The following is a 72,089-nucleotide window of genomic DNA, read 5'->3' as shown; positions in this document are numbered from 1 at the left end:
TGGCCAGCAGATCCAGAACTCTACCATTGGAGCATATGATGCCATTTTGCACAATGCGGCAAAGACTGGAGGGACAATAGTGAGCTGCCCATGTGCTGAGCTGGGAGCAAATGGCCAGCAAACTCCAGCAAGATCAGCACCATCAACAACCTAATTATTTAGGACACCTAATCCAGGGAACTGCTCAATGTCAAAGTGGGAGAAAGATTATATACGGACAACAGAGCAACTTCAGCAGGGGATCATAGGAGGTGGAAAGTGGTGATCCAGGAGCAGGGATACAGAGACCTTGGTGGAAGTCTAACTTAAGAACACAGACTGGGCCCGGCGGCGTGGTCTAGCGGCTAAAGTCCTCGCCTTGAAAGCCCCGGGATCCCATATGGGCGCCGGTTCTAATCCCGGCAGCTCCACTTCCCATCCAGCTCCCTGCTTGTGGCCTGGGAAAGCAGTTGAGGACGGCCCAATGCTTTGGGACCCTGCACCCGCGTGGGAGACCCGGAAGAGGTTCCAGGTTCCCGGCATCGGATCGGCTCGCATCGGCCCGTTGCGGCTCACTTGGGGAGTGAATCATCGGACGGAAGATCTTCCTCTCTGTCTCTCCTCGTCTGTGTATATCTGGCTGTAATAAAATGAATAAATCTTTAAAAAAAAAAAAAAGAACACAGACTTGAAATTTGCTGGAGGGAGTGGCACAAGTGAGTGCAAAGAACCATGTACCAACCACAATAAGTAAAATCAAAGTGTAGACCTGTGAATGACACAGCTTAGAATCCTGCCTTAAGGAGAAGAATCTGCTAACCAAAAGTGCAATGACCAAGAGTAAAAGAAAAGACAGAGGCACAATGAATATCACTGAAGACTCACCTACAAAGGAGAAAAGCCTTTACCAAACTCAGAGTTAACTGAGAAATACATAAAGGAAAAGGGGGATACAGAATTCAGAAAATTAATTGTAAAGCTTCTTATCAATAACGAGAAAAAGACAGGAGTTCAAGGAATTTAAGGAATATGTCACACAGGAAATAGCAACACTAAAACAAAACCAAGCTGAATTATTGGAAACGAAGGACGCAACGGAGCAAATTAAAAATTCAGCAGAAAATTAATAACAGAATGAATGAAGCAGAAGAAAGAATCTCAGAATTGGAAGATGTTTCTTGTCACAATGGGGAAACAATGAAAACGCTGGAAGTAGTGCTGGGTCAAGCTGAAAAACAGTATTCAAGAATTAAGAGAAACTATTAAAAGGCTAAGTATGAAAGCTATGGGAGTTCCAGAGAGTGCAGAAAGATAATCTGGGTTTAAAACTATATGCAATGAAATAATAAATGAAAACATCCCAAATACAGAGACAGAATTGGGAAACAACATCCAGGAGGGGCACAAAACTTCCAACAAATTTAACCAAAAGTGATCTTCACTACAACACACGATTATCAAGCTCTTTTCAATCAAACTTAAGGAAAAGATTCTTAAATGTGCACACTAGAAAAAACCAATTGATCTATAGAAGAATGGGAATCAGACTCCTAGCTGACTTCTCATAGGAAACTCTACAGGCCAGAAGAGAATGGAGCGACATATTCCAGATTCTACAAACAAAAAACGGTTGGCCCAGAATGGTGTACCCAGCAAAGCTTTTCTTTCTCTTTTAAAAATGAAATAAAATTCTTGCATAGTAAAGAAAATCTCAAATACGCCTCTTCCAGACCTACCCTACAAATGATACTTAAAGATGTTCTCTTGACAAAAAAGAAAAAGAATAGCACCCACCAAAACCAAAGGTAAATCTGAAGAACATCCCAGTAAAATAACAACAGAAGACTAAGTCAATGAACAACCCATTGCTAAAATGACAAAACCAAATTACCACCTATTCATATGAACCCTGAAGGTAAATGACTTAAATTCATCAAACACCATAGATTAGTAGATTGGATTAAAAAACAAAGCCCGTCTATTTTTGCCTACCAAAGACACATCTCACCAACAAAGATCAGCAGAAATGATGTCTTGTAGATTTTTAAGTTTTTGTTTTCTTTTCGTTTCTTCAAAATGTGTTTTTTCTCATTAAATTCTTCACTGACTTATAGGTCATACAGTAGCATCATTTTCTTCAAGAAGGTTCTTGATTTTCTTTTTCATTTCTTCAGTGACACATGAATCAGTCAGTAACATGTTATTTAACTTCATGGTGCGGTTAATTTCTGTTTTTCTTCCTGTTGTTGATTTTGTTTTGTGGCTTTTTATGTAAGGGGATGTATAGTAACTGTATAATGGAAGCTGTCATATCCAGAAATGAGGATGCAATGCAGGTTTTTCAGGAGGAAACCAACCAGTGAAATATCCCTTGCTTTTTCACTCTGTCTTCCTCTTGCCTCTCCCACTCTTTATGCAGTATGCGTTTCTGACTCTCAAATAGATAAACTGTTCTTTACTGTCCTTCAAAATCCACACTCAGGTAAATAATCAGTCTTTTCCCTGGAAAAGTGGCTGTGATGTCAATTTCACGTGTCATGAAATTGGCATGTCATGGCAAGGCTGGGACATGCTCAGATACTCGGTCAAACATTATTTCCATCATTTTAAAGCTGTTGAAAATCAACACAGTTATTCAAGTATATTTGTCCTTGTTTCTGTTAAAGTGTGTTGCATAGCTGAGAGGAATACAGAGCTGTGTGGGTGATGAATTGGGATGGAGTTAGGTCAGGAAAGGTTGGTGAGACAAGTGTTTCCACCCTCCTTCCTGTGTCTGTGAGGGGTTGCTGGGAGAGGACATTCCTCCTTGCTGTCACACTGTACATGTGCTAAGGCACAGGAATGGTCCCACGCGGGGAAGAATTTCCTGGGATGCCACCCAAGTGGTATATAGGTGGGATTTACGTAGAGCAGGGCAAATGTGGCTTCCAGCTCCTGGTCCTAAGCTAGCTGCCTAGTTATTCCTCTTATGTCCCTCATCTAATAGACCCTTCTCACCAGAGACTTTTGCGTAGCGGTTATGGCTGTGGCCCCTGCATCTTCTTGATTGCCCCGAGTTCTTGGCTTTGCGCGGCAAGAGGTGACAAATTCCATCTATCCTCACCCAGGCTCTTCTTTGTTCTCTGCATAAGTTCCAAAACCCATTGGCTGTCCCTGGCAACCTTAGAATATCCAGACTTCAGTATGCAGTGTAGAACCTGACCCAAGAGTGGTCCAAATTGCTTATCGTTCATCCACACATTCTCTTTTTTCCAAATGTATTTCTTTCCATTGGAAATGCATATTTACAGAGAGAGGAGAAGACAAAGAAAGACATTTTCCATCCTTTGCTTCACTCCCCAAATGGATGAGATGACCAGAGCTGAGCTTATCTGGAGCCAGGAGCCTCTTCCAGGTCTCCCACATTGGTGCAAGGTCCTAAGGCTGTGGGCCTTCTCCCATTGCTTTCCCAGGGTGCAAGCATGTAGCTGGACAGCAAATGAAGTAGCTGGGACATGAACCGGTGCCCATATGGTTTTCTAGGACATGGAAGTGGAAGATTAGCAAGTTGAGCTATTGTGTTGGCCCTATCTTTCTACCCTTTGAAGAGGCACGTGATGTCTTCAGTTGGATTAGACCAACAGGTCGTTTTATTTTTCATGTACACCTGGGTCTAGTTTTCACCCTTGCATGGGAGTCAGCACAGAGATGGTCCAGTCATGCAACAATACCGGCTCTGTTCTCTGAGATCAGGGATCCCGTTGGTCTGAGGCATTCATGAGGGTCAAGAAGCCCATTCTTAGCAAGGTCCTTCTATCTGAACCATCCCCATCCCTGACTCTCACATGCACCAGTGGGTGCAGGTTGTCCCCAGACCCATTTCTCACATGCTTTGGTAGGTAGAGTGGCCTTGTCCTTCCCATCCTCAAACTCACCTCTTACCCATGCTGGCAGGTGCAGCAGTCTGGTCCAGGAAGACCCTCTAGGTTCCCCTACTCTGTATACACTTAGATCTGGCAATACACTGGCAAGCTCAGTTGCCTGGTCTGAAAGACCCTCCTGAACCCCCTCCAGGCCAGCCTCAGTAGGTGCATCATCCTAGCCCAACCCACCCCAGCCCCAGCTCTCATACGTACTGGCAGATACAGTGGCTTGGTTGGGGAGACCACCAAAACCCCTACCAGGCTCCATACTCCAGTGACTGCAGCATTATGGTCCAGCCTGCCCTCAGCCCCAGCTCACATTCACTGGCAGGTGTAATGGCCTAGTCCTGCCCACTCAAGACACGGCTTTAATGTGTCGTTATTGCTTTTGTTCGTGTTTATTTATTAGAAAGAGAAGCAGTGAGAAAAATCCACCTGCCTATTCACTCCCCAAATGACTGCAACACCCAGGGCTCAGCCTGGCCAAAGTCAGAAGCTTAAAACTCCGTTAGGGTCTTCCCTGTGGGCGGCAGAGCTCAAGCGCCCAGTCATAATCTGCTGCCTCCCAGGATGTGTCTACAGGAAGCAGAATTGAAATTGGAGCGCCAGGACCTTAATCAGCATCCCAAGCGAGCAGTCCAACCTGCAGTGTCACAACTCTCACCCCCAAACATGATTTCTGGGTGTGCTTGTAAGAGCGCTTCTGGAGCAGATTACTGTTTAAATCGGTAGGCCAGTGAAGAGCTGCCATCAACAAAGAGCCAACATCCCATCTGTGAGGCACGCAAAAGAGCAAAAACCAAAGGAAGATCGAACTCTGCCTCTCTCTTCTTCTTGGGCCAAGTTCATCTTCTCCTGACCTTGGATACTGCGGCTCCTGGCTTTCCAGCTTTGGGGCTATGGCACTCACCCCCCAGATTCTCAGGTCTCGGGTATCAGATTGAACTATTCCACTGACTTTCCTGGGACTCCAGTTGACAAGAACAAAAAGCATGGGAATTCCTCGTCTTTGTGATCCCCAGGATAAACTCCCATAGGAAATCTCTTATACCTATAAATGATACCTTATGGGTTCCTTGGCTTTGGACAGCCATGACTGTTATGGAGTGGAAACACATTCATGAACATTCTGAGCTGGAAGATGCGTAGTGTCCCCTGGATCCACGCTATTCTTTTATAAGCAGAACACTGAGGCACAGGGAGATGGTGGGAGCAACAGAAGCAGCATTGGTATTGCCCTAGCCTTCTTCAAAGAGTTTGCTGAGATGGACCATTCTCAAATGTCACCTGCCAAAAGGGCTCTTGACTTTGTAAAGCCTGCATCCTACTAGCATCAGAAAAGGGCATGTGGCAGCCTTGCCTGCCAACTTCAGCAGCAAGTCTTTCTTTGTGCGGGCATGACTCAGTGGTTCTCATGCTGCTCTAAACGTCTCAGAGATGGTGGAACTCTGCCAGCTTTTCAGCTGGGTTGCCTTAGCAACATGGTAATAGGGTAGAACTTCAAGCCATGGGTGAGCTTGGAGTGAGGTCATGGGTCGCTGGTGACAGTGAGAGGTGAGGAATGGCCCTACAGTGGGGAGAATACAAGTGTGCCCTGAGGCTGAGAAAGAGGAGAGTGTATGCTGCAGGGTCATTGCTAAGGATGAGGAGATGGCAGGCTTCCCAATAATGACTCCCATTCATCGTCTGGTTTCTCAAGCTAGAACTGAATACCTCTGACTGGGTCATTTATGCTATCAAAGGGTTGCTCGCTGATGGAGACTGTGCAGTCCCAAGATGGTGTGGGGATTCCAATGGGGATAGGGGTATGTCAAGAGACAGAACCAAGCTTTCTTCATTGGGAGATAAAAAGTCCAGTCACTAGGGTACAGTCCTCAGGAGCTAATTATTCTTTATAGGTCTAACAATGGTGGCCTCAGTTTGGTTGGGAACAGTCAAACGATCAAATTCAAGTTGTGTTTTCCGCCTTTGTGTATCTGACCATTGAAGGTGCATGGATTTGAAAAAGAATGCGTTGCCTGGGAACATCCGTTATATTCCCAAACATTCTTGAATGCCATCCTGAATGTTCCTGTCTTCAGTTAGATGGGCAGCTAGGCATCTGGAGCGAGCGCCCTATGCCGCCTCTGCAAGCCCTATCAGAGCAAATCAGACATCTGAGAGCAAATCAGACATCTTCATGTTTTTCATGCAGGAGCTCCCCTGCAGCCACAGGCACTGGGGAGATTTGCTTCTTTCTGTGGGTAGTCCAGAGCCAAGAGTCACTAAGATGTTACAGGGAGCCACTGCCCTGACTGGTGTGAAGACAGGACCCACAGCAGATTCGCAGCTCCCAAGCTAGAGAGCACTTCCCTGTGGAACCCAGTACAGAGATCAGGGAATACAGAGACAAGCAGACAGTCAGACTGAACCTCCCCGAGAAGGAGATGCCCAGCCTGCATGTCTTGCAATGTTTGAACTCACCAACAGATGGCCAGGACACATCTCCAACTTTCCACACTGCCTTGTTCTCACTCCAGGATGTCTGATACCTTAGTCTTAGGAACACATCCCAGGAATACAGCTACCACACTGGAAGTGAGACTAGCCCCACAGAGATGCTGCTCTGGAAGTGAGCCAAGCTTCCTGAGTGTCAGTGCTAGCTGGACTCCCAGTTGACCCCTGACCCTGTGATCTCGGAAGCAGATCTTCTCACTTGTAACAGAGTTAACCAGGGTCAGACAAATGGAGTTGAGAGAAGCTTTTTCTGCTGAGCTCTGCTCCTGCTTGTCTGTAAATGAAATAAAGCACTACCCTTATTGTAAGCTACCATTCTGGGTGGTTTCTTATGCATCCGTGGATAACCAGGGAACTGGACATATGCGACTGCCCAGCTTCACTTCCCCAGTTGTGAGTTCTTCCTGCTCAGCTCTGTGCACCCTAGTAGCCCCAACTCTCCAACCCTTCTGTCACCACATGCTGTTTCTAGACACATCATGCCCTTCCCTTTTTTGGGAAATTCCATCTTTCTGCCCTTAGTTGCTCCTCTCTCTTGCCTAACTCCAAGTTGTCTTTAAACTGTCCTGGAAGATGTGCCATTCAAAAGGCTCCACCCCTCCATCCCCACCCCTCAATTTGGACTCTTGCTGCCGTGCGTAGTCCTGGGGACCTGGGCGTGTGTTTCTGCAGCACGGACTGCACCGTGCAGTAGTGTGTGTACAGCTTTCTCTCCACAGATGTGGAGCAGCTGGTGTCCTCTTTGTCTTGATAGCCTAGACATGTGTACAGTGTCTATCATAAAGAACAAGCTCAATGAATATTTAACGAGCCACTGGGTCCAGACATGACGTCTGCCGCCATCGAGTCCTTCTGGACCTGCATGAGTGTGTCTTCTTTGCTGGCTGACTCAGTTCCTGTCCTCTCAGATGATCTGCATCTGTGTTTACATAGCGAATGCTCCTTCCTGCCTGTCACCTACTGCCCTTCCTGACTTCTGGCTCCTGTGTTCGAGATGAGTCCAGGTCATGTTCTCAGTGTCTTCCTGAGTCCAGAGCACTAGCCCCAGGGGTGCCCACCCCAAGTATCCCCTTGTATCCCTATCCCTGGCAACTGGTTCCAGGACCTCTTGTGGATGCCACCTCGTCAGATGCTCAAGACTCTTCTGGATAATAATGTAGCGTTTGTGTACAACATACACATGCTCTGCTAAACACTTTCAATCATGTTTAATGCACCCTACATGTTGTGTAAATAATATTATTTGGAGGGGGGTGATGACAAGAAAGTGAGTCTGTATATGTTCAATAGAGATGCATTCTTCACAGGCCGAAGACATCCACAGCACAGACTGGCAGCTGGTGGCTGCATTGCTGACTAAGCTGCTGAGTTACTTGGAGCTCATTATTTTGGGTATTCTCTAGCAAACAAGACAAACCTTCAAGAGGCAAGTGACCAATTCATCAGTAAAAAGAAACTACAACTGAAGCAACAGAGCAAAGCCACTTAAAATGAGTAAAACTGGAGCTGATGCTGTCGCATGCAGGTAAAGCAACCCACCTGTAGTGCCAGCATCCCATGTGGATGGCAGTTGGAGTCCTGGTTGCTGCCCTTCTTGTCCAGCTCCATGCTGGTGCACCTGGGAAAGAAGTGGAGGCTGATCCAAAGCTCCTAGTTCCTGTCTTCAAACCACACTGACTCCTGCCATTGTGGTCATCTGGGGAGTGAGCCAGTGGATGCAAGATTCTGTGTGTGTGTGTGTGTGTGTGTGTGTGTGTGTGTGTCTGTATCTCTCTCCCCCCATACCCCATCAATCTTCCCCTATACTTTTGTAAGTTTACCTTTCAAATAAATAAGAAATATTAAAGTGAGTAAAATGAAAATTCTCAGACTTGAGAGAATGCTACAGTCATGAACTGGAAAATACATGGAAATGTGGCATCTGTGAGAGTCGTGGAAATGTGGTCAACCCTAACAAGGTGAGTAGCAGGGCAGATAAAGTAGCTGGGCAGGCAGCTAAAGGAAAGTCCAGAGACTCTAACTAGTTGAAGGGCAATAGAAGTTTAAGTTTCTTGAAGTATGAAGTTCACCTACAGAAAGACCTGAGGTATGGGAAGGGGAGGAGATAGGGGATAAGATGTGTTGTATCTAATGCTGGTCTTACCATCTTTGAAGAAACCTCATGACTCAATTGAGACATCTCCAAACAGACCAATCAGCTGCAGACATGGAAGCACTCATCAGCTAAGGGGAGAGGGTACAAGGCAGGGATGACCAGAACATTTGCTTTTCTTGTGTGTTTGCATTTTCCAGTTCTTTCCATAATGAAAACATGTCATCACAGCAGGTGGCTGGCCTCACAGTAAAGTCATTGAGATGCCCTGCATTTCATATCACAGTACATGGGTTACTCATGGCTCAGGTCCCGGTTCCACTTCCTATTAATACATACCCCGAGAGGCAAAGGTGATGGCTCAAGTGATTGTATTCCTGCCAAGCACGCAGAAGATTTAGAATGAGCGCCTGGATCCCAGCTTCCTCCTGGCTCAGACCTGGTCATTGTAGGTCCGTAGGGAGTGAACCAATAAATGAGGGCACTCTATTTCTCTTTGTCTTTCTGCCAAACAAATCAATAAAGGGTTACTTGTGCAGTAAGAACATATGAACTACAGGTGCGTTCATATGTGGGCACATGATTCATATCCGTAGAAGGAGCTAGAGAGGAAAGGAAAAGCAGAATACTGGTGTTAAGCCACAGGGTCGGGGTGGCTCCCCTTCAAGATGGCATGTGCTACAGAACAAGTCTGAGGCTGGAGCCAGAAGCCTGTTCTTCCCACATCAGGGCTCAAATCTGTGTCTTTATCTCATCGACTGAGATCCTAAAATTTAGTAAAATAGTGTCCTAATCGCCCACCTACGGGCACAGACAGCACCCTCATCCCTCAAGAGGTAAGTGTCCATTGAGCAGGTGAGTAGAGACCTCAGCAAGCTGGTCTTGACCCCAAGTAGCAGAAGCACTTTGAACACGTGCCTAGATGGGATCAACTTAAATCACAAAAGCAAACAACGATTATGAGAGGGCTCCTGGGAAGTGGGAGGATATTTGGGAAGAGCAGAGCTCTGTAAGGCAAATATGCCTACCACAACACACTGGACACATGCATAAAGGTTGAGGCAAGGGTAAATTAATTTACGCTCAAATGAGGAAGATTCCATCAGAGACTTTGAAACAACAATTTCTGGCAACGATGCCTAATAAAAATGAGGGTGATGTGTTGGTATGACGTATATGGGGCTGAACCAGGCGATGGGCTTTGGTAAGCCACTGCTTCGGATAGAAGGTTGTGATGGCCTCTCTGTAGTGCTGGGGTTCTGACACAGTTACACATGAGAACCTTTCCTCCTAACTTCCTGATTTTATTTCCGTTGGAGTTGACACGTGTGACCCCATTTCGATCCTGACACCATCCATGTGCGCAATGCCGCAATCGTTGCTCTGGGAAGATCGCATTATTAGTTCATTACTGTTTCTCCACAGAGGGGGTTCCTCAGGAGCCAGGAGAATGCATTTTGTTTCCTGTTGCCCCTTCAAATGGATTGTTCTCTTCCTGCCTGTGTGGAAATTTTGAAAGGCTCCCTAACAATTTTGGTCCTTTTAATCGCAAAACCAGTCTTGTTTCAATAACTGGTTTCCGTTGAGTTTTTGATCAGATGAAAGCAGGCCCCGCTGGTCTGAAGCCTGTAGAACAGCGGCTTCCTCACCTGCAGCACCTGGCCCCTTCCTGCTGACTGCTGTGGACTGTGAGCGGCAGAGGGGAAGGGAGGACCAGGCTATCAGAATCGGATGTGGATAGATGTGTCCAGCAGGGCACCTTGGCCAGCACTTGGACGCCCTGGGATGCAGGGTCATGTTTGTCCTCCTGGTGCCCCTTCTGGACTTTACCCACAGTCTCTGCACTCTCCCTGTGAAGGCTTCCCCACCTCTCAGGCAGCTGTCTCAGGTGGGATCCCAGTTCAGACAGGTTCTTTCTCGCTTGGTCCCTTGCTCTTTTTTGGATGCATCCCTCCATACAAGGGACAGTGGCTCCCCATTCAACCAGTACTCTTCATCTGCTTTCACAAAAATGTCGCCCCAGCCTTTAGGTCTAGCCAGTGGAGAGCTGCAGACCCTGCTTTTGTCAAATTTCGGGAGAAAAGATATCCAACTCTCCAAGTGGCGTTTGGGAAGTCCTAGTTGTTCTGCTTAAGGTGGGAAACACACCCTCCTTGTGAGACTTGAAACAATGCTTCCCAAAATATTCCTCACTCCTGTTAACCTCTCCCTCCAAAACAAACTTTGATGTCTTGTTGGACAATACTAGCAGAACTGGTTCTACAGTCTCTATGCACTTGGCTTTGGGTCCTTGTTGCACGAACTCAGGACATGGCACCTACCATGGAGTTCTCAGTCGTAACTGATTAAAACCACAGGCTGCACTGCCACTGACCAGCAGCGACACTAATGACGAGGCACACTCTTGAGGGTCTGGGAAAAGCTGGAACCGCAACCGGACCCCTTATTGCCAAAAGTGGCTGCGTTTATACTCTTTCTCTGCCGCTTTTTTCCCCGACGGTCTTAGCTTTTTCTCTGCCGCTTTTCTAGCCCTCTCTCGGCTGCTGTTCCCCATTCTTGTCCCCATACTTTTCTTTCTGTAGGTCTTACTGCTTTTTTAACCCCTCTCTGCTTTTCCTCCCCATACGCCTTAGCTTTTCCACTGGAAGATCTTAGCTTTTCTACCCCTCTCTGCTGCCCCGTTCTTCTCGTTCCGTCCGTCATTCTTCTCCCCGTCTTTTTCCTCCTCAGCCAACTTATAGCTTTTAGCGGCGGCTTTTATACCACTCTCCACCAATCACTTCTCCCTGTGGGTCCACTTTGCGCTATCTAATAGGCCAGTAGCGATGACGTAATCACAGCAAGGGTATTAGCCTATCCCTGTGACTTCCTGTTTACCTGCTGGCTAAACCAATCCCGCCTCCTGGCCCTGGGCCAGCCGCCATCCTGCGATGGCCTTTCCTATTCCTGGGAACGGCTTTGGCACCCCGCTCTCCACACTGCACAGAGTGCCAGGTCTGTGTCCTGCTTCGCCTCCAGAGTGGGCAGATTCTTCCACTTCGGGTTCTCTAATGAAACCCATTCCTCTTGCAGACCGTATATTGAAGTCCGCATTTAGACTCAGACTTATGAATATATAATTAGTGGGGTAGGAAGAGATTTTTTAATCAAGATTTTTATTAGACTTATTTATTTATTTGCAAGGTCAAATAGAGAGGGGGAGACAGGCGAGAGATGTGTGTGTGTGTGTAAGAGAGAGAGAGAGAGAGAGAGAGTCTTCCATCTACTTATTCATTCCCCAAATGACCACAAGGGACAAGGCTGTGCCAGGCTGAAACCAGGAACCTGGAACTCCACCTGGGCCTCCCGTGTGGGTGACAAGGGTCCAAACACTTGGGTCATCTTCTGCTGCTTTCCCAGTGGTCTTAGCAGATTGCTGAACTGGAAACAGTGTAGCTAAGACTGGAACTGGTGCCCATATGAGATGCCAGAGTAACCTCTATGACTTAATTCACTGCACCACATTGGTGGCCCTGAGGTATGAACAGGTCTGCATGAGGCTTCTCGCCAGGATGAAAATGAAGGCAAGGATGGCAGAGGAGAGTCAAGGAAAAGCGGGGCATCTTTTTGTCAGAGAAAGGTCCATATGCTCCGAGTCTCTCTGAGGACACACATGCAAGGGTAGCATTGGTGCGATGAGATTGAGTAGTGGGTATCAATGTGAGAGGCCTCCCTGGGAGAATAGGGCTTTATATCTCTGTCTCGGTCTCTCCCCATCTCTGCACCTCTGACTTTCACATAAATATGTATTTTCAAGAGGCATAAGCAAGGCGTGCTAAAGAGAAAGAAGGGGACCCAAACTTACCCTTGAAATTGACACAGCTTAGGATCCATGGGCTGGTGGGGCTATGCTTTCTGTATGCTAACCTAGCACTGGGCTTAAAAAGCCTTCTGCTATCTGCTTCCGCTGGGGTCCAAAGTGCACTGCTTGCAAGCTGGCACACTTTAAGAGACATGGTTGCTGGTCTGTCCAGCCAGACAACTTGTCTCTGTTTTTTAACCTCACCATTTCTGCCTAAGCATTATTTTACGTTCCTTTTTTACAGACAAAAAAAAATCACACCCCTAATGCTTTGTATCAAAACGTGCTCTAGTGGTAGCAAATTCATATACAAGAAGCCCTCATGGAAAATGTATATCATGAAAAAAAACCGCATGGCTTTCAAGAATCAAGGAGAGTAAGAGGGGAGAAAAAAGCACGCATGTAATACAAAAAGAGTTTTCACTTGCTTGTTTGGTTCCTAAATGGGCTAGGCTGAGGAAGGGAGCCTGGAATTCCCTCCGGGTTTCCTCCATGGCAGTCTTTGGTTCAGCCTCCACTGCTTCCCTAGGTGCGTTACCCGGGGGGAGTTGGATCAAATTCGCTGTAGCTGGACCTCCCACAGTCACTCTGATATAGGGTGCTGGCAACCCAAGTGGGCGGTAGCTTAACTTGTCACCATTCTGCTCCCCAAACTTATCTTTGATTGCTGTTCCCCAAGAACTTTCTGAGTGCTTGTGTCGTGTGCGAGTACAAGGCCATCAGAATGCTCACAGCCTGCGGAAGTGGAGCTGAGCATCTCTGCCGCCAGAGCCAATCCTCTGGGCTGAAGAGCCTCCTGGCTGCCCTGACCGCCCTGACAGTCCCTTTGTTCACAAGCCTTAAATAATTCTCTGCTCTTGATGACAATAGAAAAGTCAATATATTCAGATTGGTGATTTGGCTGCAAGTCTTCTGTAGCTGCAGACTTTGCCAAGTCCTCTCAAACTTGAGGATCTCAGGGTCTTTGTCTGACCCCTCATTTAACACGCACAGACGAGCATTCCCCTGGTCCCTTCCTGTCACTCTCAGGCCATTAGCCTGGGGTGTTGTCCTTTCTCAGTCGCTGCAACACTGACCATGATCCTGGGCTCCAAGCTACAGGACAGGCTTGTACAAAGACTTCTCTAATTGTTGTTTCTGTCTGTCCTTTGAAGTCCCTTAGCTGAGTCCCTGGGCTGAAACTCAAGCCTCAGTCAAGTGCAATGGCACAATGGACTATTGTGTGAGCCCAAAGCCAGCAGCACAAACCCTGGCAGGGGCCCAGGGCTGACTCATCAGGCACACCTGCCAGTCCCTTCCTGAGGACTCCTGAGAGGGCAGAGTTTCCTGGAGGAATACCATCTCCACTCCCAATCACCCGTGCGCCTTGCCCAGCCCTGGCGGTTTCTCTTCTGTCCAGCACTCCTGGCCCTTGTTGTATTCCTCTTGGCCTTCCCGTGTAAAGCCCCAGGTGTCAGACCTGCGACGCTGTAGCCCCAAGCTGGCAGCAACCAGAGCAGGAACCCTTGCCTGAAGTTAAGCTGGCTGGGACTGGATCCAGTTCTTGATGTGTCTATCAAGAATGAGCTTCCCTGACACTTCACAGAACTGCAGGCTGCAAATTTGCTAGCCAGGATGAGAGCTGGGCAGCTGGGCAGCAGCTGGGGTGTCAAGGTTGACATAGCTGGTACAGACCAAGGATGGCAGTCACAGAACCAGGTCCTCAGGGTGGAAGTATATTTGTCAGTTTTTTCATTCTTGTAATGAAATGCCCACAGCACTGTGCTGCATGAGAGGAAAGCTTTCTTTAGCTCACAGTTTGGGAGGTGCATGTCCTAGACTGAGTGTCTAGTTGGTTTGGCCTTTGTGGAGGCAATAGGTGGCAATGGTGGAGTCCTTGTAGATGAAGAATCCCACAGTGAGCCAGTAAGCTGGGAAAGGGTGGCCCAGACTCAGGCGTTTAAAATAACCGCTCACAAGACCTGCCTTCTGAGGGTAGCCACTGTAGTGAGCCAAGGACCTCCCACTTTCCCTGCATTCCAAATTTCCTGCACCTGCTAACAGTACCACCAGGAGCCCAAGCCCTGGACATGTGGTCCCTTGGGGACATTCAGCATCCAGGCTAATACTCAAATTGTAGAGCAGGGAGTCTGCACTACTGTTTAAAGGGAAACTAGCAGCAAATGCAGTCCCACAGATGATGCCAAGATGGAGGGAGAATGCAAAGACAGCAGGTGCTGTGCTGGGAAAAAAACAGGTCCTGCCCCAGGTCCTGCCACCAACCAAGAAGGTAGGAGAGAGAGGATGTTAGTAAGGTTGTCAAGGTAGTCCTGTAATGAACCTGCAACCTGGGTGCAGTTCCCTGTGACCCAAACTGTCCAACTGCTAAGCCCTGGAAGCAGGCTGAGTCTAAAAGGAGATATGCACAGGTGAAAAGCACACCTCAAATGGGGAAGACCTGGTGCAAAAATTAAAGTCCCACTGATAATTATTCACTTTGACTATGTGTTGAAATGATAGTATACTAGGCATACTAGGTTAAGTAAAAGGTTATTAATTTAATCTTTGTCTTTTTGGAAATGAGTCTATTAGAACGTATGCTGGTGTGATTTAGTCTTACTGGAATTTGGAGGCAGTGTCCTCCAGCCTGGTGGCCTGAATTGTCAGGTTCCCCCAGTGGCATCCTCCCATCCCTTCCCAGCCACAGCTGTAATAGTGGTGCATTGCTGCTGAATTAGGGAATTCCCTGAAACTGGTGCTGTGGCAAAACACACAAAGCTGCTGCCTATGGTGCTGACAGACCATACGGTCGCTGGTTTGAATCTGGCTTCTCTACTTCCAAGCCAGTTCTCTGTTACTGTGCCTGGGAAAGCAGCGGAAGATGGCCCACATGCTTGTGCCCTATACCCATGTGAGAGACACAGAGATAGCTCTGGACTCCCGACTGTGGATCGGCCCCGCTTTAACTATTACAGCAAATGGAAGACTTCTGTCTGTCTGTCTGTCTGTCTGTCTCTCTCTCTCTCTCTCTCTCTCTCACACACACACACACACTCACTCTGCCTTTCATGTAAATAAATAAATCTTTCAAAAAACATTATGAATTTTCACTCACAAGGACATGGGAGGAAAAAGCAGGAAAAAAAATGAACAGAAGTGTAGGGAGGTGGAGAGGAGGGGATTCTAATGGACCAAGAAGCACAGCCTCCATCCTGCGAGCGAGCCACCAGGTAATGTGTGGGATCTGAAGAGGGAGGAAGGTTGGAGGAATCATCAAGAAGTGACCATGGTGGATTTCAGAGAGAGGACTGGTCTTTGCAAGACTGCAGCCTTGTCAAGCATGGTCCTTAGCCCTATTCACATCACAAGAGTAAGATCCTGGCCAACTGCAGGCCATCCACACACAAACAGGCTTGTAGAAGGTGCTGTTCAACCACTGGGGATGGAAAAGGACTATCTAGGAGATGGAAAATATGTAAACCGTGGAAGAAACACGGGCAAGTGCAATGTCACTAAAAATGAGAATTTCATTCTACGGAAGACCCAAGGCAGAGACTAAAAGGCAAAGCGTGGACCAGGAGAAAATATTTTTTAACACATCACGGCAATAAGAACTTTAAAAGGGAAGAGTGATGGGGAGCTATGCCTGGGGATCCGTGAAGTTGCATCCAAGCCTCCTGAGGACTTCCAGTGTCTCAGATCATCAGGTGCACCGCACAAGGTCACATTAGGCGAGGCGCCTAGATGCTTCTAACACCTGCTACAGGGCAAGTGCTGGGAAAACAACTGGTATACCTCCAAAACAAACCTAGCAGATATGGAATTTTTCCTATTTTTTTATTTTATTTAATTACATTGTATTATGTGACGCAGTTTAATAGGTAATGGGATACCCCCACCCCTCCTCACGCCCTCCCCCCATGTTGGGTTACTCCACCTTGTTACATAACCACAGTTCAAGCTCAGTTGAGATTCCCTCCCTGTAAGCATATACCAAACATAGAGTCCAGCATCTTGCTGTCCGGCCTAGTTCAACGGCTTCTTAGGGAGACCCTTCCCATATACCATCAGCAAAAATTTACATCATTATGGAATTAGTTGGCATAGTAATGAGTAACCAATATGTTAAAAATAAATGCGAGTTCTTAAGCACATTCTGTGACCACCTCATTGACACAGAAATGGAATTTAAAGATAAGTTTCCTTTGGCACCAAACATTTTTGAAATCTATGTATCTTTTCTAATAATACACGTTTCCAAGAACTCTCTGAAGACTCCACATCTATGTGTGATTTCTAGAAGTTGCTTTTGCACCTAATCAATTTATTTATTAAATTCTGTCTGCCAAAGATTTTTATTTAAAGATTTGTCTAATTTTTATTGGAAAGTCAGACATACAGAGAGGAGGGGAGAGACAGAGAGGAAAATCTTCTGTCTGATGATTCACTCCCCAAGTGGTCATAATGACTGAAGCTGAGTTGATCCAAATCCAGGAACCCAGAGTTCCTTCTGGAGCTCCCACGCAGGTGCCGGGTCCCAAGGCTTTGGGCCATCCTCTACTTTATTTCCAGGCCACAAGCAGGGAGCTGGATGGGAAGTGGAACCACCAGGACACGAACCGTGTACAAGGTGAGGACTTTAACCACTAGGCTACCTCACCAGGCCCTCCAAGAATGTTTTTAAAAGTGCCCTCATGTTGTCCAGAGAAGCACTATGGGAGAGAAGTCTGTACACATTTTATGCGGTGCAAGTTTTTAAAACTATGTTTTAAATTACTGATTGATTGAATGTATGGATGCAGAACCTGGAGATATAGTGGGTCAATTGAACTCAGCACAAGGATGGGCAAATGACAGAGGAGGAAATACAACTACAGCAAAGGAAAGCCATCCTTACAAGGAGGATGGAAATGCAGAGGAAAAGCATATTTTGATTCTGTTTCGTGCCCATCAGGTAGTCATGAGGGGTTGCACACTGACACAATCTATTTAGGGAACAAAACATACATGGGATTTTAGGACAACTGTACCATTTTACACCAGGTGCGTGTATATGCATATTGAGACATACAGAAGACATAAGAATACTCACATCAGTGTTACTTATTTATTCACTTTTTAAAGATTAATTCTATTTTTATTGGAAAGTCAGATATATAGAGTGGAGGACAGAGAGAAAGATCTTCAATCCACTGATTCACTCCTCAAGAGGCTGCAATAGCCAGAGCTGCGTCGATCCGAGGCCAGGAACCAGGAGCTTCTTCTGGGTTCTCCCACGCGGTTGCTAAGGCATTGGGCTGTTCTTGACCGCTTTCCCAGGCCACAATCAGGGAGCTGGCTGGGAAACAGGGCTGCCAGGATTAGAACTGGCACCATATGGGATCCTGGCACGTTCAAGGTGAGGACCTTTAGCTGCTAGGCTACTTTGCCATGCCCTGTTTATTTACTTTTAAGATTGATTTATTTGGCTGGTACGAAGCCAGAAGCCAGGAGCCTCCTCTGGGTCTCTCACATGGGTGCAGGGTCCAAAAGACTTGAGCCATCCTCCACTGCTTTCCCAGGCCATAAGCAGGGAGCTGGATGGGAAATGGAGCAGCCAGGACATGAATCTGTGCCCATATGGGATGCTGGCACTTGAAAGTGGAGGATTAGTAATTGAGTCACCAAACTGCCTCCCTGGCAGTACTATTTATAATCAGTAACATAGACAGCCTCATGTACACCAATAATGCATTAGCCAAATACATTTGTGTTCATATTAAAGAAGGTAATAAAGCAATGATAATAAACTTTGGTTCTGCAATAGTAAATTTTGCAATAGACATGTAGAATTTGACACGAGTGGAAATATTGTGGAAGATTGCAGTATACAAGGAGTCTTCTAACAATTTGTGGGCAAAATGAACACTATGGAAAAACTATGCATGGATTTCGAAGACTTTCACACCCTATCCACTTACCTAGTAATTAAATTTTCTAGAAACTTTTCGAAGTCCCTTCAAATGAGACTATCCATAAAGGATACAAAACAGGGATACAGCTCAGTTTATAACATGCACACATATATGTGTATATTGTATAAATCTGCATATTACATGTGTGTAATTAAATACACAGTCATTGGAGCAGTTGCCTTGGGCCAGGGGAACAATAGTGATTGGGGGATTGCCCATGGTGCCTCAGCCCATGTGGGTTGTCTGACTTCTGAAGCGGTGCCTTCTGGGATTCTGCCTTGCTTCCTGAAACAGGTTTGAATTTTGAAATATGTGCCTATAAAAATGCATAAACTTACATGCCCAGTAAACCAACACTCACGCAACGCCTCCATGTGTCAAAAACAGATTGCCCCAGCTCTGCCTGTACATCTCTTTCACTCCCTGATACAGGTCTTTCTCCAGGGGGCACCGCTCTGCCAACTTGCAAATAACGCCGCTCCTGGTTCTCTAATTTTGCCACCTCTTTGAGCATGGTGTTTGTTCATCCTGCTTCCAGATTTTATATGTACCATGTACATACTGTGTTCTTTGATCTTCGATGATTTCTTTCCATGTTATACTAATAAAACACACACTTATGAATGTGTGTGACTCATCATTCATTTTTGAGACTGGCTAATAAATTTCCTGAGGTAACATATATGGAAATGCGTTTATTCACTCTTCTCTCTGCTGAGTCTTTGCCGATTACTGGAAATGAATGGTGTATGTGATTACCAAAGTCCTAATGGACTTCCCAGAACAGAGCAAGCCTGTGAAAAGTGGGGGAAATTCCATCAGTTTAATCCAGCATAGTAGTTTTGGTTCCCATAATAGGTTAACTTCTGCCCAAACCCCGTGTTGTATATTCCAGTGATTGCATTGGCTGGCATCAGAATCCCCTAAAAGAGAATATGGGGTGCACCTCCAGCAGGTCTGGGTGGAATCCAAGAAATATCTCTGATCGGCATCACAATTTGGGAAGCTCTGCTGCGGGTAATTCTTGCACCTGAGGCATTAAAAAAAAGAGAGAGAGAGAGAGAGAGCAGCGTGTTAATTTGTATGTTAGAAAATTACTTCCAAAACTTCTACTCTGAGAGCTCACAGGGATTGGAACAATGTTCTTTTTGTCTGTGTGAAAATGAAATTTCAATAGAGTTAAACTGGATTTTACTGAGGCAACCAGATGGCCTATTGCACTCAATTTCTCAGTCTGTGACCATATTGTCTCAAAGTGTAATACATGCACAAAATGAGATTTTTTTTCACTTTTGAGATATCAGTAACTGCTGTTTTCCTAGCTCAGCATATTATAGGAAAAGCCATTAATGTAATGGGTAGTTCTTATTTAAAAATGTGATTTGAGAGATTTTAGCAAGATATGTTTGCAACCATCCATATTAAACTCATTAATCCTAATAGCTTCTTTTGCAAATCCCATTAGACTTGTCTCTACTGACAGGTCATTGGGGAATAAAGAGGAGGTGTTGGGGGCTGAGTTCATGCAACAGGAAGTGAAGCTGGGTGGCCTTTGGGAGGCAGAGCCAGGAGGAAATAGACATGGGGCATACCCCCAAGACCCTCCCTCAGTGTCCTTCTGGCACCTCCAAGGAGCCAAATCTGTCTAGAAGTTCACAGCGGCCAGCGTGTGGGAACTAAAGGCTGATGAGAGTGAAAGCAAAGAGGCAAGAAATGGCACAGATATTGAGATACCAGGGACACGAGGAAGCAACAGTAGAGACTGGGAAGGGAAGTCACACAGCGTGAGCATCCTGGAGGCAAGGGAAGAAAGGCGGTGGCTCAGAAAGGACAGGGCAGGAGCTCCGAAAACCAGCAGGACAGGGTAAGTCTCTGTGTGTTACCATAGGAGTGACCAGACACGGATGGGGTAGAGTTTAGAAGCGAGGGAGGCAGGTGAAGGGTCTCCCTCACAGCACACACTAGATATGTGCTATTTGGATTTCCTGTTTTAGATGACAGAAGATCCAGGCAAGCAGAAGCCACAGAAGTCACAAGGACATGGAGGGGTCTCATGGAGCCCAAACTGGAGTGGGACTGTGGTGGGGGGGAAGCTGAGACCAGGAAGGAAAACACTCCCTTCACGGGATGATTTGTTTCTTTTCATTGATTTCACTACTCACGCTTACATAGCAGGCCCTGTGCACTTGGATCGACTCAGGGCCTTATGCTCTGGTTTCCAGTCAAGAGGAGCTCTGGATGGTGAAGCAAGCCACAGAGATTAAAAGGAAAATAATACATATGTAAACAAAGGTCAAGTTTGTGCTTGAGACCTGACACAGCTGAGGGCCAACTTATTCCATGTGCCTTCCAACACCTTTCTCATGTGCTCAGTGACAGCAGAGACTGGGCGGTAGAAAACCTGCAGTCCCCAGGAACAAGGGTTCAAGACATCATGGAGCGTCTACCCCTGATAAAACACGGGGCGAATTTGATTTGGAGTCAGTCAAGTGGCAGAAAGGCAGGGCCTGAGATGTATATTCCTGGCATGAACAAAGAGGGGCAGGGATGGGTGGTCCACTCCCGGTCGAGTGTGGGTGGGGAGGCGGGAGCTGTTGGCTGAGTTGGCAGGTAGTTGTGCAGTCGGAAACATAGCAAGACTGTGTGCATGTCTTTGGGAGAGTGCCAAGAGCTTCTTCTTGGGGTCTGTTTCTCCAGTTTTCCCAAGGAGTCCATAGCCATGAAGCAGCCTGTGATAAATTCCTTTCAGCTCCAACTAGCTCAAGCTGACTCTGTTTCCAGCAGCTATAATCTGAAACGCATACACACCTCAATTAAGACAGGAACCGTGGGAGTCGGTGTGTCTGCAGTCCCAAGGATCCGGGCCAGAGATTTGCCTGCATGTGGCAGTCCAGGAGCCCCAACCCTTAGGTAAGGAGGGAAAAAGTGGCTGGGAATTCCTCCAAGGCTTCTATTTGCTGTGTGTGAGCAGTGGATTCCAATTAGGTCTGGCAAAAATCCAACCTCTCCCTTTGGCAGAAAAGTCAATGCTGTAAAACACATTTAGAAGTATAGGGATACCCATATCTATAACAGCACAGTAGTTCCTGGTATTCAAAGGGTGTTGACTTCATAAATTAGGCTCAGAATTGCATTGCGAAGCACCTCGGAGAGTGAACCTACTTTGCTTATAACTAGAGACTCCCCACTGCTCACCCCCTTCAAGCCCTTGTGCATTGTGCCAGCATTGGACTTGAGATTTATAGCCAGGCAACCAAGAAACAGCAGTTAATATTATTGTAACCTAGGGGAGAGCAGGAGCCAAGACATCGTACACAAGGGCTGTGGCCATTTTCCCATAAGTCAAACAAACATAAAAAGCCATCTCCTGTGGGTTAAATGAATGACGGATCAATGCAGTGCTTCGTCAATGCAGGCTGTAGGAGGCTGCTTAATTATAACAGAGTAGTGGAGTAGATTACGTCAACTATTTGTTTTACATCTGAAAACCTTGGAATGAAAATCAGTAGAGTCATGCAGGAACACCCTTGCATGCAGGGGACTGATGATTCGGAATCAGCCAGCAATAATTAATTTTCTCTAGAGTTCATCTCAGAGATGGAAAGACAAACTGCGATTGCAAAGAGGAAGCACTACATGGAAATCTGGCTGGTTTTCACAAGTACCCAGGCTCTTTTGTTTGTTGGCCAATGATAATGAGGTGGTCAACTGGAGCTGGGCTGCTATTGCCATTGGCAAGATGTCAGTCCCACTTTGTGGCTCTGCCTGGGTACCCAAGGCTCCGGTGGGTGTGGAGAGGATGAAGGAGTCTCTCAGGAGGGCAGGATGGCGTCCCCATCAGGAGGTTGGAGGAGAGCGTCAGAGCCTGGGAATGGGATTTTGAAGGAACTAGTACAGCTGGTCTTCTGCAGGTCGGAGGGAGACTTCCATTTGATTGTCATGAAGATTGAAGAAAAACCAAAAAGGAATAAATGAATTGAACCAAATGAGACCAGAACTTTTATTTAAGAAACACTCAAAATGCCAAATTGCTTTATAAAGTAGTAGTTCCCCCTCATCCATGCAGACTACATTTCAGGATCCACCAGTGAATGCCTGAAACCACAGAATACCAAACCCTATCCATATAAGAGGATATTCTAAAATATTTTTTGGAAAATAACATTAATGTAGGATGATGGTTAAAAGTTTTGAAATCCATACCTTTTTTCGTAATATGTATTTTCCATGAACAGTTGGAAGACTTCACATAGGCATGGATTTCAATTCTTTTATACAGAAATCAACTCACTTTTTGTTTTGTTTTCTATGATCGTTTTTCTGTTTGACATTTTTGGGTCATGGCTGACCACCTATTACAAAGTGAGATGGAGAATAAAGGGGAGCCTGAGTGGGACTTGCCTGCTGGCTCATGGCGTTTCCACACTTGGCACAGTGATGTCTCTCTGTTCAATATGTGATTCTTCAAAGATGAAACCGACATGATTGTGTGAGCTAAGAGTGCTTGGGATGGCAGTATCAACCTCCTCTAGGTGAAACCTGCTTTTTTTTTTTTTTTTTTTTCAAAAGGGGGCCAGGTGCAGGAAGATGATGCTAGAAGCTGGTAGCAGAAGAGGTAAGCTTAACAGAAAGTAACCAGGATTGAGGATATGGGATGCATCTCAGAGCTATGGCATAGAGGGATATGGAGAAGATAGAACAGCACGCAGTATAAACAAGAGGATTGGAGTAAATGAGCTTCTTGGCCCCCTGCCAGTCATGCTCTGGTCAGTTTGCTGAGAGCCTTCTGCAAACAAGCCAAAGGCAGGGTTTCCCTTGGCTGTTTGCAAGCCTGGGAGGGCTAGAGCCGACATAGAAAATAATACAAGTGATACTTGAATGAGATCCCAATCCAAACACCTTAAAAACCATAAGAAACCTATAAGTCAGGAGCTGCTATGAAGGGCTCCTTCACGCCCACGGCAAATTGCACCCATTTTTGGAGATCTCCCACGATCGTATAAATCAGAGCCATGAAGTTCTTCCATGGCCTGGAGGAGAGAATGCTAAAACAAAGCAGAGAACATGGTTGCACCTGGTTGAGTGCCAGCAAATGCATGCTTGCTGTTAATTGAAGTAAGGGCCATTTTTGTCAACTGCTGGTGGGCCCAAGGCTGGGAACTAGAACAGCTGAGCATTCGCCGGAGCTGCAGCAGAGATACAGTGGCTCTGGGCACGTCTTCTTAGGAGGGTAGAGGCACTACCTAGTGCAGCTTCAGCGAACAGAGCACAGTAGCCTTTCTCACTGGATCTTCGGTGGGAGCTCAAAGAAGACACAGTGTATTTGTGAATTGCCACATGGAATGTTTGCTTTCAGCAAGTTGTACCAGCTATTAATACATACAGACTCTGAGAGTTCCTGCAACCAGGAAAATCTGTGCTCTTGACATAGGGCGGGAAGGTAGCGATGAGGAGCTGAGGTTTCCAGCCCCTCCCTGCAGCCCTGCGGAGTACAGCCCCAACCCCTCCTTCGTGTGAGTGAAAAACAGAAACTCCTATGAAGTGGCTGCCATAAACTAGCACCAGTCAGAAATAACCATCAAAGCTGTCGACTGCGTTCCCACATGACCTTTAGCTCATTATAGAGTCATCGTAATACAATTAACTGTGGCTGCCACACCTACTCCCAACATGCATCGGGACACCACTGCATTTCTGCTTTTTCCAAATCAAAGAGGAGGAAAAGGGTAGCACTCAAGTCCTGCCCCAGACTTGATCATTTATTTCTTCTTTCTTTTAAGATTTATTTATTTTGATCATGTGTCTCCAGTTCACATGAAATAATGACCCTGCACCTTGTGGAGTGCACCTCTTTGTTGAACATGCCTGCTTGCTTCTTCCTGCCTGCTCCTCTCCTCTGCTGGTCATTATCCATGTGCCTTCCTCATAGTCTCTCCTTGCATTGGAGACAATAATCTGTAGCCAGCCATTCTGACACCTGAGCTTATTACTGTTTGACAGCTGTCACTGCCAAGCTTACCCTGCTGGAAGATGTACCTTGGGGTTTCCTTGTGGTGGTGTGGAGGGGGAGCCTCTCCAGAGCTTTCCAGGAGTCCATTCTTCCTTTTTCCTTCCTTCCTTCCTTCCTTCCTTCCTTCCTTCCTTCCTTCCTTCCTTCCTTCCTTCCTTCCTTTCTCTCTCTCTTTTTCTTCTTTCTTTTAAGATTTGTTTATTTTAATCAGAAAGGCAGATTTACATAGAGAAGGAGAAACTGAAAGATCTTTCATCTGCTGATTCACTCCCCAGATGACAGCAACCTGAGCTGATCTGAAGTCAGGAGCCAGGTTTCTCCTCCGAGTCTCCCATGTGGGTGCAGGGATGCAAGGTCTTGATCCATTCTTTGCTGCTTTTACAAACTACAAGGAAGAAACTGGATTGGAAGTGGAGCAGCTGGGACATGAACCAGTGTCCATATGGGATGCTGGTGCTTGAAGGTAGAGAATTAGCTTGTTGAGCTACAGCAGCAGGCTCCGGGAGTTCATTCCTGAAGGTTAACTATGGCAGACTTACTTCTGATGCTAAATGGCATCTGTTTAGGTGGCCTCCGACTGTGAAAACCCAGGATGGTCAGAGAGTTGCAGAGTGTGGACTCCAGAAAAGACTGTGCTGGAAGTTTCTCCAAAGCCTTCCTAGGGCCTTGGATTAAGAACAACTCTGAAAGGGGATTGCTACGGTGTTAACAGGATTTGGCTCTGAACTCATGCAGTTCAATTCCATGCTAAGAATGTGGAGCCTAATCCAGTTACAGTCTTTAGGAAGTTGGCCCAGTGTAAGGGCCTTAATGACCTTGGGATGTGGTCCTCATTAGGAGGTGGACCCAGGCACCGGGCTCCCAGGCTCTGCCAGTGCCATACTGCTGTATGTGCCTATCATTGTTGTCTCCCACCCTCACCGAGAGCTATGCTAACGGGGGAAGCCAGATTGTGGATCTGAGCCAGAATAAAGTCATTATCCTTGGAAAGTAGATTCTTTCTGCTAGTTTGTCACAGTGTTGAAAAGCTGAGTCATAAGGCGATCTTGTACTTCCTTCCAGGGCGGTGCTGATTCAACAGAAAATAAGGCAATTCGAAACTTGAAATGCCATTTGAAACCTCCTAACAGCCACCCTTTTGAAAGTGTAAAAATGAAAGAATTAAAATCAAGGTTAAGAATATAGTTAATTCAATGTATGAAATGGTTGCAGCACATATTCCATATACAATATGAATGAGATTTTTAAAAGCTTTGCAGCCTAGTATCTATTTGACACAACTCACTCAGCTCAGCATAGACCAGCTGTATGTCAAATATTCAGAAGCCATAGGTGGCAATGATTGTGAGGGCAACTTGGGACTGGACTGTCAGGATGCCCCTCCCTGTGAGATTATAACTTGGCTTTTAGGCTCCTCTGTTGAATGAAGGGTTGGCACATGTCTCCATTTCCTGATACATAGCAGGAAGTCAACTCGAGAGCTCTTATTCATCACAGAATCTTCTCCATGTCTCAGTACTTATCCACGTATGGGTCATTTGTTTAGTTGTTTATTCTTCAGAAATTCTACTGTGGTCTCTGTCCTCTTGAGTGCTTCCTAAGACTTTCTACTCCCGTCAGCACACTCAGGAGTGTTTGTCCTTCCCCTGTTTGTCCTGGTTGCCCCTCTCCCTCCTCCTTTTGTTTCAGTAACAGTTGGGTACCCAGGAATGGCTTGTGAGGGTAAGCACAGTTGTCCTACATATCCACAGGTTCCGCTTCCCCAGATCCCACCAATCATAAACCAAAAATATTTGAAACAAAATGTGTTAGCACTGAATGCACACAGGTTTTTATCTTGTCATTATTCCCTGAACAATACCACATAACAACTATTTATATAGCAGTTACGTTGTGTTGGGCATTTTAAGAAATCTAGAGCTGATTTGAAGTCACTGGAAGGAGCCATGTAGAGTCTAGGCATATACCATGCCATTTTATACAAGGAACATGAGCATTCATGCAGGCTGATACCCTCATGGGGTCCAAGAACCAGTTCCAAGCAGACACTGAGTGCCAACTTCCATCATTCTCTGTTGAACCAAATGCAATCTAAACCTGTGTGTGGTAAAGAAGTAGTGCATGCCTTGGGATTGGATGGACCCAGATGTGAGCCTCCTCCTGCCTGTTCCTCAGCTTCTTTTTGGCACCTTCAAAGTCAGGATTAGGAAGAGGCATCCTTACACCTAGAAGGAGAACCTTACAGGACCAAGGAGAGGCAACCATGTAGGTGTCCTCATAGGGGTTTAATGAGTGGAAAGAATCATCTCCCCAAGGCTTGCTCGTCCAGGCACTTGTATATGCCCCTCTCACCTGTGCTGGTGGGAGCTTGCAGAGGCAGGGACCAGGTTAAGTTTGGCCAGAACAGGCTGCAGAGCCCTGGGTGACCTCCTCCCTTTGGTTCTCTCTCTATGTTTCCACCTTGCTTCCTGTCTGTGTGGACTTGTGGAAGACCAAGCCCATCTGGATAATTGGGCTTGTGAATGGCATACAGTTAGGCAGAGAATGGGACCTTCCTACCACCTTCAGGTTTTCAGAAGGCCTTGGGATTTTAAGCATTCCCTGACCCCTCCTTGTCCAGTTGTGAACCTGCAGGGAAGAAGTTCCCCATTGGTGGTATCTCAACCAGGTAGGAAGAGGCTAGAAAATTCATGTGCCACCCATTTGAAGATGTGTCCAGGATTTTAGTGGGTTTCGATTGTCTCACTTTGCATCTTTCATTTTCTTCTGAAATATGGTGGAAATATGGTGGAACATGCCTAGAGAGAAACAGCCAGAGGAAGTTATCTTCCCATGCGTGGGAATGGGTGAGTGTTCAGGTGGGAGCCCTGGAAGGTGGAAGTCCTGGCCTCAAGCTCTCACAGGCCCTTCCCGCTCTGTAAGTCCAGGTTAACATCCACAACAGGACAGACTTGGAGACTTCCATTGGCCAAGGCAGATGTCCAGGTGGCAGAAGCAGCTGCTGCACGAGCCAGCAGTTCTGAGCTTCCCTTTAGGACTGGGCACTGATCTCAGTTTCCCTCCTGAGCACCCGGGGTCTACGCAGGGCAGCTTGCCACTTCCTGCTGGGCACTGTTCGCAGCTCCCACCTGCCTTCCCACAATCCTTTAGTACCCTGGACCAACTGCTTCCTGTCTTATCCCTTGCCTGGGAGCCACTCGTCTGCTGTTCTTGTATTCTTGCTGGTTTTAGCAGCTCTTCCACAAGGAGAACAAGAAATGTCACGACAGAGAAACCCAGCGGCTACTGACCTGTGTGATAAGCTTAAAAAGTCTACTGAGGCAAAGGCTAAAAGTAACAGCTAAAAGACTCATTTCAGTTCCAGTTAGGCCACGGGTGGCACTCCATGGGGTGAAGCCAGCACTAGTACCCAGTGGGAGGCCCAAGGGTACACTGGCAACAGAGCATGCCTCCTGTGCCACCCTTCTAGCCTTTATTCAAAATAGTGCTTTCTGCAGGGAGAGAGCATTCCAGCATTCTGTGACTTTATTTTCTTCTGAGAGCATAGAAAAGGAGAATGTGGTTTTTCTGACTGTAAGCACCAACTACAGCCTGAGCCTGCAGTAACCCGAGTCTGCACTAATCTCTAGACAAATGAGTGGCGTGTGACAGCTCCTCCAGGGCCCATTGTCTGTCCCCACCTTACGTCATTACAGACACCCTCCTCTGGCCAGGAAGACTTGCTGGGTGAGGCTTGGGATGCACAGGCTAAGACACCATTGTCTTCTAAGACTGGGAGGAAAAAAAGCCTGGTGATTTTCTCACACCATAGGGCTAATCCCACATATCCACTCCACAGCCTTTACCCTGAAGAGCGAATGTATATTCTGGAAGAACATGTGGCAAGAACAGTGGTTCTTGTTATTTCCCTGTTTAGCTACCCTGCCTGCTTGTCCATTCTTCGGCCATCTGGGCTCACCTGTGCCACCTGTTGGTGACTGATGCTTTTGCAGATCTAAGCAGTGGAAGCCTGTGTTTTAAAAAGCTTCCCATCAATACTACTCAGCTATCAAAAAAAATGAAATGCAGTTCTTTGTGGTTAAATGGGCCCGACTGGAATCCATCATGCTAAGAGAAATGAACCAATCCCAAAAGGTTAAATACCACATGTTTGCCTTAATCTGAGATGAAAAGATGACAACTTGGAAGATAGTACCTGTATATTGTAATATTAGTGCAATCTCTAATAACCTGTATCCAACACAATAAGATAATGCGATATAATCTATAAACCAACAACTAATGTCAGAATACTCAAGATCTACATCGAAAAATTGTAAAACCTACTATACCCTCAATACGCTATGTTAACCTGTAATGGGGAGGGAGTGCAGGGAAATCTTTCAGGACCATAAAAAGAGTGAGAAAAAAGTACAATATAGCCTATCAAGTTCAAATCTGGTAATTCATAGACAACAGACTCAAAGTGGCACTAAACAACAATAAAACTACTATACCAATGCATGAGGGGGGAATCGGGTGCGATCCTGACAACCTTTTAACAGGAGGTCATGTGCGTGGAGCAGGGGGGCACTCCAGAGTGGAGCAGGTGGTAAGGAGGAAGCTTGGATCCCAACCATGAAGACTCCCAGACCTTCACCACAAACTACTAATACTAGCAACAAGGACTATATCCCAACTGCCAAGGAGGCCACAGGGAATTGGATGCCCTCGGAGGCTGAGTACTCTGAGGTCACCCACCCCCAACCGGAGCTTCCGCAGGGGATGGAAGAAGTCCAAACACTACCGTACAGAAACCAACATCATCGGAAAGACAACCAGAAGCCCTGAGGGGTCCGCAGAAACAGAAGAACAATAAATGTCCTTCGGGACCAGGGAGGAGAGCTTTCTCTGGTCCGAGAGCCTGGCTCCACCTCTGGACCCCCGCCTTCCCTCGCAATGACCATCGGGATCACTTCAAAAACCCCTCACAGCAAACAAATAATCATACAAACTAAAAAAAAAAATCTAAAATAAATAGACAAACAACAGAAAGTAGAGCTTGAAATCTGACAGGAAAGAGCTGGCGTGGATTGGCTCATGCCTCGCTGGGTGGGACACAAAGATTAGTCACTTCTCACCATGGTGTTGAGGATTTTCCTGCACCCGCCCCCCAAAAAAATGTTCTGTACCTTTAATGTCGACAAATATCTTGTTAGAGTTACAAGCCAGTCTAGATTATCCTAAAATCTGCCAAGTTCAGCAAAATTATACTTCAACACAACAAATGGCTAAATACTAAAATGAAATAGACACGAGACAGCTGAATGGTACCTTAGAGCCATTTTAAGGTATATAGCAGCCGGTGCTGTATATAAACTAAAATTGAAATGTCAATGAGCTAATCATAGGTTGTGGTTAGGACTTGCTTTTTTTTTTTTTTTTTTAACATACTGGTTACTCAAAACCATGTCAATTCCATAATATTGCAAATTGCTGTTGATGTTCTATTGGGACTCTTAATTGACTGTGATGATATTCTACCAGCTCTAACTTTGGACCAGAAATGGTCTCCCCAAGAAACTGTTCAACCCATCTGGACAATAAGTAGCTGGACTCTATGCTTGTTATATGTTTGCAAGGAAAGAATCTTGATTGAATTTGAACTGTAATACTGCATCAAGGTGGAGGAATCCACCAGGGGGGAGGGGAGGGGGAGGAGGAGGGGTGGGGTGATTCCCAGAGCCTATGAAACTGTCACATAATGCAAAATAATTAATAAAAAAAAAGTGAAAAAAAAAAAAGCTTCCCATCTCTGAGGCTCCATGGGAACATTGCTGACAGAAATGGGTCGAGAACCCTTAAGAACAAAACGGAAAGCACAAGAGTGTGTTTTAGAAGCTGGACATGCTCACAAGTGGAGTACAAGCCAACTCCAGATGACGGGCTCTGTAGGGGCCAGGGTCAAGTGGGCTATAAGCTGCAGAAGAACAGGAAGACATTTTCCCATGCACTCATTTATTAGAAGCGAGAATTCACTTGTAGGGCCTCAGTCTTGGCAGGACTGAGCAAGAGCGGATCTGGGGCTCTCACATTCTGGAGTTGCCAGTAGTGCCCTGTTCACACTCAAAAGTCAGAGGCCAGTTCCAACAAGGAGCAGATGGTACAGCTGCCATTCCTTTATCCCTCAGGGATGTTGGATGGCTTCCATGTGGATATAATGGTGGAAATACAAGGGTGCTGAAGTCTCCCTTGTGACACTTGTATTCCAGGAAGGAAGATCATCGGAAATCAATCTGTCCCTCCATCCTGGGAATTCTAAAAGGAGCAGCTCTTGAACCCTGAGCAAGGCAGTTTGGGATCAGTTAACACTGTAAGAAGTGGGTAGAGCTGTTTATATCTGCATTATTGCACATGGGCAAAGAGTCAGAAACATGAAGAGATCACAGTGAAGGATTGTGAAAAGACCTTGACTGAAGATTGCTAACTCCACATGTTGGTCCACACACTGGGATTAGCAAGGAGTCAAAGAGGAGAGACAAAGGAAAGTACTTGTGGCTCCAGCTGGCCGTATCTACAGTCCTGGGTCCCTGCCAGTTTGACCATTCTAGATGAATTCAGGAGCCATGATCCATTATGAGGAGTTAAAGAAAAATTAGAGAACTCAAGATGAATCTGAAATTTTTTTTCAGTCTGTCCTACAGAGGAATCAACACCTCTGCACACAAAAAGCCTTCAGGATCCTCGCTGTCACCTTGTGCAGCTGGTTTTGCCATGGGATCAATCCCAAGTGTTGGGGTTGTGGGTGGTTGTACAAGATCAGTGAACTGGGTCCGGCAGGTCCTCATTGGGCATGGGGGGGGGTACTTCGTAGCTGAAGTAGAACTCAAGGATCACCTGGTAAGTCACTTTCATAAGGGATCCAGAACACTCAGAGCTAAGGAGACATCCCCTAGAACACCGAGAATCCGAGGCTGAAATTCATCTCACGTAGAAGTCAGGCCTCTGCTTTACTGAGAAAGCAGAAGTTGCTGCGCAGACTGAGGAGAATGGGCAGCCTGGGGGCCAAATGTCCAGTCTCAGTGTCAAAGTGGCAAATGTGTGTTTTAAGCTGCAAGGTTTCCTCTGATGACTTCAGGAACATGAAATCTGCCCAGGGGGACAGCAGTGTTTTCACCATTTTCAAGAACAAGGATCTTTTGTTCGTGAACACAAGACAGGGCATCTATCAAAATTCTAAATGATAGCTGGAGTAGAAACGTAGAAAGCTGGAAACAAAAACAGTAGGGTTTTCTTTCTTTTTCTTTTTCTCTTTCTTTTCTTCTTCTTCTTCTTCTTCTTCCTCTTCTTCTTTTACAATATTGTTTAACTAATGACTGAAGCAAAAGTGGCATTTTTCAAATGTCCTTGGATCCCTTTGCTTTCATAGGAAACTTAGATGGAATCTAGCTTAAATTGAATTTACCTCCCCAGATCATTAGGGAGTGCCTTTTTGAAAAGTTTATTTAAAAGTTAGGCGAGAACAGGTGTATCTTGGGCATGTTTTGGGGTGGAGAGGATTAGGGAGGGCAAGGTGGGAAAGAGGGAAATGCTTCTAGCTACCATTCTGTGTTCTCAGGAATAGAGATGGTCTCTCAACATTGCCAGTCTTCATATGGTCTTTGGTAGGGGAGTGGTTTCATGATGCTGCCCCAGACCTACCAGGAGGAAAAGTACACCTTGAGGATGGGTCACTGATTAATAGGAGGATGAAATTTACAAAGAGCAGAGGGAGTGTGGTTTTCAGCTCATAACTCTAAGCCAGGTACTACCTACTCGTGTCATTTCATTTCCTGCTCAGAGATTTTCAACTCTTAAGCTAATGGTTGCTGAAGGGTGCAGCTTCATCACATTTTCTGTAGCTACTTTCTGCTGATTATGAACATGGGATTTGGCTACCCAGGGGCTCAGAATTTTCCTTCTATTCCATCCAATGGATCCCTTTCAAGAGTTGGAGAACATCTGTTCAGTGCCAATGGCTATGTCCCCCACATCTTCATCATTATTCTGAGATGCTGTTGGCTTCTTTGCACAGGAATAAGCGATGTAGGTGGTCTAAACATGTAACTTGAAATGCCACACAACACACCCAAGATGGATCTGATCTCTGAGGTCAGAGACCCTGACGGGTCTGGGGCCATCTTGACATAAAAGGACATGTTGCCTCCCTCAATGTGATGGACCTCCTCCCAAACAGGTGCTGTGGCCAGGCCCAGGAAGCCCTGGTGTGTATGCAAAATCTCTAGGCCTCTGTCCCAGCCAGCTTCCAGCTCTGGTTCTCATGTGTGTGCTGGCAAGTTCAACAGCCTGGCCTGCAGAGGCCGGTGGCTGCAGCCCTACCCACATCAAAAGCCCTCACTGGCCCCCTCCACAGGCCATAAACCCCATCAAATGGACCTCCAATTCTTGAAGATTTAATGTTAAATAAAAAACTGTGTTTGCACATTGGTATAGTTAACACAGTTAGCATAGATTAGGACCGAAATGTCAACCAGCCATTGACTGCTTTTTTTCCAACACTTGCTTGGACACCAGACAACTAGGCAGTTGTCTACAGCCAGGGAGGCAATTTGGCTTCAGCCTGAAAGCAGGCAGCTTTAGATATTCTTAGGAAATAATAATAAATAGGTTGGCTTAACTGGCTTCCACCTTCAGAATCCAAAATTCTTTTTTATTTGGGGAAAGTAAAAGGGTAATTCTTCCTCTCCTTCAGCAACATGTAGCTGAGCTCTTGGTATATTTTGTGCTCATCAAACCTTTCCACATAGCTGGCAAAGTTTTTCTGCCCTGAGGAACTACACATACCATATGAGAGCCAGTGTCTGAGTTCCTGAAACAGCCCACTGCCACCAGCTTCGATACCTCACCCTATACCACCATGTGTCCAAGAAAGTGCCACAAAGTGAAGATAGAGAAACTGGACCTCATTATCCATGTCCCTCCTCCAAATTACTAATTGACTGGGGCAAGTGACATGTGTCTACTTGTGAGGTACATTCTTATGAGCCCAGGAAGCACTAGGATTTTCTTTTTCTTGTAGACCAGTGCCATGGCTTCCATGTGGTTTGAGCTTACTCATGTGTCGGAGACTTGGTTCTCAGTTGATGGTAGGCTCTTTAAAGGCTAGGAGTTTTTTAGGTCATTGGGGGTATACAATCCTTAGAGGGGTTAAGGTGGTTCCTCATGAGACCCTGGGTTCTGTGGAGAACAAGTTGTTGGAAGAGATAGCTCCAGCCTTGAGATGCCCTCTGGCTTCAGGTTCAGTGGTGTGGCCCCTCCTATGTGTGCTCTTACCATCCGTCATGAAATCCCCACTTAAATTGAGTTGATGTTGGTGCCATTACTTAACTCTCCAGGACCGGGAGCTGAATGAATCTCTTTTCTTTAAAGTTATCCTGCCTCAGATACTTTGCTATGCTAGCGAAAAATGAGCTAATGCAATAAAAAATTCATATACAAAGGAGAGGGAGCAAACTGCAGGATCCAGTTCATGGATATTCAACCACCAAAGGGAAGTTCAGTTCTGAATATTTCCTTCTGAAGGCAACCATACACCTGCTGCTACAAATAAGTGTCCTGTTCATCTACTCCACTCAGTACTGCACACATTGACGTGTGCGCACGTGCACACACCCCAACCCAACACACACACACACACACACACACACGCACTTACAAACTCACACAATGTTCCTCATGCAGGCACTCACCTAACACACCCACACATGCCCAAACTCCTGTATCTTACAAACTAGGAGACATGTGTCCACACCTCTGCCCAATACACCTGATCTCATGTTTGCACGCTCACACACACGTGCACACACATTTCTACATATACCCCCTATCCACAAATCTGTGTTCTTCTTTGCCCATTCTCTCCTTTCCCTTGTTGACCTATAAATATGATCTGGCCAGAAATTAAGTATGAGTGACTGAACTAATCAGTTGCTTAGCTGAGCAGTAGATTCCTACGTTCTTAATTCTCAGACCTTAAAATAGGCATCTCCTTGCTCAGTGTTATCTTTAGGGTGTCGCCCAGTGATCCTAAAGGGACGGGGTCACGCCTGGGCTGTGGACATGTAAGGTCTGGCCTTTGTCAAGCCAACTGTAGGCAGAACTCAAAACTTAATTAATCTGTAGCAGACCGCATTGATAATTTAGTTTGGCTCATGAATGAAGTCATAAATATCTAAATGGCCTTTAACAGAGAAAGGTCTGCTGGAACCCTTGGCGGAAGTTCAATGTCATTTTACGTTTCTCTGTATTATGTCGCTGGTTACTGAATTCTGTTCCTTGCTCTTTAATAAATTCTGGCACAGTCATTGGGCACTTCTCGTGGTAAGTACTAATCTAAGTCCAGTGTTCTATGGAAGCAGACTTTGTTTTTGCTAGTTTCCCTGCCTCCAGTGTGTGCTACTAAAATCTACCCTGCTGCCAGATGACTTTTCTTGAGTTGTCGCTTCTATTGTTACTTCCAGCCCAGCTACCAACAGCTGCCAATTACTTGCAGTACAGAAATGGATTAGTGCTTCAGTCTGGCATTTGAGGGCTCTGAAAGTCAGCCTGCATCTTTGATAAGCAATGTGGAAGGGGGAGGTGACACTGAGCTTTCTGGATTAAGCTGAGCTGGGTCTTTTACCCAGTTCTGCCACTCACTGCTGGATAGCTATAAGTAAGTGGATTAACCCTCTGAATCTCAGAATAGTTATCTACAAAAGGAAAAACTACTACTATCTATTGAGTGCCTCCTGGTATGCCAGGCTGTTAGCAAGGATGAACCTAGCCAATTTTGGTCATTGGTAAAATTTTTATTGCTATCTTTGTTTTGGTTGGTATATGTTGATTAGAAGTAGATGGGGGTCTGTAGATCATTGTAAGGTTACAGTGATGCCAAACATAAGCAGGACTTTTGGTATGATAGGATTAACATTCCTGTAAGAGAAGACATGTTTCTCTACCCTCCTCAAATGGTCATAACAAAATACTACACATTAAGTGGATTAAACAACAGAAATGTATAGGTCTAGAGAGAGAAGTGTAAGATCAAGATGCCAACCAATTTGGTTTTTATGAGAGCTCTGTTTCCAGCATACACAGCAGCATCATCATCAATATTTTTTGGGGGGGGTTGCTGAGATGATAGAGAAAGAGTGTTATAATGGTGGGAGGGAAAAGAGAGGAAGAGATGGAGAGAGAGAGAGAGAGAAAGAGAGAGCAAGGGAAAGTCCTCTCTTCTATAAGGGCACCAATCCAAGTTCATCAGAGCTCCACACTATCACCTCACTTAAACCTTAACGACCTCCTTGTACGTTCTAACTACAAATCTAGTCACATTTTGGGTTAAGGCTTCAGGATACTGTTGGGAGGTTCACAACTTAGTCCAACCTAGGAGTTATGCAACAGCTTCTTGACTAAGCTGGGGCAAGGTGACCTGCTATTGCTGCCACCTCCTGCTGTAAACGTTGGAGACCGCTGATGACTTTAAGGCTTTCCCCAGAGGAAAATTCAGTTTCTGTGCATGACAGTGCCTCCTTGCTGTGTTGTCATGTCTTGCTTATTTCAAGACATTGACAGGACCCCTCCTCTGTGCCAAATTTGTATCGGGATCCTGCATGCTCCAATGAGAGAGGCAGCAAGGAAGGTATCTGTCCTTCCCTGGTAGGGAAGATGGAAAACCTGGAGTGATTACAAGGAAGAGAACTAGTCTCTATAAACAAACTGATGCAGGTCCAGGGTTCTGTGCCTACTTGTTTAGAGATTCTATAAGCAGATTGGTCATGTCCAATCTGCTCTCATGTCCAATGTCTCTCCGGTGTTGGTAATCTCCATCAGATTGGATCAACGATGCTAGCACATCTATTCTTTTCTACTTCTGCCTGGTCTTCTTGTCTCTGTCCTCATAAAGCCACTACCACCCTTCATCCTCCTTTTAAGATAAGCTCTGCATTCCAGAGCCCAGCTTATATCTTTATCTTCTGAGTCAAAAAGATCATTGAGACCCCGATGGGGTCAAGAGGGCTCAAGAGGGCTTCCAGGGAAATGAGAATGTCAATTCATGTTTTGTTGCTATAACAAAATACTACAAACTAGACAATTTCTAAAGAGCAGGATTTTATTTGACTCTAAGTCCTGGGCCCTGGAAGTCTATAGAATGGAGCTGGCATCTGTAGGGCCTCTGCTGAGGGTCTTCTGCCATCTGACAACCTTAGCAGAGGGCATAGCAGGGCCAAACAGAGCAGGGTGTTGGCTGGAGTCTCTCTGCTCTTCTTCCTTTTTGAAGATTTATTTGTTTTTATTTGGAAGGCAGATTTACACAGAGAGAGGAGACACAGAGAAATCTTCCATTTGCTGCTTATTCCTCAAATGGTCAGAGCTGAAACAATCCAAAGCCAAGAGCCAAGAGGTTCTTCCAGGTCTCCCAGGTGGGTTCAGGATCCGAAGGACTTGAACCATCCTGGGCTACTTTCCCAGGATATAAGCAGGGAACAGGATCAGAAATGGAGTACCTGGGTTCAAACTGAAATGGAATAACTGGGTTCAAACTAATGCCCTTATGGGGCCTGGCGTGATAGCCCAGTGGCTAAATCCTCATCTTGGAAGCATTGGAATCCTATGTGGGCATCAGTTCATGTTCTGACCGCTCCATTTCCCACCCAGCTCCCTGCTTGTGGCCAGGGGAAACAGGAGATGATGGCCCAAAGCCTTGGGACCCTGTACCTGCATGGGATACCTGGAAGAGGCTCCTGGCTCCTGGCTTCGTATCGGTTCAGTTCTGGTCATTGCAGCCACTTGGGGAGTGAATCAGCAGATGGAGGCTCTTCCTCTCTGTATATCTGACTTTCCAATAAAAATAAATATATCTTTTTTAAAAATTAATGGAAAATGTGTTTTATGAAAGAAACTGTGGATTTCAAAATTTTTGGCACCAAAATATGTGTATTTTCATTTATACCTCCTCACACACATTTTCAAGTAACCTCATATCAATAAGAGCTTTTTTTTAAGATTTATTTTATTTTTACTGGAAAGTCAGACATACAGAGAGGACGAGAGACAGAGAGAAAGATCTTCCGTCCGATGATTCACTCCCCAAGTGGCCGCAATGGCCGGTGCTGTGCCGATCCAAAGCCAGGAACCAGGAACTTCCTCCAGGTCTCCCATGTGGGTGCAGGGTCCCAAGGCTTTGGGTCATCATCGACTGCTTTCACAAGCCACAAGCAGGGAGCTGGATGGGAAGTGGAGCTGCCGGGATTAGAACCGGCGCCCATATGGGATCCCGGGGCTTTCAAGGCGAGGACTTTAGCCGCAAGGCCACGCCACCAGGCCCGATTTTTTTTTTTTTAAGACAGGTCAATGTGTATTAGTGGTTGCTTCATAAGATAATAGTTCATTTAGGAATTATTTTCTTGAGAAAAGAAAAAAAATCTCTTAGACTTGTGCCAAGGGTGTTAGGTCTTTAAGGATGCTAGGCTTTCTTTTTTGTTAGGAAGGTAAAAGAAAATGTGCATGATAGTGGGTGGGTTGCACAATGGGCGATTCTGTGCTGTGGTCAGCAGCCTGTGTGCTGCTCTGTTCCCCTTGGAGATATGTCTGGGAGGGTGTGCAGCATTAGCTGTGCTTCCTGGAGAAGCAACAGGTGTTGGAAAGTTTGTACAACATCAAGTCTGAGCCCTTTTTACGTGAAATGCTGAAATAATGCAAGGACCCAGTCCCCAACTGACATCTTCAAGGCCAAAGGAAGATCACCAAGGGAAGCTGAATCCTTAGGTGGCTAAAATTTTGGAAGAAGTCACCCAGAACACATGAGATACAAGGGCATTGGGTTTTTTTCATTTACAAGAGATGTTGCACAGCTTTTGTTATCAGAGCTAGAACTCCAACAATTCTGCCTGATTCCTGTTGAGCAGGGCCCAGACTTCTACAGAACTCTGTGTGTGTGTGTGTGTGTGTGTGTGTGTGAGAGAGAGAGAGAGAGAGAGAGAGTAAGTAAAGCAGGGGCTGTCCACTGACAGGGATGGCATGCATGTTTATTGCGAACAGTAACCAGTGTCAGCTCGCTGCCTGACACAGAGTCCCTGAAGGACTCTGGAGTGTTAATAGTGTGTGTGCATCCTTATAGAGGAAGCGGCTGCAAACTGAACTGCAGAGAAGGAAGAGTTGGTTTCTACGTACAGGCTACAGCTGGCCCGTGGGGAGCTCTGAGCAGCTCAGCCCTTCATACTCACCCTGCATCTATCAGGTAGAAGCCTTGGGCCAGGTAACTCGCATTGACATTCATCCATCACTCGGGGTAGGTGCTACCTTTGGGAAGGACATATGACCTTGGGCATGGGTACTGTCTTCAGGCAATGTGGCCCCCACCAAGGGCTATTAGGGTGCACTGTTCTGGTAGCTGAGAGAATAAAACCTGTATTCTTGGGGTGGGTGTGGAATCTGGGGCTCAGAGCCCTGTGTCCATCGGGGAAGGAGTAATAGGGAGGGAGGAGAGAAGCAGCTGGCTGTACCATGGTGCATTCTGATAATAAAAATAACTAGCTCGTTTTGACTTTTCCAAGATCTTATTTATCTAGTTTGCAGAACCATTATGAGGAGTAAATATACACAGATACCCTTAGTAAGCTGCATAAACTTTCAAATATGAGGATTTCAAAAATGGAATTAAAAGATGTTTAATTTTGTGCAAACAATTACGAAATCCATACTTTGTATTTTCACAACCTGCATTTCCTGTAAATCTTTGGAAGACTCCTTTCCAAAAGGAAGTGAGCTCCACTGAAAACAGCAGCCTTCTAGTCTCCCGGCCATTGGCCATCAGGCTCTAGAGACAATCACACTCCTGTAGGAAAGGTTGATACACAGCTGTGGGGCCACGTTTGAGCGTCTGGTGCAGCAGGTTGGGACTTGGCCCTGAGGTCTCGGGTGCTGCTGGGCTGCTGAAATGTGCGCATTGGCGAAGCTCCGCCCCAGGCCAGCTGAGTTCCACTGTTGGTTCTGTGACCACTGCAATGGTTACTTTCTGTGTCCACTTCACAGGGTCAGGGAGTGTCCATAGATGGGGGCTGAACCCCCTTGGAGATATGTGTGGGAGGGTGTTTCTGGATCGTGTAGATCGAGTGGAGCAGATGGTCCTCCCCGGTGTGGGTGGGTCTCATCAAATACGTTGCAGGCCAGAATAGACCACAAAGGCTCAAAGGGACAATTTGTTCTCTCTGTCTATTTTTGAGGTGGGATATTGGTCTTCTCCTGCCTTTGGCCTTGGACCCAGACCGGGAACTCACCATGAGCTCTCCTAGGTCTCTAACTGGCAGCCCCCAAAACCTTGTGAGTCAGTTCTTTATAACCTCTTTGTGTGTGAACGTACATATACTTACAAAAACATGGATTTAAAAAATGTTTGGCACCAAAATAAACTCATCTTTTAATTCCATTTTCTGCAAAATTTTGAAGTAGCATTGTGTACCCTTGAATGAGTATGTCTATACACATGTGTGCATCTATATACATACTTATATATGTATAATTTTCATACAATAGGACTTAAAAAGTTGTGACAAAATCGTATTAAAAGCCAAGTACATTTGGATGCGAAAAACAATTTTGAAACACATGCATAAATTTTTTATAATATGCATTTACACCAACTTGTTTAGAGATCCCTTATATGTGCTATACTGAGAATATTATCTATGTATCTATTTATACAATAATGCATGTGTATTAATCTATACATACTGACAGCATACTAATACATGCGTAAGAAATACGTTAACATACTGCTGTTAGTACATATGTGTTTGTGCATATGCTGTGCATCGTGTATGCCAATATGGAGGCAGATCTGCAGCCAGTCGACTCTGTCGTGCTGGAGACCTCTGGCTTGCGCAACCATCTGTCTCAACACATCAGTCACTCTAGCGGGGCTAAAAGGCAGAGCAGACAGAGCTCTGGGAAAGTGCTGCCTGTGGCTCCTCTTTTAGGCAGTAGGGAAAGCCGCCAGCACTGGTCATTAGACACCTCCGAGACTGGGAGGAGAGGAGAGCTCGGCTGCAGGGCCAGAGGGAGCTCAGAGCATGAGGCTGAGCCACAAGGCCCTTGTCATCCAGGTCTTGCCAGCACTCTCGGTTTCATGGGTGAAGAGAGGGGCTTGGGTCAGCGGGGCCTCCGGTTTCCAAACCGCAGAGCAGCGTCACAGACGTTCGCAGCCTTGGCTGCTGTAGTCTCTTTGTCTCCACTGATTGGGCCGCTTTGCTTTTAGTCCAACCCTTTTCTCTCTGACCTCCTCTCCCTCCATCTCTCCCTCCATCTTTTCCTCAGAACTCACCCCTTTTTGGTATTCAAACATCAAACAGCTTCTGAGACCTTAGACAAAGCCAGAGCTGTTGGCCCCACTGTCGGCTAGTGTAAAAGATCCCCCACTCAGCTGCCCTGTGGGTACTATCATAGCCTCATGCTGACGTCTATGCGGCCATACACTGCTTTCACAGCTGCAGACTCCAAGTAGGTTAGGCTGCTGATGCTGAACTGATCAGAGGTTTGAGGGGCCCTTGGGACAGCGACCAACAAGGTGTCTGTCTCTTCACAGGTGCCATTCTGAACAATCCTCATGTTGATGGTGCTTGCAGCAACTGAGAGGGGCATATGCCTTGAGCCACAGTCGCCCTCTGCTGAGTCATTTTTGGACATAGCAGGGTGTTGACCCTTTCTATACAAGAGGAAATTTAATGTCTTTGAAGTGCAAAGTTGTAGTCTTTTCTTCCACAAGAAAGTAGAATTTGTAGAAAGCCTTTTGGCCCAATCGATGTGTGAATTAGCTTGCATGGTTTGTGGGAGGTGATAAGGGAGGCATCATTTTGGGAGTTCCCTTGTGGGCAACTGCTGAGGTTGAGAGCATGGGTCTAGCTCTCTGGCTGAACTTGAACAAGATCCAAGAGCAGATTCTGTTGGAAGCCACAGATGACGGCAGCCTGGATTCTGATGTCACTGCATGGAACACGGTGAACCCCACGGCATGTTTCCCATCTCTCCTGAGCTGTACTGCACTGGGACCCCACTGCCACCTCACCAAGTCACTCTTGGAGGCAGTGCATCTGAGCACTTAGGCTGCCTGGACTAATTGCACTGACAAGTCCACTCTGGGAACACAGTGGGGTCACTGAGTACCGTGACACTCTTCAGGGGAAGCACAATGCTGTTTAATACATTTGGCATAGGTCGGGTTCAGACCAGGCTGAACCAGTTCATATCACCCACTGGCGAATCCCAACACCAGAATAGAGTGTGGGTCAGGCCAGGTTCGGTCGCAACACATACCAGTACACATTACAGCTAGGATTGGGTGCCTGCTGGACTGGGCTAAGCTGTAACCCCCACCAGCATCAGCTGGAACTGGGGGTAGGCTAGGCCAGGCCAGACTACAGCACCCACTGGTAAAAACCGAGGCGATGGGGCCATGCCAGACTGGGCCACAGCACTCAAACAACACACTTGAGAATGAGGGGGGAAGGGGGCAAAGTGGCTAGGGGAATGTGGAGGGCTCCCCTGTTGGACCACCATTCCCACTGGAGAGAGTGAGCTGGGATGGGGGCAGACCAGACCAGGCAGGGCTACAACAGCTGTGGGCCTCATGTGAGCTGGATCAGGGAAGTCAGGCTCAGCTGACTGTTCCTACTGATGCAAACATGAATCAGACTAGGTGAGGGTTGGTTGGTCTTTACCACAGCATCAGCTGGCAGATGCTGGTACTGGGGGCTAATTCTGTCAAGTCAAACTGCAGAATCACCTGGAGAGTCCATGATGTGGGAGTGGGCCCAGGAGGGAAATAGTGGGCACCTCCCTCTGGGGTTATCACTCCCACTGGAGAGCATGAAAACCAGGACTGGAGCATTAGTGGCCAGACAGAACGGCACCTGCCAGCATGTGTGTGGGTTGGATAGTAGGGATGGTTGGGTTGAACTAGGCTTCAATGCCCATGGACATGTATGAGAGCTGAATGGGACGTGGGACAGACTGGACAAGTCTGCTGTACATACTGGCAAGCACAGGAACCAGGGAACCTGCACCAAGCCTGGTGCAGTTTATTGCGGATCGCTCCAACTAGGTTGCAACCACCCACTGATTTATGTGAGGGCCGAGTGTGTGGTGGGCAGCTTCAGGCAGGACTGCAACACCCGTTGGTTTGCATGGAAGACAGGGCTGGAAACAGAACTGACCCAGCAATTGCAATTAGTTGATTGGGGCGACAGACAGTGCTGGACCCTGTACTGGCAAGTACATTCAAGTATGAGGTCTGGGATCACCTCAGATGAAGTTTCTTTGGGGAGCTCTCCAACTGAACTGCTGATTTCAGAACCCCAACCATGGAGAGAATTGCAGATTCCACGGTCTGACCACGGAGTGAAAGTGTCAAAGTTGGGCCTCCTCAGAGGCTCAGACGGAGCAGTGGACAGTATATCCAATCGCACATGGAGGATATGGCAGTCCATTGCAGCCTGCAGAGGACACCTGGTACCACAATAGAGGATGGAGGACAGAACAAATCAATCAACCACCAGTCATATGTTGGCAGTGAAAATCTGGGCAAACGGAGACTCTAACATGGACTACGTCAGTCAGTGGATTCTGGAGAGATTTCAACACGCTTGGAACGGAGGGATTGGCAGCAATTCAACACTGTTGAACTATCAAAATCACTTGAGCAGGACCCTCAGAGCATGCCCCACATCGGGAACCCTGGGATGGGTGGAAGACTGGGTGGGGTTTCTCCCTGTATCTCCCTTCTTACCCCAGATACAGAAAAGTAATAATAATAATGTGGAAACCATGGTCTTACCCACTTTCCTGTAGTCCTTGATCCTTTGTGCCCTAATCAAGTATTATCAAAACAATTAAAAAAACAGAGAACAATGCTGTCTGACACTCGAGAAGAAACAAGTTGGAGAGTTGGTGCTCACTTTCTGATGAAGGGATACTCAATTCTTAATGTCTGTTCCAGAGGGAGATGCCCACTATTTCCCTGGCTTTCCAAGCAAATTGAAGCTTTTCTCTGGCTAACTGGGTACCATGCAGCCTCTGCTTTTAAAATTTGCTCTCTTCCCAGAGGTGACCTATGGATCCCACTGACCAATACCCATCATTCTGACAGGACATTAGCCACAGAAATCAACAAGGTAGACTTAGAATTTTTGCATCAGGCTCATGCAAGACTTTTTCACATGACAGGAAACTCAAGACCACAGCCTGAGGAGCTTCCCCCAGCCTTTGAGACTCCCCGAGTTTGTCCTGAAGCTGCCCCAAGTCACCAGACAGATGCCTCAGCTGATTTGCCTGAACAAAGCCCCTGGTTATTATAGGCCTCTATAGGGCAGAGACAGCAATGGGTGTGCCTCTGTTTCTGTCTGTCTGCCACTCACGTAAATAAAATTAAAGAAATGAGAAGGTTGTATCCACTTTATAGGCACAAAGAACAGCAATGGCTTTTGCCCAGGATGTGTTAATATCATTTCTTAAGGAAACGGAGCCTGGAGAACTCCAAGCTACAGGGTAGACTCCTTCCTTCATCACACCGATGGCCCCTGCATGGCCCCCTTGCCATCTCCTGCCTTCCTACCCATAGTCGCCTCGTCACACTCCCATGGTTTGCAGTCTCTTCTCCCCTTCCCAGGGAAGCACAGCAGAGAGAAAGAGTGGCGACAACTCAGCCTCCAATGTCCAATGTGATAATCAGGTTCTGGAGATCACATGGCTGCCAGTGAGAGCCCTGGGCAACATGATCACATTGGACACAGAGCCTTTGCAAGGTGGTCAGGTCAAACCGAGCAAGCATCACGAAGGGAATTCATGGCCTTAGAGACTGAAGACACTAAGGGGCATTTCTCCTCCCAGCTTGTGAGGTCACAGCAAGATGGCATCATCTATGAGCCAGGAAGGTATCCCATACCAGGCGCTGAATCTGCTAGCAGCCTGACCTTGGCTTCCCACCTCCAGAACTGTGAGAATTAAGCTTCTTTTTTAAGCCCTGAAAAGATTAAGACACAGACTTAATTACTGTTATTATTGAACTTCAATTCAAAGTACAGGTGACTTTCCATAATTCTAGACTTTGATCCATGCTGTTTTAACTGAGGGCCACAGCAATGACCAGAGGACAGTTTCCTGCCTTAATTTTTCCAGCCAGTAGAAAGGGAGTATGGCTGTGTCTGGAGCATGGTGGGAACTCTTCCTCAGGGATATTCAGGATCAAGAGGTGTGGAGCTGAAGGCAGGACATGGCAAGGAAAGGGGGGGTGTCAGAACTTAATGTTGCCCCTAGCACAAATTCCAGGCTAGGAACTGGAGTGCAGGTTTTCTTTATGCTGGGAATGGAAGTGAGAAGGGAAAGTTGCTGGGAAGGGATGATGATGATGATGATGATGGTGTGTGTGTGTGTGTGTGTGTGAGAGAGAGAGAGAGAGAGAGAGATCTTCCATCCTGATTGACTCCACAAATGACTGCAATAGCCAAAGTTGGGAAGTTCAGAGCTTGGAGCCTAGAGTAATTTTTGGATCTCCCACAAGGGTATGGGGACCTGAAGCCAGAAGCTTCTTCTAATTCTCCTACATGGGTGCAGGGACCCAATGACTCAAACCATCCCTTGCTGCTTTCACAGGCCATAAGCAGGGAACTGAATCAGAAGTGGGCAGCTGGGACACAAACCAGTGCGCATATGGGATGCCGGTGCTGCAGGTGGGGGATTAGCCACTTGATACATCAGTTGAGGTTAGGTCATGCTGAGACTGGAAGCCAGGAGCTCAGTCCTGGCTTCTTTACTAGCGATAGGGACCCGATGAGTTGAGACATCATTGATGCTTCCTTGAGAACACATTAGCAGGAAGCAGAGATGGGCATCAGAGTCAGGCATGAAACCCAGATGCTCAAATGTGAGTCTCAGTAGTTGTAACCGATGGTCTGAACACCCATCCTGGTCCAGGCTTTTTGTCTCATTAACCTAGATTTCCTAGGCCTGGCCTTGATAGCCTCAATGATGGAGCTGTTCTGCCATTTGCTGCTTCTGTGTCTCTTGACACTGCCTAGAAAGTCTGCCTCGTACATCCAGAAAAGGGGAACAAATGAGAGGGGCAAACAAAAGTGTCTTCAGAGACGGGGCTTGGGGGAGCTTCTTAAAGCTGCTGACCACACTTCTGCTGCACTGGCCTCCTGGAGTTTATAGCTAAGGAACTAGCAAGTCAAAGGGACACTGTCAGCTTCTTGTTGGCCAGCTCAGCACACAGATGGCTCCAAAGGATGCCTCCGAGGCTTGGGTGTGTGCCGTGTGTTCTGGGTGACCTTGGCCCCCTATCATGGGGGTGCACATGGAATGTGTCTCCTTTTGGTAGCCAGTGGAGGTGTAGCGTACATCAAGAGTTACAGACATGAGTTCTTGTCTGAGCCTAAAGCTTTCTTTTCTCCCTGCAGTCTCAGGAGAACAATCCTTGGTGTCTGCCATGCTCAGGGATCTTGGCTTTGTTAGAGAGAGAATAAACCAGAAGGAATTGGTGGGATGAAAACAAGCTACTCGTCTTGCAGTGGGTTGGGGGTGGGGGAGTCATGCCAACCTAAGCAGGGCTGATGGGGACCACTGAGTCCAGGCCCCATTCTTGAGCTCCAGATGAGCCCCCAGGTCCCAGAACAGTGATTCCAGCTCCAGAGAGCAATTAGTCCTCCCCATACAAAGCAGCCAAGCATCAAGCCTGTGTGGGATGGCGGAGCTGGCGCCCTGTACTAGCTGTGTAAATGCCATGTAAATATTGATATTCTCCCAGGTTGTGCATTAAACAGAATAGCCAACTCTGTGAGACTGTTCTAAACAGAGATCACCTCGCTCCTTGGCCTCTGTTCTTCTCCTCTAGTCCTTGAATATTCTTCTTTTCTTTTAAATGTACTGTCACCCGCAATACATAGGCAATTAGAAGAGGATGGTTGTACAAGCTAGCGGCTTTTCCATGGAGAGGTCCCCACCTTATTCCTCCAACAGCTTCTAAAGAGAGTAGCATGAAGGAAGGGGCAAGAAGGCAGAAAAATGGAGTAAGCTGAGAGTGAGTAGGGGCAAAGGGAGACTTTGAGGTTTCAAACATTGAGGAAAAAGAAAGATAAAGAAGGTAGCAGCAGGAAGGATGAAATTGAGTTTGTCAGGCAGGACTGGCAGAACCTACTGTTTCTTTTTTTTTCTTGTTTCTTTTATTTTTTATTTTATTACAAAGTCAGATATACAGACAGGAAGATCTTCCGTCCGATGATTCACTCCCCAAGTGAGCCGCAACGGGCCGGTGCGCGCCGATCCGAAGCCAGGAACCTGGAACCTCTTCCAGGTCTCCCACGCGGGTGCAGGGTCCCAAAGCATTGGGCCGTCCTCGACTGCTTTCCCAGGCCACAAGCAGGGAGCTGGATGGGAAGTGGAGCTGCCGGGATTAGAACCGGCGCTCATATGGGATCCCGGGGCGTTCAAGGTGAGGACTTTAGCCGCTAGGCCACGCCACTGGGCCCAGAACCTACTGTTTCTGCTCACCGCTCAGGCCCTTCCAAAGTACCTCCTTTCACCCTCATGGATTTCCGAAGATTCCAGCAGTATCTTGCGATTCTGCTTTGGTTATCTCTGTACTTCCCTCATCCTGTTGTCCCTGAGGCTCTCATGTGACAGCTGTTGTGGGCAGCCTTGGGAGCAGGGGTCTCTGTATCAGCTTTCACGGCACAGGATGCAACCCCAGAAAGTTGGAGTGTGATGTCAATCGCTCTGTCTGACTGCTCTGGTTTGAACACTAGACAGGATAGTGTTGAGAGGTGATCAGGACCTGAGAGTGCCTTCTTTAATGGATCCTCCTGAAGGATGCCGCTCTTCTACCAAGTGGGGCTCCAGCCAAAGGCCCACACCAGAGGTCAGACCCTAGCTTGCTGAGAATTAAATATCTGTCCTTTATACGGCACCTGGAGTGTGGCATTCTATTAAAGCAGACCAAATACACTAAGAATAAAATAATCTCCTTATTCTAGGGTGGTATCTTATCCCAGATGAACTCATTGATTAGGAACATGTTTCACAGGCACTTTGGTTCAGAAAGTTTTTTCAAGGGTTGATTGTATTATGTGTGTGTGTGTGTGTGTGTGTGTGTGAAGTGTTACATGGCTGGGAGAAAAGCAGCCAATAGCTGCTGGGCATTATGATCAACTCTGTTTTAATTATACTAGTATGTCAGCATAATTGCCTAGCCTGCAGCTTTTGAAAATCTGGGGAGAATGGAGCAGAGGGTTGGCCTGTCACCATGGCTGTTCACCAGTCAGGGCCACCCCACTGCCATGAGTACATCAGGGGACTATGCATTCCTAGGGGCTGGGGAGCTGGGGATGGGTTGGAGGGGAGCCATTGAGGGCTTATTTGACATATAGAAAATGCTTTCTGGTGGCTTCCATGGACCAGGGCACTGCACCTGTAGGTAATCAAGGGAGCTGAGATAAGGTGAATCATATTAAGCTAAACCTTCCCTAGGTCAGGGCAAACTGCTCAGGAGCTGAGACTGGGAGCAGCCTAGACGAGGTTAAGCTGCAGCACCTGCTGGTGCTCATGAGAGCCATATTTGGGGATGGGTCCAGTAGGAATTCTTGGGGGTTGCCTTGACTAGGTCCTAGCACTCATGTGTGAGTATCAGGACTGGGGGCAGGCCTGGTAGGGGATCCTTGGAAAAGTCCCTGTTAGGCCGCAATATCTACCAGCGTACCCACAAGCTGGGTCTGGAGGAAGGCTGTGCTGGGCTAGGCTGTAGCACCTGCCAGCCATGCTGAGCTGGATGGCAGCACCTGCTGGAATATGCAAGAACCAGAGGTGGGGATGGGCCTGGTAGGGGATCTTTGGGTACGTCCATGCTAGGCCACAGCACTAACTGGCATGCATGAGAGCAGAGGTTCGGGAAGGGTACTGGAGCGGTTTGTAGGGGCCGTCCCCAATAGGCTACAGTACCTGCCATGTGTATGAAAGCTGGGGACAAGCTGGGCTGGACTATGCTGTAGCACCTGTTGGCATGCGTGAAAACCAGGGCTGGGGTATGCCAGGTACAGGTTCTTTGGGGTCACTAACTAGCCTACAGCACCCGCTGGTGCATGTGAGAACTGGACCTTGGGGCAGGCTTGGCTGGGATAGGCTGTAGTATCCACTGGTTTGTGTGAGAGCCAGGCCTGCAGGTGGGGCTGACCGGCAGCTGCTTTCTGCATCAGCTGGCAGAATGTGAGACCAAGGCCTGAAGATCTCCCAGGTGAGGTTTCTAGGGGGTTTCTGCGCTCAGCCCCTGACCTCGAGGAAAACCACCTAGTCACGTGTTCGGTTCTGGAGTGTACTTTACAGGACTGCACCATTTCTGATGTGGACGTTCATGCAAGAATCAAGGGCACGAAAAGCAAAGCAGAAGACTGGCACATGCTCCAGCTGCTTCTGGACTAGCAGGATTAGCTTGCTGCTACGTCACCATGCAGGCCCCTGGAAGGTTTTTAAATGACCTTTTGGGGACACGTTGTGCTAAGTTTTGTTTGTTTATTTTACTCCTCTTTTCCAGCACTTAGCTTAGGTTATTTGGGCAGAGTGTGGAGTGCCCTGTGTGCTGGTATGGCTGGATCTGGATGTAGTGTGTCTGAAATCCACCTGGACTGGGCTCTGGTATGCTGTGGAGCACTGGGCAAGCCTGCAGGGCTTGCTGCTGCATCCTGGTCTCCTTGTCCGCTAGGCACCTGCTGTTTCCCAGCGGTAGGGTTCAGCTGGTGCAGGAAGCACTAAGAGTCATTCTGCATCTCTCAGAGGTTCAGATCTCGTTGAGAATCTGTTGGGTGTTACGTCTAGGTTCCGTCTTTTACCTGCAGGAGTTCACACCCACATCTCCGCTTTTGAATTGACTTTGGGGGTTCATGTAATGCAACCCTCTGAGGGACACTGAGAAGCCGGCAAGAGGCCCACAGAGAGTGGCAGGAGTGCCTTTTAAGTGTGTGCAAACAGACAAGCTTTCCGTGACTGAGGGACTGTGTCTCTCTTTGAGGAATTTTTAATAAACATCCAGAGGTGAGATGGCAAATGGAGCATATTTAGAAGATGGATCACCTGTTGGCATGTGAGGGTGCCCTGGGCACCGTTTCTTCCTCAGGATGGGTCAACCTTCGGGGTATTTCTGAGGAAAGAGCAAAACATGCAGTCAGTCTTGGGGCTTCCACGGGATCGGGGTCCAGCTCTTCCTGCTTCCCCCTTCCGCTCTTCTCCAAACAAAGAGTTTGTTGCAAGGCAAGTAAATACAGTTCTTCCCCAGGTTTGATTGCCTAGTGCTAACATGGTGGGTAGATCACTTAGCGCTAGGCACTGATGGTTCTACCACTCTGCCCTCTTTAGGAGAGAGCTGGGGCCACCTGTAACAAATACAGCCTCTCTCTCTCTCTCTCTCTCTCTCTTTCTCTCTTTCTCTCTCATTCTCTCTCTCTCTCTCTCTCTCCCTTTTTCTTCTATTTCAGTTAAATAGTTATTAGGACTGGGGGTGATATCATCTTCAAAATGTTGTAGTAGACTTTAAATTTCTCCACTGTATCTTTCTCAGCTTTCTTTTATTTACTTTAAATTTTTTTTTTATCCACGGTAAAGATTAGGTGAATGAATCAGCTCCTGTTCTTTGAAATTTTGACCATGTTTTCACTTGTTTGGACATACAGAGTCCACAAACATGGGCGCTTTGCCTCCCTTTCCGTGAGTGAAAAATTCTCCATTTACAAACATCTCTGGTCACACCACAGAGCTGCTCCTGAACCTTGTTTTCATTCTCAGCCCCAATAAATACTTCTTTTACCTCCCCTGGAAAACTTTGCTCCAAACAACTTCAGCCACATCCACTTCACCCCAGCGAGCTGATGGCTGCTGGGGATTTGTGCCAAAAACAAAAGCCACTGTATGGGAGCCACCCCACACTGGACACTTCTGTTATGTGAATCAGTGTCTCCTTAGCTCTCTCCCTGTAAGAAGGACACTTTTGGGAAGTGGTGCTTGTAGCCCCAGTACCTCCTGCCAGAGCCCCTGGGTATGCCGCTGTGTACAGGGTATCACGGTGCCCCTGAATTGCTGTGTGACCAGTGAAGGGGGAATGTCAGGAAGATGGAGGAGGCCAGCAAGGAGTGCCTCCAAGCTCCCCATCAATGGGATAGGGCACTGCTCAGGAATCCCTAGGCCAATCTGGATGTGCCAGGCTCTAGCACATGTCAAATTTCAAAAGGACCTTATTGCAGTTTTACTCTCTGACTCCGGGATTTGGATAACTTTCGCTCAGCACAGGGAACTCTTGCATCCTGCCTTATCCCCAGCCCATGCCTCCACCGTGTTTTCTCTTATTTGGACACGCAAAGTCCATAAGCCTGGGGAGACTAAGTTGGAAGGCACCATATAATTCTTTTGCTTCCCTTCCCTCCTAAAGAATGGGAAAGATTTTCTACGTGCAGGCATCTCCAATCACACCTTGGCCCCTGCTCTCACCCCAGTCCTCATAATGACTCAACTCCAAGTCATCCACCTACTGAACACTCAGGTCATTCCGCGTTGTCACCTAGCTTCATTCAGCATCACCCTCCAACTCATTTTGGAGGACTCCCTCCCTGGGCTTCTAATGCAGCACATACCTCCATCTTTCCCCTGTAGGGGTCACCACCTGTCTCTTCTGCTACTTCACTGACCTTTTCCTTGGATTGGGGTTGTAATGAGACCTCATCCTCTACCGTCTCTCCCTAGAAGAGGCCACCTGATATCTTGGGTTGTAGGACCCTCCTATATCTCCAATCTCCCAGTTTGGACTTTTCTCCCCTGAGCTCCAATACCCTGCCTGTCACCTGCACTGTTCCTTTTGCCATCATGCCAACTCCACTGTCCCATCCTCCTGATGGATCCCTAGCCAGGAGCCATCCTCCTGTTTTTCCCACCAGTGAGAACCCACTGTGTCTCTTCCTTCCCTCCATCCCCTCCAGTCTCGCTTGAACCCAGGCACTTGGAGGATTGCAGACCCCTCAGCAATGTCCCTTGCCTTGTCTTCTTTGCACTTTATTCTCCATCCCACGTGAAGGTTCTAAATGTGGGTCAAGTCTTGTCCTGCTCAGCAAGGGTTCAGGAGTTTCCCTTCATTATCAGCATAGAACTCTTTTTGATCCTTGCTGTCCCCCGCGATCTAGTTCTTGCCTACCCCTCTATTCCCATCTTTCCCCCTTGCTCCCTATTCCTGCAGCTACACGCACCTGCTTTCTGTTCCCACAAATGCTAAACCTTCCATTTCTGGATGATCCCTGAGTGTTTTCTCTGTGTCCAGCCATCCATGCAGTTTGTTTGTCCCTGTCCTCGGGGTCTCAGATCACATTAGCTTCTCTGAGAGGCTTCGCTGAGTGCTGGGTCAAGTGGAATAAATTCCCATTGTTTTCTCTACTGCAGCATGTTAGTCACTTCCTTCGGAACTGCTCATCACAGGCCAGATGCTGGTGTTTATGTATTTGTGAACACTTTGCTGTTTACACTTCCCAGGCAGGGCTTTCTGGGTCTTACTCATCCCCATTTCCACTGTGTCCCTGGTGACCAGAAGGGCATGTGGCTCCCAGCACAAGAGGACTTCATAGAACTTGTGGAAAACGCAAGAAGTTTTGAGATCTACATACAAGAGACGTTCTTTAAGCTCATGGGAAAAGCACATTAGGAAAAAATTGTTCGTGCATATTGAGTTTGCATCAAAACAAATCTATATCTAAGTTGGTTTTCATAAGCTTTTAAAATATCTTTGGATTTGCTGAATAAAGCAGGGAAGGTTACTTCTAAGAAACATATCTGAATTACGCAAGAGGTACTAACCTATGCTGGTTCCTTTTGTGTACATTATCTTCTGGATCCACTAAAGGGGGACTTCTCACACCCCTCTTAGAATTTTAAAGCTGAGGCTGGCATAGTAGTGACTTGTGTCTGGCCACCAGCTGGTTTTGAGGGCTGAGGGGCCACAGTCCCAGGTCTGCATGGTTCTGCTATACCCACTCTCATACTGACCATCAGAAGTGTAATAGAACTCCTGGACCTGCTTTAGGTTTCTCCATTGTTTGAAAACTGTTGAGGGCAAAACAATCAACCCTGTGAAGAAATGGGGAAAAAAATGGATAGACATTTTTCAAAATAACAAATTCAAATGACTAACAGATATATGAAAAAAAGGCTCAGAATCCCCAGCTATCAGTGAAATACAAATAAAAACTACATTGAGATTCCATTTAACTCCAGTGAGATTCAGACCTACATTTGGAAATCTACTAACAACACCTGCTGGTGTGGGTGTTTGGATGAAGGTAACCTGCTTCACTGTTTTGGGGACTATAGGCTAGTACAGCCACTATGGATGTCTGTACAGAGACTGCTAGGGCAACAGCTACCCCACTTCTGTGAATATACCCAAAGGAAATGAAATCTACATATGAGAAAGTAACCTGTAATCCTGCATTTACAGAAACACTACCTACAATAGTGAAGACATGGAAACAACCTAGATGTCTGTCAAAAGAGGAGTGGCTAAAGAAATTGTGGTATAGCTACTCTATGGAATACTATTCAGCCATTAAAAAGAATGAAATTCTACCAATTGCAACTAAATGTTAAATGGTTCCAACTAGAGACCATTATGCTCAATGAAATAATTCAATTCCCAAAGGACAAACATTGCATGTTCTCTGTAATATAACATGACCTTCATGCAAAATACAAGATCAATAGATATATAGGTAAACATGTATATGCATATATTCATCTAAAGAAATTGTTTTATTATTGTTATTATTATTATTATTTATTCATTGATTACATTGTATTATGTGATAGAGTTTCGTTGGGACTGGGAATCATCCTACCTTCCCCACACCCTCCCCCCATGTGGAATATTCCACCTTGTTGCATATCCACTGATCAAGTACAGTTGAGATTCCCTCTTTGCAAGCATAAACTAAACATAGAGTCCAACATCTTATAGTCCATAATTGTTTTTAACATATTGGTTACTCAATACTATAACTATTAGTTACACAACGAAGTTAATTGTTGCTGAGGGTATGTTGGAGCCTTTAATTGATCGGGTTGATAATCTGATGGTTCTGCCCTCGGACCAGACAGGGTCTCCCCAGGAAGCTGAGCATCTAAAGAAATTGTATAATGGAGACAAGCATACCAGGAAGTGACCTTACATTGCAGTATGCATCGCTACTCCTGAGTTGAAGATGAACTCCCAAATGAAACTGTTAAATATATATGGGTAATAGGATGCTAGACTTTTTCTATACCTATAATGTCACAATACACTTAAATAGCAGAATGATGGACTTGTGACAATGCCTATACTATTGTCATAATATGCCGGAAACAGTGGGGATAGGTGGAGAATGGGGACGGTGGGAGAGGAAATCCCTGTGCCTATGAAACTACATCATAAAAACATAAAAATTAAAAAACAAAGCAGTTGAGTGTTTGGGATGTGGCCTTGGCTAAGAGAAGCCCTTTCATGCCCTCTTCTCCTGTGCTTTCATATTATTTCAACTAAAGTCCTGGGGAAAACCTTAAACATGCAAAAAATAAGTCCCTTCCTGAATAATTCCCCTTCAAGGAACATGTGCGTTCCAATAACGCAACACTATGACCAATGCGACCAATCTGCAAACCCACTACTCTCTCTCCAATCTCTAAAATATCAGAAGGGTAGGTTTGTAGCCTAGCTATTAAGACACTGATGAGCAAACCCACACAGTACATCATGGCAAAGCCTGGAGGTAAGCACCCCGATTTCCCTCTCTCCCAGTGGTGTCAGTCAGCACATCGAGAGGTCCAAGAAGCTGATGCTGCATCGTCCTTGCTTCCCGGATTTCAGTACTCTCTTCTTAGTGCTGTCCGGTCAGATTTAAATGGCTGACTCTTGAAACAATAAAAACAGGAGCGAGGAATCTTGATTCTGCAAACAACAGAATCAAGAATTGAGCAAATGGGCAGATCTGATCAGAGTACTTCAAAAACTCAAGGAAAGTGAAATTAAAAGGCCAACTTAGTTCAGTTTAGAACTTGGAAATCTGTGTATGGTTTTCTTTAGTATGTATATATATATATATATATATATATATATATATATATTTCATGGTTTTCTAAAGATCCCTAAAGGTATTAAAATAATATTTTTTTTAAGCTTAGAGACAAGTTTATTTTGATGATCCAAATGTGCAAATCGGTGCCTAAGAGAAACCAGCAGAGAATTCATAGAAAAATGAGTCGTATGGGAGAAAGTATGCATGGATTTCAAAATTATTTGCACAAAATCATGATTATCTTTTAATGTTTGGACACGGTTTATTTTATTCTTATTTGAAAGGTAGAGCTACAGAGAGAAGGAGAGACAGAGAGAGGGAGACAAACCTCCCAGCCACTGGTTCACTTTTCAAATGGCCACAATGGCTGGAGCTGAGCTGATCTGAAGTCAGGGACTGTGAGATTCTTCCGGGTCTCCCATGTGGGTGCAGGGGCCCAAAGACTTGAGCCATCCTCTACTGTTTTCCCAGGCCATCAGCAGGGAGCTGGATTGGAAATGGATCAGTTGGGACATGAGCTGGTAACGGTATGGAATACCAGCACTGCAGCTGAGGCTTAGCCAATCATGTCATGCTATCAGCTCCCAAATTAATATCTTTCTATTTTATTTTCCTCAAAACTTGCTTTCCCTTTGAGAGACAAGAGAGAAGTAAGGGAGCATTTATCTGATGGTTCACTCTTCTAACCACTTAGGAGACTGCACAGTTGAAAGCATTACAAAACTGCAGCCAGGGCGGGAAATAGAATATTGCCAGTACTTCCAAATCTCCCCTGGGTGCATCAGTCCTTGCACCTCCAATGGTGAGCACTCAGCTGGCCTTCTGCACTACAGATTCAGTTGTCTGTGTCTGCCAATGAAGTTATTTATTCAATTAAGTCACAGTGTGTTCTTCAGTGTCCACCTTTCTGACAGTGTTTGTGCACGCTGTGAGTGGCTGGGGAGCAGTTTGCCCTCATTAGCCAGTGGCATTCTATTGTGTTCCTATGCACTGATTCGTTAGAAACTTGGTTCCAGTGTGTGTGATGCGTAGATTTTTCTAAATGTACTTACTGCAGCCACCTGTCTGAGGATAGAGTCCCTTCACAATTTCATTTCATCCAATTCATATTCAGAAATAAGTTTTCCCTCCTCATCCTTCAGACCTTTTCATGCAGCTGTGTCTGGAGAGCAGCTGAAGCCATGATTTTCCTTGACCAAGGAGGGTCCTGGTCAAGGTGTTGGACCAAGTACTGGAAGGAGGACTTTCTAGAGCTGATAAGAATATAAGGGAATGTTGTCGCGGATTGATGAATTCCAATAGAATTGCCTGCCCTGCTCCTTTCAGGATACTGTGATGATCAAATAAGATGGGCATTATAAAGCTGATAGCACAGTGTAACAATGAATTCCAAACAAAAAAGTACAAGGGTACTTCAAGAAGCTCATGGAAAGTGAAATTTAACACATCCTTATTTCATCGCAAAAAAAAAATTGAGATCCATGCATAGTTTTTTAAAATATGAACTTTCTATTAACTTTTGAAGACTTTTCATGTGCATGAATTTCCATATTTCCAACATTTACGGTACACACTTCTAGCTTTCCTCCATGTATTGATTTCCTATTGCATAGGGATCAGCTCACAGTTGCACAGTTGTATTTCATGAATGGATGATTGACTGATTTGAAAGGCAGAGTGACACAGAAAAGAGAAGCAGAAAAGATTTTGTTTGCAGGTTCTCTCTCTAAATGCCTACAATGACTGACATTGGGCTAGACTGAAGCTAATGGCCAGGAACGCCATCTAGGTCTTCCAGATGTGTTGGCAGGGCCCCACTACTTGTGTCTTCTGCTGCCTTCCCAAGCATATTAGCAGGAAACTGGATTGGAAGCAGGGGAGCTGGGTTTGCAATGGGAACCCAGGTGTGGGGTGCGGATATCAAAAGTGCTGATCTGGTTTACCGACCTGCAACACGTGCCTCACTGGTGTCCGATTCTATAACTCGGATTTGACTTAGCCTTATAAAAACATCATTCAAAAACAGCCTTTCCCATGAACATTTCAAGTAGTCCAGTAAGCAGATGCACTCGAGTTAATTTTAGATCCTAATTACTTCTAGTTGGGAATTTGAGAGCTTTAAAATTTTATACTCTAAGTAATTTAGCAATAAACATTACTCTTTTTCTGTGTGAAAATTTATATATTTAGGATTTTGGGGGGAGACATTCCCTAAAATGTTTAAAAGGAAAGTCTTATTGTTTATTACAATTCAAATGCCTTCTTATTATGAAATTTTTAAAAATATGACAGCAAAAGCCTTTATCTGGAACCAATTTGCATAGTACTCCACACATGTGTACATGGGTGTATGTCAAACTGGTGATGTCTGAACAAGGTCTGTAGCAAGGTTCACAGCCAGGCACTGGTACCAATTTTGTGGTGGATGTTAGACGCACATAATCTGGGTGTCCTTGCTGTAGGAAGCTGCAAGGAGGGAATTGGGATATCCAACCTGCTGTGCGTCTGCATGATTTCAAAACTGAAGTCTTTAAAAGAAAAAAAGGGAAAAAAAACTACACACAAAAGGCACCAAACGCTGATGATACTGTAGTATATTACTTTGATTCAAGGTTAAAAATGGTCATGACATGGGGTTGGTGCGATTGCATATCAGGCTAAGCCTCCCATATGGTGCTGGCATCTCACATGAGTGCCAGTTTGTGTTCCAGTTGTTCCACTTCTGATTTGGCTCCCTGCTAATGACCTTGGAAAACAGTGGAAGAAAGCCTGTCTCTTTGGACTGCTGTACTCATGTGAAAGACCCAGAAAAGGCTCCAGGCTCCCAGCTTTGGATCAGCCCAGCTCTGGCCATGGTGGCCATTTGGGGAGTGAATCAGAGGATGGATTCTCTTTCATTGTCTCTCCTACTCATCCCTGCTGCATAATTCTAACCTCCAAGTAAAATAGATATATGTTAAAAATAAATGGTCATGCTGAGTGGAAACCAGGGGTAAGACTGGTCTGAGCTGGACTCCATAAGGCATTGCCTTGACAAGACATCGTAATGACCACAGGACGCTCCGGTGAAGTGCTGAGACGTCTGCCCTGGTTCTGGCTGCTGCAGCGGCAAAGGCTTGAGATGAGGGCCACTGCCCAGGGAAGACATTCTACCCATCAGCTTTCCAAGCTTTATTCCTGCAAGGCCTTGCCCTCAGATCTTTCAGGCGCCAATCCCACTCCTTAGCTGACTGCTACGAGGAGCCTGTGAGATGTGGGAGGTTTTGACAGTGATTCTTGTCATTTCCTTTCACAGCTGTGCACAGAAGCAGAAAAGAGTCCCTTGACCTAAGTGCCAGGCTCTTACTCCTAGCTGCCTTTGCAGAAAGAACATCAAGGAAATGACCAAGGTGGTTGCAGATAATTAATGCCCCGATTCCTAATGGGAAACACTTAAGTAAATAGCACTGAAGAACACTGGTATTCCCCTTCAGTTCCTCGCTTCAGGCACCGCCAGCTGCCAACTGTGTCTCCATGGCAACTGGAGAACCTCTTTAGAGCTCAGCTCCAATGGCACCACTTGGGAAACGAAGCTTGCACAAGCTCCCAGGACCAAGTCATGTGATCCCTGCTCTGGCTTCCCTCACTGTGACTTTCTGCTTATCTTTCTCGATACTTGGCTCTTAATGTTATGCTCTTAACCTAATGTTAAATCCAGGGCTACTCTGGGTTTGACACCTTGCAGTATCTTACACAGTTAGGAGCAGGCTCATAGCAGATGTTTGACGATGGAAGGAATGGAGAGGGAAGGAGAGGAGGTTAGGAAGGGAGGCCATGGAAGCAATTTATACTACCATCTTCAGGCTTGCGGCCCTCTCGTGGACATCAACAGCCTTGCCTACGCCTCACTGTGATCCTTGTGTTCATATGACATGCTTAGGAGGTTTCAGATGTGGTCTCTGATAGCTTCCACTTTGGTTCATTTCACCTTCTGTTCTCAGGAGGAGCTATTGGTGATTCCATTGCAGGGAGGGACAGGCCTCTCATGGCCAGAGTGAAGAGCCAAGCAAATGATTCCCTCAAGAGAGTCTCTGGGCTCTGCCCCTAGGGGCTTTCCAGCTCATTCTTGGGTTGTTTCAGAGAAAGAGAGGTAGAGATAGGTTCAGCTGAGTTCTGGCTCCATCCATCTCCTTGACTGGGGACCAGGTCCCTGCATCTGGAAGTGAGGTGGATGTCCCTGACCCTGTTTCTCCTGTGCTTGCTTACAGGGTCTGTTGGCAGGCATGGGTCAGAAGCCCAAGGTGTGATGGCTGGAGTGAGGGGCTTGTGGTGCCTCCAGAACATCAGGATCTGTAGGCAGATCATGGATTGACATGTTACTGATTCCAGCTTCCTTGGCACATTTGTAAATACCAATTGACAAGAGAATGATGAGTCAATCAGGAAAGGTTTACTGGGACTCAGGCTCCAGCATGGCAGAAGGAAGCTCCACTGCTGAGAGTTGTATTTTCATGGTACTTTCATGGGGCTGGTGTGGTGTGGTGACTCCTGCTGGGCACATGACACCTTTGCCTGCATCCTGCCTGCAGCTCTGTTCAGCCTCAACAGTCAGCACTTTCGTTTCCACTTAGCTCAGTGTCCCGCACAGTCACTGCTGTTTTTGGCACAGCGGCAGTGTTGCTGACAACTGCCACTGCAAGATAATCACGTGTCAGTCACCTTGGGCTACTCCGGACACGCGTGCAAGTTGGGGACATTCCTAACAGGCATCAGGGATTCTTTTGTGGTTAGGGTCTTGATGCTTCTGGCTCCAGACTGGTTTGTAGTTGGGGATTGGCACATGACAGGTGTTGGAGGGGCTTGATTGAGTCCTGTTTCTATTCTGTCTCAGATCAAGTCAGAGAAGTATACTGAAAAAAGGAGACCCAGTACTGCCGGTTAACTGGATGACCAGAAGTGGCACAAACAATGACCTTACCCTGCAATGGCCGGAGGAAACTTGAGGAAAATTGCAGCCTGGTTTCCACTTCAGAAAACGTAGTTAGTCTTCATGGTGGGGTTGACTTGCCCACTTGGCATAATGCACAGGGCCCATGAAATCTTCCAAATAGTCATGGGAAATGTACACGAAGAAAAACTATGCATGGATTTTAAGATTTTTGCACCAAAATGAACTTATCCTTCAATTTCAGTTCTTTACACAAACTTCCGACATTCCTTCATATTTCTGGAGTCCCCAGAAAGAATGTTTATCTAAAGTTAAACAGAGGAAATACACTTTTGGATCAAAGGGAATGTTTTAACTTGTAGTACTGACATAGCTGCATTATATCAATGCAGTGGTAAAATATGATTGTCAGTATATTTTCATGGATGAAGATACCCACAAAAGTAAAAAAGGGATGCCCCTCTTGGCAGAAAAAAAAAATTGAAAGCTTCCCAGATGATTCCTTTATTTAGTTGAGACAGAGAGAGAGGGAGAGAAACTTCCAACTGCTGGTTCAGTCATCAAATGCCTACAGTGCCATCCAAGTCTCCCACATGGATGGCACAGGCCTAAGTACAGGGCCACCAGGTGCTGCCTTCCAGGGTCTGCACGAATAGGAAGCTGGAATCAGGAAAACAAGTGGAACCCAGATCCAGGGAATCTGACATGGAGGGAGACTAGGCTAACAAGCACCCCTACCAGGGATTCTTACATCTCTGACTTAGTGCATGCTCAGTGCCTCCCTGGATTTACACATCTTCTTTCAGTAGCCATACTAAGAATTTCAGATCCAGAAAAATTGAAATTAATTTAAATGTAAACATTTTAAATTAAATTTTAAAAATCGATTCCTGTTAAGATTCTTGTCAAGGATGGCAATTCCTGGAGGCCAAATAGGTGATGCCAAGGCACATGTTGGCATGCAGATTGAGGTTGAAAGATTACTGATGGAACCACAGGTGTGGCCTTCTGGGGCAGCTGAGGGCGTGTGGGAGATCTGGCAGGAGGACTGCTCATGTAGCTGAACAGAGTGGCCATCAGGACAGCCAAGAAGCCCAGCTCTGAGTGAGCTCTAAGGGTTCCCAGATTCTCCCTCATTTCCACTTACTCTTATTTGACCTACTACTTGAAGCAAGCAAAGTAAGGGGGCTTAATGATCCGGTTTACAAGGCCAAGGTGAAGATGGACATCAGAAGAGGACTGGGTCTGCCACCATCGCAGCACAGAAACTTTGCTGTTCATACCCTGAATTCTAGTCAAAGTGAAGCAAGTTTCAATCTGAGAAAAATGGAAGCTTTTCCTTACTCTTCATCAGCTTTCAGACTCACTGTTGAACACTGTTTGGATTTTCATATCATGCGCTGATGTTGAAACACCGTATCTGACGTGTGCAAGAAGGGGCAACAGGTAAATTTTTGTCTTCCCTGTGAGAGAAATTTCCCTGATCCTGGTTCAATAGGCTCCACTCTGGATGCAAGACCAACGCTCTGTCTTTTAGCTTCCTTGGGCTGCTTGCTGATTGTTCAGAAATCCAGAAAGTGTAAACACTTACCACTGTCCCCACCCTTTGCCCAACAAATAAAATAAAAAGACAAGATGGAGAAAGGTGCCTCTTCAATCTGGAGATTGCAAGTTTGATCCTCTTTCCTGCTGAGACTGAAGCATTTAGGCCCGATGCTGTGGTTCAGCAGGGTCAATCACTGCTTGCGTGTGTGACTAACGTCTCATGCTGTGAGTCCTGGTTGTTCCACATCTGATCCAGCTCCCTGCTAAAGCTCCAGTGGGTGGACAGTAGATGATGACCCAAATACTTGCATTGCTGCCACCCATCTGGGAGAACAAGCTGAACTCCTGACTCCTGGTTTCACTCTGACCCAGGTCTGGCTCTTGTTAAACAATGGATGGAATATTTCATTATTGTCTTTCTCTATTTCTTTGTTTCTCTCTCATAGACACACACTCCACCTTTCAAATAAATAGATATATACATGCTTTATTGATGATGAAAAATTTTACGGTACAGTGGAAATAAAATAGACACATATACAGGGGTGGGGTGTTTATTTTTTGCCTTTTTGGGTTTATTTATTTATTTTTAGCTATTTGAAAAGCATAGTTACAGGAAGAGAATGAGAAGCAGAGATCTTCCACTTGCTGGTTCACTCCCTGAATTGACTGTTTTCGTCTGGGCAGGTCCAGGCAGAAGCCAGGAGCTAGGAGCTTCATTCAGGTCTTCCTTTTGGGTGCCAGGGGTCCAAGTCTTTGGTCCATCTTCTGCAGCTTTCCCACACACACTAACAGGGAGCTGGATTGAATACAGAGCTCCTGGGACTAGAACTGGTGTTCCCGTAAAAGACACCAGTGTTGCAGGCAACAGTTTCATCTTATACATCACAACGCTTCCCTCTAAGCTTATTTTTAAAATTTTATTTAAAAAAAAAAAAGCTTTAGGGAGGCCCCTCGTCTTTGGGTGAATCTCTGCCAAGGCAAGGAGAAAAACATTCCGTGTTGAAAGGCAATAGCATGTGGCCAGGTTGAGATGTACATCCTCTGTCTGAACAGCAGGTTCTGTTTCTGTTTGAGCATGATTTTCTGCATTAGGAACATCGAGGCTGTGGCTCTGTTACTGGCATATTTGCTTAGGAAGGAGAGGTAGCAGCACCAGTTCTCAGAGACATTGAGCCCACCAAACACCCTTGTCAACTCATGGGAACTTCCCCCTGGCGATCCCTGATCCCCTGCATTTGCTGAAAGCTGAAAAGTGACCCTTCAGGGTCACATAGAAACCCACCAGTCCCCTGCAGCTACACTGGCCTGTTGGCCCCAGATGGAAGCTCTGTGTATGGAATGGGAAAATCTCATCTTTTACCATGTACCAACACGACTCTAGCAACCCCAGATGAGGTTAAGCACCCAACACTTCACGAATGTGATTTACAAAATTCTCAGGTAGAGAGTATCTCCTTTATTTCCTGGCTGGGGAATCCAAGACTCTGATGCGGCAAGCAGTGGCATGGAAAATACAGTTCACTCTCCTCCTTGGGAACAAGGGAAGGGGAGAAGTGGTCAGAAGCATGTCCCAGCTTCTGTGTATCAGCTGGTCCCACCGTACCCTCCCTCCCCTGTCCTCAGCAATAGCCTTGCACACATTGTGGCATCCACTGGCAGGACGCCCAGCGGTAAATTGGAGGGGTTTCCTATATGAGAGCTCACTGAGCCCTCCAGCACTTTCACTTTGCCTTCAATTAGTCCTCAGTGTGTAGCAAAGACTGACAAGGCAGATTCATTTGTCCTTTCCTCTTGACCTCCTACTGCCATGCACGCAGATTGAGATACCTCCCTCTGGAAGGTTCCAAGGTGGAACAAACAGTAAGATCAGTGCCAAGAGCTCTGAGCAGCGAGGGATGTAAGGATTTCTCCAGAAGCAACTGTAGTATCTCTATGTCTCCTAAGGAGTTCAGGTCACCCTACATGCTGTCATGCTTAAAAACCATTTTTTTTTCTTTTTTTAAAATTTATTTATTATTTTTAATTCATTAATTACATTGTATTATGTGACACAGTTTCATAGGTACTTGGGTTCTCCCCACCCCTCCCCAAACCCTCCCACCATGGTGGATTCCTCCACCTTGTTGCATAACCACAGTTCAAGTTCAGTTGAGATTCCCCCATTGCAAGCATATACCAAACATAGAGTCCAGCATCTTCTTGTCCAGTCAAGTTCAACGGCTTCTTAGGTATACCCTCTCTGGTCTGAAGACAGAGCCAGCAGAGTATCATCCCGAGCAATTAAAAGCCATTTTTTAGAAACAGCATGAAAGGAAGTGGTGATTCCAAACAAACATGGGAAGTGAATGAACTGAATGTGTTTCCTGTTTATTGAGAGCAGGATTTAAAGACTAGGGAAAGCACACACTGATTTGTTGAGGAGTTACCAAGGGTCAAGAGTTGTGCTGTTTGTTTCTGAGCATTAGGTAATGGGTGATCTAGCACGTGATTGGACCAGGATTTGAACCCAGAAAGTGTGCATTGGACTCCCCAAGAAGCAGCCCCGCCTTTTAACAAAGCCGTGTTCAGACTGAGAGCAAAAGGAGCCAGGCAGAGAATGAATGTCTTCCTGGTCACCCGGGCCACGCTCTGGCTCACAAGAGAGCCTAGCAACACGCTGTGATGGGCAAGAGGACAAGTGGAGGTGGCAATGCTGATGTATTGTCCTCTCTTGCCTGGGACCATCTTTCCCAGCAACACAGTCACTTGCTCCTAACGACAGGGCCAACTGTGAGAAATTACTTGTCAGACAATCACGTTGCTGTGTGAACAACCCAGCATGGACTTACAGAAACCTAGATGTCAAAACCTCCTACGTGGGTGTATGGATCCATAAATGGAAATATGTCTCTCTCTGCACACACACACACATACACACACAGACATACACATACACACACATATATAGCAATGCAAGATATATCTTTATGTATATGTATGTATATATATGTATCTGCTAATGAATATTTTAGTATCATATGAAAATATGTATGTTGTGGACAGATAGAAAAAGACTAGAATATTATACTCTAACTTGGGTCATAGTATATACTCTATAATCATTAAAGTATTTACTATTTTATATTTCTAAGCCATCAGAATAGGATTCTCTTTTTTAAAAAGATTTACTTATTATTTGAAAGGCAAAATTACAAAGAGAGAGAGAGGTACAGTCAAAGGGAGAGAGGTCTTCCATCTGCTAGTCCACTCATTAAAAAGCCTCAGTGGGGCCCGGTGGCGTGGCCTAGCGGCTCAGGTCCTCGCCTTGAAAGCCCTGGGATCCCATATGGGCGCCGGTTCTAATCCCGGCAGCTCCACTTCCCATCCAGCTCCCTGCTTGTGGCCTGGGAAAGCAGTTGAGGACGGCCCAATGCATTGGGACACTGCACCCACGTGGGAGACCCGGAAGAAGTTCCAGGTTCACGGCATCGGATTGGCGCACACTGGCCCGTTGCGGCTCACTTGGAGAGTGAATCATCGGACGGAAGATCTTCCTCTCTGTCTCTCCTCCTCTGTGTATATCTGGCTGTAATAAAATGAATAAATCTTCTTTTTTTTTTTTTAAAAAAGCCTCAGTGGTAAGGGCTGGGCTGGGCTGGGCTGAAGCTAGGAACCCAGGGTCTCCCACATGAACTCAGGGGTTCAAGTTCTTAGACCATCATCTGCTGTTTTAAGCACACTAGCAGAGAGTTAACTGGAAGTGGAGTAGCCAAGACTGGTATGCGTGTGACATGCCTGCATGGTGTACCTCAGTGCTGGCCTCAAATGCTGGGTGTTTAACCTATCAGTTAACATATCTGCATCTCACATGGAATTCAAGTCCTGGTTCCAATTAAGATGCCAACATCACATCTGGGTTTGATCCTTACTCCACTTCCACTTCCTGTCCATTGTAGACCTTTGGGGGCAGTGGGGATGCCTCAGGTGATTGGGTTGCTTTCATGTGTGTGGGAAACCTGGATTGTGTTTCTAGCTCCTGGTTTCAGCCTCACCAGGCCAACTGTTATGGTTAAGTGGACAGTAAAACAGTGGGCAGGAATTCTCTGCGTTTCTTGCTTTCACTCTCTGAAATAAGTCAGTAAATAAATAAATAATGGTTAAAATCAGAATAATAAGAAACATAAATATTTGTAAGAGCTACACGAGCTTTCTTGTTCCCTGCCTGCTTCCCCAGAGGCTGGTGTCACAGAACCCCCAGCAGGGCAGGGACCTTTGTGGGGAAGCCTTGTCTGCTGTTTGACCTGCAAAGAGGTGACAGCCGACTCGAGGTTGTTCTCTCCCTGCATGGCTAAGGACAGTGGAACCAAGAGCAGGCGCTCTGTGGCACCTGCTGTCCTGGCCCCAGTCTCATGTGGTGTGGGCCCCTGTGAACACGTCCACCCAGGCAACTCAGGCCTTCCAAACCTAGAGAAGAAAGGAGCATTGGAGTGATGTGACCCCAGGGTGGCTCCTCACCCTGCAAGCTGTTTACAAAAAAATACAAATGTACACGTTAGTCTTCAGGGTTGGGGTGTGCTTGTATTTGCTACAGAAGCGACTTCGATAGCACCAGGCCATCTTGCCATGCAAATTTCTTGGAGACCCTTGTTCCCTCCAGGACAGTGGAGAAAACAGCTTATGGCAGATTAAAAACTGGGTATTTACATTCAAACCAGATGCACGGGAGGAAGCAGCCCCACGTCTTGCTGTCTGAGACAAGAGCTGAGCCACTGAAGGCTCCACTGACAGCCTGTGGGCATGCGTGGACCCCGCGAGCAGCTGTTGATTGTTAGCATGATTGCACCTCTCCTGTCTCCTGCTTTGCATCTCTGTCTCCTGCTTTCCTCCTGTGTTGGACCAAGCTCGGAGAGTGTGATTATTAGTCGCAGTTCTTTTCCGGTGGTGTAACAACCCCTGAGTGGATAAGAAGGAAGAGAGTGTCGGTTTGGTTCATGGATCTGGAATGCACAAGATGCTGTGGCTGAAGCTGATGAGTGCCTTATGCAAGACAGAAAGGAGCAGGCAGAGAAGCATTTAGGCAGGCAGCAACACGCTCCCGAGCAACTGATCTAGTCTTTCCAGAGCAAGAATTTACTCAAGAATGAATTCCTTGATCAGGGCCTCACCCCCATGATCCAAATACCTCCCGACATCCCATGAGGCCACACTGCTCATCCCACCACACCGCAGACCAAGCTCGGCCTGATCTTCAGTGACTGCCACTGTGGCTGAGCCAAGGTGGCACAAGGCAGACCACGCCATTGCTGAGGTTAGGTGGTCCAGCATTAGAAACAACTGCCCTGTGATGAGTGAACTAGCAGGTGTTGGAGGAAAAGGGATCTTTGATATGTAGCGGCAGAAAGGCTAGGGACTGCTGCGGGCAGTCACAGAGCAGCTTCCTGCAGCTCCTCAGAGGAGAGGTCAGAAAACAGAGCTCTCCAGCGAGGCCAGTCCCGGGTCATTGAACCTCTCAAATGATGCCACTTCACCAGTGTGGCTCTCCAGCTACCAAGACTTTGAGGTGAGCAAATGTGCAGTGATGACGAACCCTGCAGACTAAGTACTAAAGTGCCTGACTATGGGAGTAGAAACACAACAAAGCTACTCCTGGTGCTGAGAACGAACATCGTTATAATGCGGAGGTAGGTCTTAGGTTTTGTCTAGTGAAACCCAGAGCAACTCTTGCCTTTAAAAGCAGCAATGTCCATTAGGTTCCTGAGCATCGCAGGAATGTCATGGAAGCACACGTGGTGGCTCTAGGGATCAATGTCATTCCTCCCTGTGGGGCCTGTCACAATGATACTCACGTGGAGTTTTGGATGAAACTTTCAGTTAGTATTTACTGTCCCCGGAAGCCACCAGCCATCAGACAAAGGAGCATCAGGGCATCCTGGAGCATAGGTCTCCTGGAGCATCCCCCCATGTCAAGGGTCAGATGGTAGGCTCTGCTTCAGCAACACCATCCCAACACGGACACGCAGGAACTGTGCGTATTGGAGAGCCTGAGGTTGACCTCAAGCCTGCAGGCTGTCCACGTGGAAGTCAGGAAGTATGGGCAGGGAGTGGGGGGTCCAAGATGGGGGTCCAGAGTGGTATCCAAGCAGGCATGCAGGATAGGGAGCTAGTGAGCCCACAGGGAGGTGGTCCCTGGGAACAGGTATACAAGAGAGACTTCCGGATGGACTGCATAGAGGCTGATTTGTGCAACTGGAAACAGGAGTGCCTGTGTCCTGCTTCAGCTGCGAGGAAGGTGAGCTTAATACTCAAAAGTGGATATCGAGGTAAGCTGAAGTTAGGGTACTCACTGCATGTGGGCAGCACAGCCTTTGTTAGTCTTGCCTCTTTACAGAGACTTCCACCTTGAGGGTTCAAGAAATCGACTTGACACTAGTAGTTGCTGTGGTCAGAGTTCCCTTGCTGAGGCTCAGCCTGAGGGCACTCAAAGAGGATAGTCACCCTCCCACTCCATTCTGCGTCCTTCTCTGCACTAATTTCCAATATTTCAAGGGTGATTTTTATTTTTAGGTTCAGAGTGACCGTTTCTGGTGAAACCACCCATTAGCCTTATGGATTCAATTACCGGGCATGACAAGTGGCAATTTGAAGCACTTAGAAACTTCTAATATGTCTATTGAATGAACAGATAGGTAAGGAATGAGTTGTGTTAACAAGTGATTCACAATGTGCCGCAGGTATTTTTGGTGGTTGTTATTAACCCACCTAATTGAGATCTACAGGGAGTCCATTTATTACCTAAAGTTCAGCATTTATTCATCTGTACTTTGCCATGAGTAAGTCATGAAGCAGGGCCTGGAAGCTGAGTCTGTCATTGTCGAAGGAAATTTTCCCTGTTGTTTTATAAAAAATTAACTTGGGGCCTGGTGCAGTAGCCTAGTGGCTTAAGTCCTTACACACACCAGGATGCCATACGGACATCAGTTCATGTCCTGGCTACTCCACTTTCCATCCAACTCCCTGCTTGTAGCCTGGGAAAGCAGTTGAGGATGGTCCAAAGCATATGGGTGACCAGCAAGAGCTCCTGGCCCCTGGTTTTTGGACCCGCTCAGCCATGGCCATTGAGGCCACCTGGGGAGTGAACCAGTGGATAGAAGATCTTTTTCTCTGTCTCTCCTTCTCTCAATAAATCTGATGTTCCAATACAAATAAGTAAATCTTACAAAAAATTAACTTTGAGGCCATTGTTGTGGCATAATCAGTAAAAGCTGCTTCCTTCAATGCCAGCATCCCATATAGGAACTGATTCATGTCCTGACTGCTTCACTTCTAATCCAGCTCCATGCTAAAGACCTGGGAAAAACAGTGGACACGGTCCAAGCACTTGGACCCTGCTACCCATGTGGAAGGCTTGAGAGAAGCTCTTGGTTATTGGCTTTGTGCCAGACCTGGTTGTTGATGTCATCTGGGGAGTGAACCAGTGAATGCATCTGTCTGTCTCTGCCTTTCTCTCTGAAACTATAGCTTTTAAATAAATAAATAAATCTTAAAAAAAGCCTTTTTGTCTTTGATTCATCAAAGGGAGTTACTAAACAATTTCCCAGGACTTTGTTACTGTTGGTTTATGCTTATCAGATATCGCAGGATAGGTTGGTCATACTGGAAAGATGATTGTTGATTGGAGCTTTGGATCAGGTGATACAAGCTCGTCCCCAGGGAGGCCAGCTGAGCTGGGAACCGGGTTCAGTTTGCAGCCCATGATGCAGTCAGTGTTACCTACTTACTAATGCCACCAAGAAGACTGCTGTTACTGGAGCTCTACTGTGCTTTCTGATTGGAGAATACATAACGTGCTGGTCGAGGGCGGAGATGCTTCATGGTTGGATCACTTGCAGCCACATTCTACTGGTCTCTTCTTCTGGATGCTCCTGAGGTGTATCCTTTATAACCATCTGTAACCATATGTACAGTGCTTTCCTGAGTTCTGTAGCCATTCTAGCAAATTCTCAAACTTGACGGTCAGGGGGAACTTCTGGACTTCTGATAAATTCTGTAAATTTCTGTAAATTCTGCCTAGAATTTACAGTTCTTCTCTGAGGAGGGGAGAATCTTCTCAGACTGTCTCCTTGAAGTTGTGGTTCCAGCTACATGAAGCACAGTGTTCCGTGCCTTCTCAACTCAGAGATCACAGCAAGGCTATGATGCTTTTTCAAGCATTCTTGGATAGAAATGTTGAAATAAGAGATTTATGAGAGAATCAAGATGGCAGAATAAGGTGAGGACACATTTAAACAGATGGAGAAATATTAGCCAGTATGAAGCAGAGAGGGCACATTCCAGGAAATAGAAGAGGACAGAATAACAGCAGAGGGGTACCTGGAGACTAACAGACACAGGAAAGCAGCGGACGCAATGGTATGGCGTTGAAGTGACTGATAACCCAGTAGCATTCAGTGAACAGCAATCTGAGCTCCACCAGCAGCCAAAACTGCACCAGGAAAAAGGTGGGAAGGGATGTTTACCAGAAGCTATAGAGGTGAGCCTGGACAAATAACTGCCCAACCTGCTGGTCTGTTTGATTTGACCAGGAGCAGATACAGAGCAGCAGATCCCAGAGAGGAGGTGCAGGAACAGGGTGGATTGCATAGTCCAGTCCGCCCTCCTAGGGCTGTATTGGATGCCATTTTGTTTAAGGAGACAAGGGCTATGAGGCAGGACAGCACATGCCTGGAGCTGGGGGTGAGCTCATTTCTGGCTCAGTGAACTGCAACAACGTGGCATCCTAGAGGTTCTAAACAAGACAGGTCCAGGCAGCCCTCAGACCTGATGGCCTACAGGTTCTGGAAAGATCATCATCAACAACCTAACTATATAGGACACCTGGTGTCTCCCTAATCCTGGGACCTACTCCAACAGGAAGTGGGAGAAAGATTGTACAGACAATGGTGCAACCACAGCACAGGATCATAGGAGGTGGAGAGAGGTGAGCCAGGAGCTGGGGCTACTGAGACCATGGTGGAAATTTAACATAAGAACTCAGACCTGGAACTTGCTGGAGGAAATGGCACAATTGGCTGCAAGCAAAGAGTTGTGTACCAATTGCAATAAATAAAATCAAACTGTAGACCTATGGGTGACACAGCTTAGAAACCTGCCCCAAGGAGAAGACTCTGCTAACCCGAAGTACAATGACCAAGAGCTAAAGAAGAGACAAAGGCTGAATGAATGAATGTCACTGAAGACTAACCTGCAAAGGAGAAAACCCTTTGCCGATCTCATAGTTCACTGAGGAAGCCAACGAGAAAATGGAGGATGCAGAATTAAAAATACTTGTTACACAACTTCTTATCAACAATGAGAAGCGCATAAAGGAGGCATTCAAGGAATTTAAGGAGTATGTCACACTGGAAATGGCTCAAATGAAAGCTGATATGTCAGAAACTAAAAGTACAGTGGAGAGTCTCCAAAATAGAATGAAGGAGGCAGAAGAAAGAATCTCAGAATTGGAAGATATTTCCTATCATCAAGGGAAAACAAACAAAAAGCTGGAAGCAGAGCTGGTCAAGCTAAAAAAAAGTATCCAAGAATTGAAGGACACTATTAAGAGGCCAAATATAAGAGTTATGGGAGTCCCAGAAGGTGAGAAGGAGAACTGGGATTAGAGGTGTATTCAATGAAATGATAAGGGAAACTTTCTCTAATCTGGAGTAAGGATTGAGAAACAACACAGGAAGGGCACAGAACTCTCTATAGGACTGAGCAAAAGCAATCTTCACCACAACACATGATAATCAAGCTGTCTTCAATCGAACATAAGGAAAAGATCCTTAAAAGTGCATGTGGAAAAAACCAGCTGACATATAAAGGAATTCCAATTAAACTCACAGGAGACCTCTCACAGGAAACTCTACATGCCAGAAGAGAATGGAGCGACATATTCCAGATTCTAAAGGAAAAAAAATTTCTGCCCAGGATAACATACCCAGCAAAGCTTTCTTTCGTCTTTGAAAATGAAATAAAATTCTTCCACAGTAAAGAAAAGTTATAAGAATATGCCTCGTCCAAACCTGCCCTACAAATGATACTCCAGGATGTTCTCTTCACAGAGAAGAGGAATAGCACCCACCAAAACCAAAGGCAAATGGGAAGAACACCCCAGTAAAATGACAACAGAAGACTAAGTCAATGAACAACCCATTGCTAAAATGACAGGACCGAATTACCACCTATTTACATTAACCCTGAATATAAGTGGCTTAAATTCATCTGTCAAATGTCATAGATTAGTAGACTAGATTAAAAAACAAAACTCATCTATTTGTTGCCTGCAGGAGATATTTCTCACCAACAAAGATCAGTGAAACCTGTATCTCATGGATTTTGATTTTTTTTTGTTAGTTTCATCTCTTCAAAACACTTTCTTCTGATTAAATTCTTCACTGACTCAGATCATACAGTAATATAATTTTCTTCAAGAAGGTTATTTTTTTTTCATTTCTTCAGCGATACATTAGTCATTCAGTAGCATGTTATTTAACTTCATGATGTTGTTAATTTCTTTTTTCTTCCTATTGCCAATTTTGTATTGTGGCTTTTCATTTAAGGGGATGTACAGTAGCTGTGTGATGGAGACTATCATATCCAGATGTGAGGATACAATGCAGTATGCATCTCTGCTTCCAGGCAAAGATGGACTCCCAGTGAAACTGTTTGCTATATCTTGATAATAGCATGCTGGACTCTCTGCCATTGTCCATGCCCACAATGATGGACGTATGACTGTGTGTGAAGAACTATACTATAGCAATGATATAGGGAAATTCAGTGAGGAGGGAGGAAATTGGGTCGGGGATTAGGGAAATCGAATCATCTATGGAACTGTATCATAAAGTGATAATAATAAACAGAAGTAAAATTTAAAAAAAGAACTGTGGAAATAAAATGATATTAGTTTATCTAGTTAACATATGATTTATATTATGAAACAGGTAATGTAAATAAAGATGCACACAAAATGCATGTGATTCGAAGAAGCACATTGCAGGGTCTGGGGAATGCTAGTAAATTGATCCATGTTTAACTAAAATTTTGCAGTACTAAAATCCCTGTCAAAATGCATCATTACATAGTTTTTAAAAAGATTTGTTTATTTTTTAAAGATTTAGTTTATCTTTATTGGGAAGTCAGACATACAGACGAGAAGGAGAGAGTGAGAGAAAGATCTCCTGTCCTCTGATTCACTCTCCAAGTG

This window comes from Ochotona princeps, chromosome 8 (assembly GCF_030435755.1).
Source record: "Ochotona princeps isolate mOchPri1 chromosome 8, mOchPri1.hap1, whole genome shotgun sequence".
Classification (NCBI taxonomy): Eukaryota; Metazoa; Chordata; class Mammalia; order Lagomorpha; family Ochotonidae; genus Ochotona; species Ochotona princeps.
This window is presented reverse-complemented; position numbering follows the sequence as displayed.